This window comes from Benincasa hispida, chromosome 1 (genome assembly GCF_009727055.1).
Source record: "Benincasa hispida cultivar B227 chromosome 1, ASM972705v1, whole genome shotgun sequence".
Classification (NCBI taxonomy): Eukaryota; Viridiplantae; Streptophyta; class Magnoliopsida; order Cucurbitales; family Cucurbitaceae; genus Benincasa; species Benincasa hispida.
In genome coordinates this window covers 38854387-38926475 of record NC_052349.1, presented here as the reverse complement: position 1 = coordinate 38926475, position 72089 = coordinate 38854387, and the positions used below count along the sequence as shown (strand labels likewise).

The 72089-nt window shown below is 35.8% G+C and overlaps 1 protein-coding gene across 5 annotated transcripts; it reads left to right on the top strand.

The window, feature by feature from the left end:
- The first annotated feature begins 25741 nt into the window (after positions 1-25741).
- Positions 25742-43260, top strand: LOC120085244 (double-stranded RNA-binding protein 8-like). 5 transcript variants are annotated; one of them, XR_005483856.1, is made up of 7 exons: positions 25742-26116; positions 32281-32534; positions 40948-41158; positions 41272-41695; positions 41846-41982; positions 42543-42615; positions 42920-43260. XR_005483856.1 is itself a non-coding variant. In XM_039041170.1 (7 exons), the coding sequence occupies exons 2-6, from the start codon at positions 31749-31751 to the stop codon at positions 42589-42591; spliced, it is 1053 nt and encodes a 350-aa protein (XP_038897098.1). In that variant the 5' UTR covers positions 25991-26116; positions 31720-31748; the 3' UTR covers positions 42592-42615; positions 42803-43260. The 5 variants fall into 5 exon arrangements, 3 of the variants coding, with proteins under 3 accessions (XP_038897083.1, XP_038897078.1, XP_038897098.1); XR_005483855.1 differs by having other exon boundaries at positions 42803-43260; XM_039041170.1 differs by lacking the exon at positions 41846-41982 and adding an exon at positions 31720-31863 and having other exon boundaries at positions 25991-26116; positions 42803-43260.
- The last annotated feature ends 28829 nt before the right edge of the window (positions 43261-72089 follow it).

Below are 72089 nucleotides of genomic sequence, written 5' to 3'. Positions count from 1 at the left end.
GTTAACTATTTGACCTTTTATTTATCTCATTAAAAAAAACTGTCTTATTCAATTAAGGTATATCAGTTATAACAAAAAGAAGGAGAATATGTTTTCACAAGACCGTTCGTTAGTATTAAGTGTGTGTTAATAGTTAAATACGTTCTTTTTGTATTTGGTTATTTATTGTTTTGGTGAACTTTAAGGAAAGATTTTTATTTTTATTTTTATAGGATTTTATGCTTTTACGTGAAGTTTGGTTGTATTTTGTTGACAAAATCAGTAAAAATAGGTTAAATCAGAGGAGATTGATATATATATATATATAACTTGTTCTAAATTTGATTCTTTTTGTACTATAGAAAACTTCAAACAAACTGATCACTATACTAATAGGAGTATTTTTATAAACTTTTTTTTTTGTAAGGTTAAGGGTATTAATGCAATTTTTAAAAGTTCAAGGATATTTTAGAAATAGGTATTAACCGTTTGTATTCATATATTATCAATAAAGGTATTGATGAATTTTTAAGGTGTGAGGATATATTTGAAACTTTTTGAAAGTTCAATGGTATTTTTTAAACAAAACAATAATGATTTCCATTAAAAAATAACGGCAAGGGTATTTTGAATTGTTTTTAAAAGTTTAAGGATATTTTTTAAATTTTTGAAAGTTCAAAAGTATTTTTTTTACACAAAGTCCAAAGTTTAAGGGTATTTTGTATAATTTAGCCTTTAGATAATAATAATTTTCATACAAGAAAATACCATTTATGAATATGTTTTTATAATTTATAGTTAAAAAGTTAATAGATAACAAATAATTTTTTTTTTTAAAATTAAATATAAACTAGTAGTGAGGACTAAATATAAGATTTATTAAGGTTTTTTTTTATAAATCTTTTGTAGGGCCCAAATGAAAAATAGCCCAAAGTTGAGATATGAAGGGAAAATGATCTTTTGCTTGCGTCAACATGTTGTGAATTTACCCATTCGACCCTGAGAACCTACGTGCTACGGATTCAAAAGTTCACTTGATACTCAGTACTCGATACTCGATACCCAATGCTTTATGTTCTATGCTATATATTATATGCTCTCTACTCGATGCTCAATGCTCGATACTCAATTTTCTATGCTCCATGCTCTATATTTTATGCTCAACTCAAAAGCTCATTCTATGCTCGATGCTTGATGCTCTGCGCTCTATGCTCTATGATCGCACTCAATGCTCGATGCTCAAAAGAACGTATAATCTAAAAGGAAAAAAAAGGAAGAAGAAGAAATGTGAAAAAATGGAAGAAGAAATGCAAAAAAATAAATAAATAGAAGAAGAAACGCAACAAAAACGGAAGAAGAAATGCAAAAAAAATCAAAAAATGGAAGAAGAAGAAACGCAGAAAAATGGAAGAAATGCTGCAAAACGAAGAAGGAAAAAGGATGCATTCGGGATTACTGTGGTAATTTCACATGATGATGACATAAGCAGAAGGTCAAAATTCTTTGGTTTTGAAACTTGAGTTTAATTTTCATTTAGGTACATGGGTCATCTGTACAATTTTTCCATTTATTAAAAGTACATGAACTAAATTGGACAATTAAAAATACAAGGATTAAAAATTAAACAAACTTCAAAGTATAGGGACCAAAATAGTATTACCTACAACGATGATAAAATTTAATACGTCTAAATGAGCTTGATTTTCTTGATTTGTAGTATAAGTGTTAAATTTTGTCTTTTAATTTTTTATTTCAATTGCATAAACTTTAATCCTTAAACTTGTTGATCTTCTTGAATGGTCGCCTTTTAGGTTTGAAGATATTCTTGGAAGATCGATCTTTAAGCTTATTGATCTTGTTGATTAGTTTGGATCGGTCTCTGGCTTGTTGATTGACTTGGATCAACCTATAGCTTGTTGATTACTTTAGGTCAACCTCTAGCTTGTTGATCGACCTCTACCCTGTTGATTGACCTAGTCAACCTTTAAGTGAATGAAAATGACTCAATAGATGTTTGATTGTTGACTCCCTGACCGAATGTCCCAAATGAAGGGTGACCACCTCACAATCCAATAGTTGTGACGAAGACACGTGATATTATTAGAATCAAACGATTTATTGTCTTCTATTTTAATTTGAGATACATGTCAACTTGTAACTAGTCTCAAATTTGATGATTGGTTATTTCATCGTTAATTTAAGAAATAACATGGCAATTTATGATTGGTTCAAATTTTCTCATTCAATAATTACATAAAATTAAAAGTTTAGAAATCCATTGGGCACTTTTTAAAGTTCATGGACCAAATATAATATATACACAAAACTGAATGTACTAAATTTGTAATTTAACTAAAATTAAAATGAAACTTTGGAGTTTTATCAATTAAAGCTCTAAACTAATAATTGTATCAATATGAACCCTAAAGTTTTACGAATACACAAATTTAGACCATTTGTTAGTGGAGTTATTTTCACATCAATTTATTTATCTAAAAATAGCTTAAATCACCTAAATAAAATGATTATGGACAAATTAATTTTAAGAAAATTTTCACAAATAGAAAAAATGTCATACTATTTACAGAAATAGCAAGAAAAAAAAACATTGATAGACACTAATAAACTTCTATCAGCGTCTATTAGCGATAGATTTGTCTTAGTTTCTATCACTATATTATCAATGATAGACTTCTATCAATTTCTTCCACTAATAGACACTGTTAGAATTCTATCAACCTCTACCAATGATACACACTTCTATCAATTTCTATCACTGATAGACACTGGTGGACTTCAGTTAGCCTCTACCAGTGATAAACTTCTATCAACCTCTATCAATGATAGACTTCTATCAGTATCTATCACTAATAGTTTCAATGATAGACTTCTATTAGTGTTTATCAGTAATATACTTATATCAATTTCTATAACCGATAATATCGATGATAGATTTCTATAAGCTTCTATCAGTGATAGAAGCTGATAGAAGTCTATCACTGATTCTATCAACATCTATCTATGATAGACATTCATAACACTATTTAAAAGCAACAAAACTCAAATCTAGCATCTGATTTCATGGGTAAATCAATCTTAACACTAAAACTTAACGGGTGTTCAAAAACCAAACAAAATTAATTCAAAACGCCCAAAATCTTACCCCTAACAGCCAAAAATCTGGTAAACACTAGCGTTAACGGCGACAAGATAGCGGCAACGATGATTGGGTTGCACAAATCTAAGAGTTAGAGGAAGAGAGAGAGTGAATTGGGTAAAGGGAGAAAAATCGGCTCACTGACGATGATGTACAACCAGATCTATGATGTAGACCTAAACGGCGGTGAATCAATGGTTGGGCACGAGTGTAGTGACTGCTAGGATGTTAGAGTGTGTAAGTTAGAGAGAGAGATCAAGATCAGACCAAAGAAGAGGAGGAGGAAGAAGAAGGAAGAAGGAAGAAGATGATTAAATTTTGTTATTTTATGTAAATAGTTTCCTGTATTTTTTTCGTTTTTGAAAATCCCCCTTAATTTTATTCTAAAAAATCCAACAAAAGTGTAAGATAAATTTTCATGTAATTATTTCTAAATAAGTAGACAAAGCTAGAGGAAGATGAGCAAATGAAAAGTCATTCAAATGTATTGAAAATTTGATTATATCTATTTGCATTTCTCTAATTTACATTAATCATTTTATTTAAAGAAGCCTTATACACCGTGAAAGTTATGAACTTACGATTTTAAAGTGAAATTCTAATAGATAGTCCAAATTTATTCACTTATGAAACTTTAGGGTTTAAATTGATACAATTATTAGTTTGAAGTTTTAATTGACAACACCCAAAGTTTATGAGTATAGATTGATATTTGCCCAAAATTTTAAAGAACCAGTTTTAAAATTGATTTAAAATACATAGGAATCATGAATAGTTTTTTTCAGATTCAATCCAAAATCATTATTAAGTGTTTATACCAAAATTTAGACATGGAAACACACCTGCTATTTAGATGACTATTGGGATTTTTTCTCTAAAGCATCATAGTTAATTAGTTATTTAAATAATAATTTATTTTAAAAATTGCAATATTAAAACAATAAAAATTTAGGGTTATGTAATTTTGAATAGTAGGTAGTTGACATACAGGTGGATCATATTCAAATAATAACTTAAAGGTCTATGGTACATGGATAAAGTTGTATGTCTTATCTTGGTGACATTATGGATACAACCCACTTTATAATTGTTACAAATAATTTGATCCAAACCATTCATATAGAGATAATGCTACGGATGTGACCCGCTTTGTGGAATGGTCACAAGTGTTGTGACTTGTCACAGATGGTCTGATCCTGATCATTCGTGTAGGAGACAAGCGAGCGGGGGCGTCCTATACAAAGAGTTTGTATAAAACCTGACCATGAAGTGTTAACGTCTCATTATACAACACCGTTCATGACAGAGACTTCACTATCACTAGAATGACCATAGGTAACATGACTTCAATCCTGAGGAGTTGAGAGGCTCCTACCATTGAGAGCGGTCCTTTGATTTGTATGGGTGCAAGTGGCCAGGTCGCCGACGTAAACCTACACTATGGGGATTCGTCTATTTTGGGAGTTGGGAACTCAGCTACACAAGATGGAATTCACTCCTTCCCTGAAGCAGGGGCAAGTAGATAGATAGCTCTCTTAAGGGCTGATTCCAGGGCTTGAACGATGTAGCACCACACACCTTTTCTTGTCCCGAGAGGTGTTCATACATAGTTGGACTATGTTGTATTTTTTCATTAAAAGAATCAGTGGTACATAAGGAGTGAGATGTAACTACAGGGGCAAAATGGTAAATTTTGTCCATTGATAACGGGCAGAAATGCACGTTATTACAGTGCTAAGTTATTAAACAATGAAGGTTTGCGTTGATAAAATATATAAGATTGCGTCCAAAAAGTATTAAGTTTGTAATATTGCGGTCGCATGCGTCCATTGCATGAAAAATAGTTAAACTTTTGTATTTTTGTGCAGAAGATGCGTTGACGCAAAGCGTAAAATGCAATCACAAGAAAGCAACGGTCGAGCGCAGCGTTACCACAGGCTTTACGGTGATTTGTGCTCACAATATCTACTCAAGAAGGATTACCACACAGAGTCGCCGCAACTTGGTGGGCGTATTTGGGTGAAAAGCATAATAAATCACAATGGGACAGAAAGCTGATGACGGTCGATTCCGAATTAAGTTGACAAGCCACTAATGAACTACTGTAGCAAGTACACTCAACTTTTCGGTGACAAATATTTGGCGCATCAGACAGAGAATTAATGTCATCCCATCAGTGCAATCATAAGAGAGAAGCAGTCTTTCACCCCGAAGCTCTATAAATACCGAAGGCAGCCTTCAGTGAAATGGGGGGATAGTTAGACAATTTTCCCTTAGAAAGAAATAGTTTTGCTTTTAAGGCGGAGCAAGAGAAGGGAAGAGACACCGGAAGATCGCTCTGGTCAGCTCGAGAGAGAATCCAAAGGCGTGGAAAAGTGGAGAGAGGGCCGACTCTCGCGAGAGCAAGACTATCTTTGGAGCAGAGTAGAGAAAAACAGTGTAAAAAGCCTTGGGAAGCAAGAGATTGCTACCAGGCTCTTTATTCTCATTCCGCATTGTTATTTTGTATTTCAAATCTATATCTATAAAATGTAACTTGCTTATCTACATCTGTTCACTCTCTTAGAAGCACGCATGAGTAGTTAAATTTATCGAATGGGTTGAGAAGAACTAAGCTAACATGACCTAGGATCTTCATTGCATACGATTGTCTTGTCTTATGTTGTGCTCAACACCCCTTTAGAGCTACTCGAGAGAGAGTCTAAAGAAAGAACCTAAGACTTTAGAGAGCTAGGTTAGAATCTAGACTCGAGAGGGCAAGATTAGATCTTCATAAGCAAGAGATAGGGACTTAGAGATAAGCTCTGTTTGCCGACATGCATCGCATGCACCCTAGAGATAGATTATGATATTATGTGGTCGCCTTATTTGTGTGTGTGTCATTTGTCATTGCATAGACAAGAATAGAGGTTTATGCGTAGGCCCTATAGACTTATCGCATATATCGCATGCATTCTAAAACTAGAAGCCGTAGCATTTGCGTTGAGAGATGATTTGCTATTGTATGTATGTTGCATGATCGCATAACATGAACGCAATCCTAGGAAGTGTTAGTTGAACCCCTTCTCAATCCATTCTCCACATACTCATCCCATCTTTCGTACTATTAACTCTTTTCTTAACTCTGCCGCATACTTTTATTACTGCATACAACAACCCAAAAACAACTCTTGATTTATTGGTTACCGCAAAGTCTTCTTAAAAATTATCACCGCATACCATTTTCCCAAGTCCCTGAGTTCGACCCTGGACTTGCCAAGAAACTCAGCGGAATTTATACTTGGATTCTGCTAAGAAAACTTGTTGCTTAACACATTTCCATCACCGTAATTCATTTCATAATTTCACCTCATAAAATAACGCATCATCCAGTTGTACTTACGAGCATCTGTGAAGGGTCATCGTACTCATGATTGGTTATATCTGATGGACTAGAAATATATCTATGGTAAGAAGAGCTCAACTATTGAACTTTAGTGGAATGCTGGCAGTTAACGAATGGTGGATCTCGTGGCTAAAGAATTTAGTCAGCTATTCATGTACCGTTGAAGCTTCGAGTCACAGGTTCATAAGGTCCCATTGGTAGCTTGGATAAAGTCGAGAATCAGTTTTTGGGTTAGTTTGAAATGTTCAAATTGACAAGAGGGAGTTTGATTATATATGATATAATTGAACTGGTTAATTATATATGATATAATTGACTAAATGTATGAGATACATTATTTTGGAGGAAATTAGATATAAATATGATTTATATCAAGTAGAGGATAAATTACTATAGTAGATATATGATATTAAACTATAGGTTAAGAATATAATATGATTATATTCATTATTTATTTAAATAGGCCGTTATAAGATAGATGGTCGAGAATTTCTCCTAAATTGTGCAAAAGTGGGAAGATTGATTTCGGTTATTGTAACTAAAGAATAAAATGAAAATTATTTTCATTTTGTAAAGAGTTCGAAAAATTTGCTCATGATGTGGAAACTTCACGATCGCTTAGTTGAGAGCTTATAATATAGTGCCATCGCCTAAACGATCGCTCACCTTTTCTAAACGATCGCTTAGCGCGCTGAGTTGATCTAAACGATCGCTTACTATTTACTAGACGATCGCTTAGTAAAACTTACACGATCGTGTACCTTTTCCTAAATGGCAAGCACCCAACTATACGATAGTCATATACTATCCCCCACTTGCTTGTTCGTACTACACGATCGTCCTTTCCTCTTCCCTCTACCAATTCCATCAAAGTCCACTCTTTGGATTCTCACTCTGAGAATACCAAGGGCTTCGAGTGGTGGTGTCATCTTCGGTTGCTGCTTATCCGTGCGTTGCCGTTCGTGTAGACGATCGTGGTGCTGTTAAGCGACTGGTTGTTGGGTGACAAGAACTGTAGAGGAGTTGCTTCCGTTGGATTGAGTTCGAGTGAAGATTGCCTTCAACTGGTATGATTACTCAATCTATTGTATTTTAATTATTAAAGCATGCCTATAATTAGTGGTACAATGCATATCTATTTGTTAGAATGTGTGTGTGGTAATTAGGTCACAATGAAATAGGAAAGATCCGAACCCACTCATGGATACTCTTGTTTAAGAGTTCCTTCAATTGTATCAGAGCCAGGTTGTTGATATTCCAATTTCATTGATGCAACGAATTGCATACACATTCGCGGTGGGTGCATATCTGCTCTCTGCTTAATTGTTAAATTGTTTGTGGATGTGTGGATTAATGGAGTTTTCTAGGATGTAACCTTGATTTGATTCATTCTTTTGCATTTTCGGTTAACTGTAAAGGCCCCTACATTTTGGGCATAATTAATTGTTATTGAGTCTGTAATTCAAAGTCAGTTTGAGTCTTGAGTTGTTCGTGAAGAAGTTCGGAGCAAGAGTTGTTGTTCTTCAAGGAAGAAGACAATCAAGGGTTGATCGGGTCATGTAGAAGATGGGGTAAACAATCGCTGAGTATCGGATGCTCGGATGTCATTTAACATGCACGCACACTAGACGATCGTTTAGCTCAGCAAGCTTCATCGCTTAGTAACTGACTAAATGATTGCGGAGTATCGCATGGTAAATCATTTACCTTTCGCCGCGTTAAGCGATAGCCTAGATGATCAGGCTTCGTAGCCTCGTTGTTGTCTAAGCAATCGTTTAGCTTTTTGCGTTATCGTCTAGTGTGCGCTAAGCGATCGTTTATCTACGGCGTTTACTAAACAATGAAGGTTCTTCTGGCGATTACAGACCCGATTCGCCTATGAACCGATTTGCTCGATGAAAAATGTAATAGATAGAATTATTTCATTCCGGTTTTTGTAAAGGTTCATCCCAGTCCATTAATCTTTGGTTTATTACATGAGATGTATGGTTATTTATATGTCATATGGTATGCACATATAGTAAATCCCACCTTAGATTATGCATTGGTCATGTATCATCTTTTTACTGTAAATGTTATAATTTAGAGAAGCATGATTTAATTATGTAAGAGCATGTTCATGCATCATATAATATAAGAGTTATATTTATGCATGCATAAAAAACATTGGCATGCATCATCTTTATATTATAATTGTTATAGTATAAGGGTATATAGAAAGCATGTTTTCTTGGTTATTATGCTTATATATAAAAGTTATGTATAGTAATGACCGGACATTGCATGAAGCATGACACATAGGTTTCTTTATAAGCGTTATAAACACCTAGTTGTGCGCAATGTGTTTTAGTTATTTCTTTTTAAGGGTTAAAGAGAAATTAGAACTAAAAACAATAAGAAAAACATGCATGCTCAGTTAAGTTTAATTCGTGGTTTTAAAATGTTTAAAACTTGGATAACAAAGACCTAAAATCACGGTTCTAATATGATTAGCAACCATTAGGCTTTAATCTTTTAATCAGTTTAATAGGATTAAATTGACTAATAAAAAGTTAAAGTGTAATAAATCTATCTATAAGGGACCTTTTGTCTAAGGCAGGTTCTGTCTAGGCTGGGGTATTTAAGTTGACGGAAACGTAACACCCCTACCTGGAAAGGTGAATTAGATAGATTTAATGCATGCATGCAAGTTAAAGATAGTCCATTAAAGTATTTAAATGTGACTACTTGAACTTATTCATAACTCATAGACAAAAGTTATTTATGAGCGGACTTAAAAAGATGACTTAGACTAAAATCAATAGCCGGATTGTCTAGGTTAATGAACCCCTAGGTAAAACATTCAGTGGGAAGTACTTGGGGCATATGATGTTTCACTTAAACCTTTCACGTTTCTCCTATATAGTTCATAGTGTGAGATTTACCCTCGGCCTCGTGGCACCCTGGGAGTGTCCCCTTAAAGGATGGTGATTGGGTAAGTTAATATCAAGGTGGATGGAAAAAGTGTTCATAGTAAGCGGAAGCAGGAAGTAACGACTGCATATCCCTCGGTCTCCTCGTTGGATTGAATAAAAGTTTATACGCATCGCCTTGAGGCACCCTGGGAGTGTTCCACTTATTAGGATGGCAGTTTTGCGCATTTCTTTATTTGATCTCCTGAAAGAGGATAAGGTTACTTAGTCTTTTGTCCTAATCTGCTTCTTCCCTATGGTGGGCTCATTAAGGTCGGACTCTGGCACCGAAAGCGAGGGATCGCACTTACACAGAATTGTTAAAGGTTAACAGTTATAGACTAAATAGATGGTGGTTGTTAGGTACAGTTCCAATAGTTGGTTTTGCCTAATGGTTGAGAATGTCTCATCCCAATGAAGGGGCATCTGATCACCCCACCGGTGATGTTTTTCCTACCTTATTGGGGCATCATTGCAAAATAGAAGTCTTACACCTAGGGTACTTGAAACTGTTTTGCAAAATTAATTGGTTAAAATGTGGTCTAGCAAAAATAAAACTTTTGTTCGTTTTTCAGCAATATTTTTTTAAAATGGCCACAACCACATTAGCTTTGCTTAGTGCCGAGAAATTAACTGGCGATAACTTTTCGACATGGAAACATATGATCATGACGATACTGATCATCAAGGATCTTATGTTTGCCCTTACGGAGGTATGTTCTCCTATTCCAGCTCCAAATGCCCCTCAAAATGTTCGGGAGGCATACAAGCGATGGACACAGGCGAATGAGAAGGCTCAAGCCTATATCTTGGCAAGTCTTAATGACGTCTTGGCCAAGAAGCATGAGCCTATGGTCTTAACGCGTGAGATCATGGAGTCCTTGTGGAAAATGTTTGGACAATCGTCTGAACAGCTCCAGCACGAGGATCTTAAGTATATATTCAACTCCAAAATGCAAGAAGACACCTTTGAACGTGAACATGTGCTTAACATGATGGTCCACTTCAATGTGGCGGAGTTGAATGGGTCTACCATCGATGAGGGTAGCCAGGTTAGCATAATCCTATATTCTTTGCCGAGGAGCTTCCTGCACTTTATTAATGATTCTTAACAAAGTGAAATACAACCTTACAACTCTCCTCAACGAGTTGCAGACCTACCAATCTTTACTTAATAGTAAGGAGAGGAATAAAGCTGAGGCAAATGTTGCTTCATCTTCCAAGATGTTCCATAAAGGTTCGACCTCAGAAACGAAGTCTGCACATTCTACTTCTAACTATGCAAGGGGAAGCAGGAGAAGGGTAATAAGGGGAAAGATAAGGTGCCTGCTAACCCGCCGCCTGTCGCCTCAAGAAGACATCTGCTGCCGGTTGAAAAGGGAAAATGTTTCCACTGCAACTAGGATGGAGACTAGAAGAGGAACTGTCCTCGTTGGCTGAAGGAAAGGAAGGCCACCAAGGCTAAGGCTAATGCAGATAAAGGTAAATATGATTTACTCGTACTTGAAACTTGTTTAGTGAAGAATGATGATTCTGCCTAGATAACTGATTCGAGCACCACTAATTACATTTGTTCTTCTTTTCAAGGGATTAGATCCTAACGATAACTGAGGTTGGTGAGATGATGATGCAAATAGGCACCGGGCACATCGTCTCAGCTATGGTGAGATGTCATCCCATCATATGATTACTATAATGTATTTGATACATTATTAAGTATTTTTTTGGGAGAAATTAAATAGTTGAATATGATTCAAATATTAACTATGTGAATTGGATTCATATAATTAAATTTAATATAAATGAGACTTATATTAAATATCGTTGTTGAGAGAATTAAACTATAGGTTATATTGTATTGGATACAATATTAAACTGTAGGTTATATGTTATATTCGATATAACATATAGTTTAATATATATTATATGATAAACTAGTTAATATATATATATATATATCAAGGTTATTATTAAAACTAGAATTAATTTTATTAATTTTAATTAAAAAACAATTTTTGGGAGGGAGTTATAACTCCCCCTTTTTCTCTCCACAACATGTAGGGGTGGATGGAGTAGGTTTTCAGTTTTCTTCTTTCTGAAAAATGATAAAGAGAGAGAGAGTTCTATGAACTCATAAATTTTTTTTTTTCCTCCTCCATCCTTTCTCTCAATTCCCTCTCAACCAAAATAGTTAGATCCCCACTACTCTTGGATTCTCATCCAGAGAATACCAAGGTCACCTTTGTGGTAGTGTCCAACTAGAATTCGAGGGAATTCGATTGAAGAATCATTCTTCAAAGGTATGGGTTTTGAACCCTATTTCTTTTTCTTCTGTATTTTTTATAAGCATGTTGTAGTTCTTAATTAAATGCATAATTTAATTTATTTCTCTATAAATTTTATGTTCTGTGAAATTTAGGAAAATTGGGATGATCCATGTGTTCCGCTCAAGAACCCTAACTAGGTTCCTTTAATTGGTATCAGAGCCATTGGTTTTTATCCTAATTTTCAAAATATATTTTTTATAGTGTTGGTGGGTATCTCATTCTATTTATTCATATAATGAATTTTGTGTTGAATGGTTTGCATTTAATGGATGGTTTCAAGATTAGATGTCTTAGATTCGCCTTTATTTACAAAATTAGTTTTGTAAAGGCCCATGGTTTTGGGGCATAATTCGCTGTCGAGTCTATATTGATTGTCCTTGAGTCGTTCGTGACGGTTCTTGCCCGGATTTTAGAGAAAATGAAATGAAAATGATGGAGTTTCGAAGATGTTTGAAATTGTACCATGGGTGACTGTACAGCAGTGTCATGACATTGTACCTTAGCATCACGATGCTGCGATGCGGCGAGCGAAGGAAAACTCCGTAACGTCGCAATAGTAGGGCGCGACATCGCGACACTTCGAGATAGAGTTTTCACACAATTCAGCTCCGGTTCTACTCCGATTCACGGGCGGTTCTTGGTCTGCTGGTCCGATTCCTGGGTTCTTTGGTTCAGTGGTTCAGTGGTTTTGGGTTCATCTAGACCCGTTCCTAGTATGGTTTGAGCGGTTCAAGGCCCGATTCACCTGTTTCGAATCAAATAGAAAATTATCTTGTTATAGTTAGTTTTTTTTAAAAGGTCTCCAATCTTGCTCCATTAATTGTTTTTATATTATGCACGTGATGTATGATTTGATTTTATTATTATTTATCATAATGTATCTCATATGGTATAAAATCCCACCATAGTTTATGCATTTAATTTCATGCATCATATTATAAATGTTATAATTTTAGATGCATGATTTAATTTTATAACATGCTCATGCATCATATCATATAAAATGTTATATGCATGCATGCATTAATAGCATATCCATGTAATTATAATTGTTATAATATTTCGTTTAATGAATGTATGGATGTATGCTATAATATGTTTCATTACCTAATTATATAAATGTTATATATGTTAGTATTCAAGTGAAATTTCATGAAGCATGACACTTGAAGGAAAAACCATTGAAGGTTTACGCAGCGGAATGTGGGGATCGATCCCAATTTTCGTTTTTAACAGAACTTACAAGAATTACAGAATTAAAAGAGAAGGATTATTCATTTGATTTAAACCTACAGCATGCTTTTCTAAAGAAAAAAGGGAAGAAGAAAAAACCTTTGAAGAACGAATTTCTTCAAGAACTCCCTCGATCAAGAACACGATCTGGAAACCCAATTGGGACACCACCAAACTGGAACCTCTTATATTCTCCTTAGGGTTTGAGAATGGGCAGGAGGTGTGGGCTCTACCTTTAGGTTTGGAAGAGGGAAGGAGAAAGAGAGGAAGAGAGGGAGGAGAAGAACTTTTCTTCCTGTACAATTTCTATTAGGTCAATTCCACGGAGATATTTTAGGTTCTAAAAATTATGGAAGAATATGACTGTATTCTTTCCACAACCCCATATTAACCTGAGAGAAAATAAGGGAGGGAGTTATAATTAAAATTAATTTAATTTAATTAATTAATTTATATATATATATACTACTTTATTATATATACACTATATGTTATATCAAATATAACATATAGTCTATAGTTTTATATTGCATCAAATACAATATAACCTATATTATTTTCTCCCAATAATACATGACATTTAATATAAATCACATTTATATTAAATTCACTTATATGAATCTCATTCATATAATTGATATTTTGATCATATCTAAATATTTAATTTCTCAACTTATTTATGGTATTTAATATAAATTAAATTTAATTACATGAATCTCATTCATATAATTAGTATTTGAATCATATTCAAATTCCTCTCATATTACCTTATATTATAATGTATCAAATACATTATATTAATTATATCATATATATAATTTATTTATTTAATTATATCATATATAATTAATTCCCTCAATTAATTTGAACACTTCAAATTAATCCAAAATTAATTTTCAATTAAATCTCTGTTGAGCTACAGAGGGGACCTTATGGACCTGTAGATTGAAGCACCAACAGTATTTGAATAATTCATTAAATTCTTTAATTAAATTACTCAACATTCATTAAATGTCATCATTCCATTAAAGACCGAGAGCTGCACTCTTCGTACTACAGATATATTTCTGTGTCTATTGGATATAACCAATCAACAGTGCGACGATCCTTCACAAATTGCTCGTAAGTACAGTTATGTCAAAATAACCGTGCCCCTATAATTACATCTAACTCCTTAAGTACCACTGATTCCTCTAATGAACAATAAGTCATAGTTCTTCTATGACCTAGTCCCTTTTGGGCCAGGAGAGGGTGTAATTACGAGCATCTGTGAAGGGTCATCGTACTGATGATTGGTTATATTCAATGGACATAGAAATATATCTACGGCAAGAAGAGTTCAACTGTCAATCTTTAGTGGAATGCCTGGCAGTTAACGGATGGTGGATATCGTGACTAAAGAGTTTAGTCAGCTATTCACGTACCGTTGGAGCTTCGAGCCATAGGTCCATAAGGTCCCCTTGGTAGCTTGGATATAAGTTGAGAGTCAGTTTTGTGTCAGTTTGAAATGTTCAAATTGACAAGAGGGAGTTTGATTATATATGATATAATTGAACAAGTTAATTAAATATGATATAATTAACTTTATGTATGAGACACATTAATTTGGAGGAAATTAGATACAAATATGATTTATATCTAGTGGAGGAAAAATACTATAATTAATATATGATATTAATTTGTATGTTATGAATATGATGAGATCACATTCATTGGACGATTAAAAGGGAAATGGGACAACGTCTTTTGTGTTTTAATAACAGGAGAGTGAGTTGAAAGATCACCTTGAAACGCGCGTGGACATTGTGTTAAAGAGTGTGTCATGGCTTAGAAAATCAGTGCCTATACGATAGCGCCTGCATGATTGCTTACCTATACGATATTACTAAGCGATCACTTACCGATTACACCTTCGCGCACTATTTACTAAATGATCGTTTACCTTTTCCTAAGCGATCGTTTACCTCTAGATATTTACTAAATGATCGTATAGATGATCGCTTAGTTTTTTCTACACGATCGTTTAGACAATCACTTACCCTTTTCCTACACGATCGTTTAGACGATCGCTCACATTTTCCTACATGATCGTTTAGACGATCGCTCACCTTTTCCTACACGATCGTTTAAACGATTGCTTACTCTTTCCTACATGATCATTTAGACGATCGCTTATTTTTTCCTACATGATCGTATACTTCATCTAAACGATCAAGCATTCTGTATATGCGATAGACAAACTCATCTTCCACTTGTTTGATCATTGTGTACGGTCTCTCTTCATCCTCTCCTCTACCAAATCTGAACAAAACCCACACTTTGGATTCTCACTCCAAGAATACTGAGGACTTTGAGTGATGATGTCATCTTCGTTTCCTTCTGTTTAAGTGATGATTGTTCGAGGTAGATGGTTGGGTTTTAGACTCGCTGTGAAGAAGAAGTCTTCAACTGATATGATCTCTTGATCTCTTTAGCATTATGAATGTATATTAGTATGTTTGAATGTCTATGTGGTAATTCTGGCCTAATGAATTAGAAAGATCCGCTTCCACTCGTAGGTACTTTTGAATAAGAGTTCCTTCCGTTATTGAACCTATAAATTGCATTTGTAAAGTCTAAATCCAATAAACTAAGATCTATGGCTATTGTATGAATACTTGGACTTTATGTAGAGACATAAAGATGGATCAAGTTCGAGGAAATAGCCAAAACAGTCTATAGTATATGAATAAGGTTGGGTGCCTTATTCTGATAACACTATCAGATGTGGCCTACTCTGTAGTTGTTACAATTTGTTGTAAAGGTGCTATAAACAAAGTGATCCTGATTAGTTCGTGTATTGGCATGAGAAGTGAGGGCGTCCTGTGCAATGAGTTTGTATAAGATTGGACTAAGAAATAAGTCACTTTTACTTTATAATGTTGTTTACTGTTAAAGACTGACTATTTCGTTTAGATGACCTAGGTAACTCGATCTTAATCCTGAATTAACTATGAACTCCTGTTTATTCGGGATTATCCTTAGATTTGCATAGGTAAGGGTTGGCTTAACAGCGCCGGCTTAATAAGCCTCCCATTTCAGGGGTAAGATTGGGTAGATAGCTGGGGACATAGGGTGCAAGACAGAATTTACGCCTACTCGATTTAGGGATAGGAGAAAGGTTTGGTTCTCTTAAGTACTGAATCTAAGTCTTGAATAAGGGGCCCCACCCTCTCATTGGCCCGAGAGGGATCCGGTTTAGTGACTGGATTACAAACCAATTGTTCATTAGAGGATTAGTGGAACTTAAGGAGTAAGAAGTAAAATCAGAACAACATATTGACCCGGCCATTATTACGAACAATCTGTGAGGGGTGACTTACTGATTATGGCTAAATCAAGTGGACACAAATATATCTACAGTGAGGAGAGTGAAACTATCGAGCTATAGTAGTATGACTTGATAGTTAACGAATACTGATTAATTTGGTCTAAAGAGTTTTAGCTAATTAATCTTAAATCGTTGGAGCTCATGATCTGTAGGTCCATAAGGTCCCTCTACTAGCTCGTAAAATATGAACACCTTGAATTAATAAATTGAGTGAATTTGGAATGATATCAATTTGAATTGTTCAAATTGAATCTTAATTTGAAAATGTTCAAATTGAAATTAGGGTTTGAATTTGAATAAGTTCTAATTCAAAATTAGGGTTTTATATAATTATATTTGATATAATTAAACATTTAATTTGGTGAAGTTAAACGAAATTTGAGAGTTCATAATATTTAAATAATAATTACATGAATAGGATTCATGTTTAAAATTAGGTATGTGATTAATTTAATATTTGATATTAAATTATTTAATTAATTAAATATGTTTAATTAATTAAAAAGCAAATTAATTTTTTTAAATTTCAAATTGAATTTAAGAAATTGAAATTTGGTGTTTTTTATTTAATTAATTGTGAATTAATTAGATCAAAATTTAGTTAATTTTGGAATTGATTAAAAATTGAATTGAAAAATGAAAATTTGGTTTAAGTGGGAATATCCCACAAACCACACCTAGTTGGAGGTGTTCTTCTTATAATCACACACAAGTCCCACTGACTTAGCAACTTGGAGCTGGCATTTGTGGAGTTCAAAAATGCTTGCATGTAAAGGTTGAATAAAAGACTTCAAATTTTGCTAAGTCTTGTGTGATTGAGTGGCTAAAGAAAGGTTCTCTGCAACTTTCTTCTTCTCTCTTGAAACCCACAAAATTCCCTTAACAAATTCACTCAATTTGGAGTTCCACCACTCAAATTGAAGACTGAGAAGAATTGGAGTTGAATCACGTGAAAAGCAGCTTGGAATTGAAAGGATTCATCAAAGGTATGTTAAACATGAAACTCTCTTCGGATTTCTGTCAAGGCATGCTTTTAGAACTCAAATGAACTGTAATTAAAGTGTTTATTGATTCTGTTTTTCTCCGTTGCATGTTAATTTACTCTATCAATATTAAGCATAAAACTAACCAATTTCTAAGCCTAAAGAACGCACTTTTGGAGTGTCTATCAAACATAAGGTTTGATACTGTGACCAAATCTTATGGCTTTGCTTAGAATGTTGATGAGCCTTGTGTATACAAGAAGATCATCAACAGTTTAGTTGCTTTTCTATTGTTATATGTAGACGATATCCTACTTGTTGGGAATGGTGTAGGTCTACTGACTGAAGTTAAGAATTGGCTAACGACCCATTTCCAAATGAAAGATTTGGGAGAGGCTCAGTTTGTTCTTGGAATTCAGATCTTTATAGATTGAAAGAACAAAACGCTAGCTCTGTCTCAAACATCATATATTGACAAGATGCTTGTCAAGTATTCGATGCAGAACTCCAAGAGATGTTTATTACCTTTTAGGCATGAAGTTATATTTTCTAAAGAACAGTGTCCTAAGACACCTTAAGAAGTTGAGGAAATAAGACAAATCCCCTATGCATCCACTGTTGATAGCCTAATATATACGATGTTATGTACTTGACCTGACATCTACTATGTGGTGAGGATAGTCAGTAGATATTAGTCTAATCCAGGATATGATCACTGAACCACCGTTAAAAATATCCTCAAGTATCTAAGGAGAACGAAGGACATCATGTTTGTGTATGGTTATAAGGATCTGATCCTTATAGGAAACACGAACTCTGATTTCCAAACTGATAAGGATTCTAGGAAATCTATATCGGTATCAATGTTCACTCTTAATGGAGGGGCAGTAGTCTGGAGGAGCACTAAGAAATGGTACATTGCTGACTCCATTATGGAGGCTGAGTATGTAGCGACTTGTGAAGCTGCTAAGGAAGCTGTTTGGCTCAGGAAATTCTTGATTGATCTAAAAGTTGTTCCGGATATGTCAAAGCCCATCACACTTTATTGTGATAATAGTGGTGTTGTGGCTAATTCCCGAGAGCCTAGGTGTCACAAGCGCGGTAAACACATAGAGCAGAAATTTAGACGAGATTGTGCATCGAGGGGGTGTGATCAGCACAACGTTGCTGATCTATTTACAAAGGCCCTCACGATTAAGGTGTTTGAGGGTCACCTACAGAGTATGAGTCTATGGGACAAGACACGTGGGCAAGTAGGAGATTTGTATTGGGCGACGCAGATAGCTTTGGAGCATAATATTGTCGATCCATTTACTAAGGCCCTCATGGCTAAGGTGTTTAAGGGTCACCTACAGAGTATGGGTCATGGGACAAGCCACGTTTAGACTAGAGCAAGTGGGAGATTTGTACTGGGTGTGTTATGCCCTAGTTTATTAATTTGTGTACTTTGTATTTTAGATTAACTTTTACATTATACACACCACTAGCTTTAGGTAAAGTGGGAGATTGTTGGGGTTAATGTCCTAAATCTCATAGAGTCCTATAGTTTGTAATTGTATTGTACAAATATTTTATTTATTTAATAACTGTTGGGGTTGATACCCTAAAGTCTTGTGTCATGTAGTTTGTAAACAATTTGTATGAACACTTGTGTTGTATGATATATGATATTTACTTAACATCTTGTGTTTTGCTCAGTTGATTATTTTATTTGCTTTACCATAAACCAATAAACAAAATATCATTGGTTATTTGTATGTGACTCAAGTATGTATGTGGTGACATACAAGTGAATCATGTCTTGAGTGATAACTAAAATGGTTTGTAGTATATAGATATAGGAGGGAAACCTTATCCTGATAATACTACGGATGCGGCCTGCTTTGTGGAGGTCACAAGTGTTGTGACTTGTCACAGATGGTCTGATCCCGATCATTCGGTTAGGGACATGCGAGTGAAGGCATCCTATACAAAGCGTTTGTATAAGACCTGACCACGAAGTGTTAACGTCTCATTATTTAACACCGTGCATGACAAAGACTTCACTTCACTAGGATGACCATAGGTAACATGACCTCAATCCTGAGTGAGTTGGGAACTCCTGCCATTGAGGGCGGTCCTTTGATTTGTATGGGTGCAAGTGACCAGGTCGCCGATTCAAACTTACCATTTTGGGGATTCGTCTGATTTGAGAGCTGGGAACTCAACTACACAAGATGGAATTCACTCCTTCCCTGAGGTAGGGGTAAGTAGATAGATAGCTCTCTTAAAGGCTGATTCCGGGGCTTGAACGATGTGGCGCCACACATCTTCTCTTGGCCCGAGAGGTGTTCACATATAGCTGGACTATGTTGTATTGTTCATTAGATGAATCAATGATACTTAAGGAGTGAGATGTAACTACAGCAAAACGGTAATTTGGCCCAACTGTACTTACGAGCACTGTGAATGGTCATCATACTCATGATTGGTTATATCCGATGGACACAGAAATATATCTGTGGTAAAAAGAGTTAAGCTGTTGGTCTTTAGTGGAATGCCTGACAGTTAATGGATGGTGAATATCGTGGCTAAAGAGTTTAGTTAGCGATTCACGGACCATTGGAGCTTCAAGCCACAAGTCCATTTGGTCTCCTGGGTAGCTTAGATAAAGTCGAGAATCAGTGTTTGGGTCAATTTGAAATGTTCAAATTGACAAGAGGAAGTTCAATTATATATGATATAATTGGACAGGTTAATTATATATGATATAATAGACTAAATGTATGAGATACATTATTTTAGAGGAAATTAGATATAAATATGATTTATATCAAGTAGAGGAGAAAATAATATAGTAGATATGTGATATCAAACTATAAGATAAAAATATAATATGATTATATTTATTATAATTGATTAATTATATGATAATTAAGCCAATTTATCACGTTCAGATGTGGGTTAGTGGGAATGCGTTAGTTATTGTAACCGATGAAATAAAAATGAAATTGTTTCTTTTTGAATCATTCGGTTAATCGTGCGTCCAAAAAGAAAAAGAGAGATCGCGCTGGTGAAAAGTAAACGATCGCTTAAGTATTTCGAGAGCCTATATGATAGTCCTTCTCGCCTAAACGATCATCCACCTCGCGCTTAAACGATCGCACACTAGTTCCTATACGATCGGATAGCTTCCTTAAACAATCGTAGTGTGTGTCGAGTTTGCTAAACGATCATATACCATTTCCTAAACAACCGTTCAGTAAAATCTACACGATCGTGTAGCTTCTCCTAAACGATAAACATTTTGCTATACGATAGCGCCTTTTCCCTTCCCATTTGCTTATCGCCTACACGATCCATGCTTCCTCCTTCCTCTACCAAATTCACCAAAGACCACGCTTTGGGTTCTCACTCCGAGAATACGTGGGGCTCATTTCTGGTGCTCTAGTCCCCCTTTCGGTCGTCAGTTTGAGGTTGTGCGTGCTACTACATTGACGATCAGGTGGAGGTTTCCGCTACGTTGAGTTTTGAAGTTTGAAGACTGACTTCAACTGGTATGGTAACTCTCTCCCTTGTTTATTGTTGTTCAAAGCATGCCTTTAATTTACTGTTTGTTTGCATAACTGTATGTTTGTATGTATATTGTGTATTTCGATCATGGTAAGATCGGAGTGATCCCAACGCGCTCATGGAACTCTTCGGTAAGAGATTTTTTGGGTAGAAAAAATTATATTATTAAAGAAACGGGAAAGTTTCATTAGGGACGGATGGGGTTGTGCACGCAATCATGCGTTAGACATGGCTTATGCATTTACGCCTATGCGTCTGAGGTCATGCGTCGGAATGAAAATGCATTAATTTAGTATGCAATGACCATGCGTTCCTATCACAAGTTTTCTTATGCTCGCGCCAAGTATAATGCGAATGCAAGTTTCTCGGATAATCCAAGGTCAAACACAGGGACTTGTCACTCAATAATGCTTGTGAAGCAATGCGTTTGAGGCGATGAAAAGAAAAATAAAAAAGAAGAAGTTTAATGGATTTACACACTACTCTTACTCCTATCTAAACAGATTGAGCAATGAAAGACTTGCGATGAGAATAGATAGATACACAACAACCATTAATGCATAGTAATGTTTGTTATCTTAAATCGCTTGAGTAATCCTAGCTCATTGCACTAACGCATTGCACACCTCTCGGTGGTCAGCCACATGACTATATCTCTATAGGGCATGGTTGGGTCGAGCATAAGATTATGCCTATCTCTAGAAACAATGCATACTTTTCTTTAGTGCGTTCCATCTCTTACTTTCTCAGGTAGTGAGATGCGACTATTTAACTTATAGACAAGCATTGCGACATCCCATAGACAAGCATTGCTATAGCCTTTCATCAAGCAAAGAGGATTAACTCACTATACTCGCACAACGTACACCTCTCGGTGGGTTGCTATATGCGTCCTATCTCTAGGCTACATGATTAAACATGCGATCGCCTTTGATAAATAAACGATGAAATAAACAATGATAGAGATAAAGGTGATGAAGATGACGGCAATGAAGGAATCAAGATATGCATTGATCACAAAATGTCTTAATAACTCAAGCTAAAATGTAATACAATACAGAGATTAGAAGAGAAATGAAGGACTCTGCGTCAAGGCTGCCAGTGGTGCCATGGATGAATGGTGGAGATGTCTCTCTTGATCTTTATCTCCGACGTAAGCTCCGGTCGTCACTCGGTCTGGTTTGTGGAGGTGAAGAATTCTCATTAAAAATCTTGCTTAAGCTCTCATCTGTGATCGCAGGCAGAAGTTCGGATGTCTTGAAATAAAGGTCCAAAAGGCTATTTATAGAGTTTAAACGCCGACAGCTATCATGATTGCATTATGGCTCACTGCTGCTTTTGTCGCGGTATAGGTAATGTCATATCGTCTTATCTTGTTGATACTCCCAAGTTATGTGTTCGAGCTTGATTCAGCTGAAGCATCAACGCATCCTTCCCATCTTGCGATCGTCCTTCTATTATGGTTGTCACTCCGTGGCCGCAATTCCCAAATGATCACCGCATCTGCTTGATCACCGCAACTTTCGTGCAATGGACGCATTCGATCACCGCAACTTCCATACGATGGGCGCATTTGATCACTGCAACTTCCATGCGATGGACGCATTCGATCACCGCAACTTCCATGTGATGGATGCATGCGATCCAACTTTCAACGTATGCGTTTGTCTTTGCGATCGCCTGGCTTTAGCACATGCGTTTGTCTGCGATTGCTTATTTCAAACGCATGCGTTTGACTCCTGCGATAGTTACAAAAATAGACATTTTGGCTTGGAGTAACGCATAATATTGGGGTAAGTGAGGATTTAGGTGTTAATCGACACAAAGCTCAAATTTTCACAAATTCTAAGTATTATCACCGCATTTTCTACTTGTTAACCCTCATATTTCTAAAAAAAAGGCTTATAATAACTGGTATTTCTGCCAGTTATCAAGATCCTTCAATATATATGATGTTTTATTTCAAAATTAGTTGCATTAACTACAAACCAATAAACTAACATCTAAGGTTATCTTGTAGCTTAAACATGTATGTAGAGACATACGGGTGAATCATGTTTAAGTGATAAAATAAATGATCTGTAGTAGATGGATAAGGCTGGATACATTATCCTAGTGACACTACGAGTATGATCTGTTTTGTAGATGTTACAATTGTTGTAAAGAGCTACAAATGATTTGATCCTAATCATTCATGTAGAGACATGTGAGTGGAGGTATTCTATACAAAGGATTTTGTATAAGACCAGACTACAAAATGTTTAGTCTCATTATATAACATTATTCATAATAGAGACTTACATTTCACCAGGATGACCATAGGTAACATGACCTGAATCCTGAGTGAGTTGTGAACTCCTAACTATGAAGGCGGTCTTTTGATTTGTATAGGTGAGAGTGGCCAGATCGTCGACTCAATAAGCCTACCATTTTGGGGATTCATCTGATTGGAGAGTTGGGAACACAGCTACACAAGAAGGAATTCACACATTTCCCAATGTCGGGGTAAGTAGATAAATTACTCCCTTAAGTTCTGATTTCGGGGCTTGAACAATGTGGCACCATACCCTCTCCTGGCTTGAGAGTGGTTTGGTCATAGTTGGACTATGATTTATTGTTCATTAGAGGGATCAGTGGTACTTAAGGAGTTAGATGTAACTATAGGGGCAAAACGGTAATTTTGGCACATACTTACGAGCAATTTGTGAAGGGTCATTGTACTGTTGATTGGTTATATCCAATGGACATTGAAATATATCTGTAATGCGAATAGTGCAGTTGTCGATCTTTAATGGAGTGCCCGATAGTTAAAAGATGATGAATAATTTAATTAAAGAGTTTAATTAATTATTCATGTACCGTTGGAGCTTCAAGCTATAGGTCCATAAGGTCTCATCGGTAGCTCAACGAGATTTAATGAGAATCAAATTTTGGATTAATTTGAATTCTTCAAATACATTGATGGATTTAATTAATTATATATGAGATAATTAATTTAAATTTAAATTCTATATGATATGGTTACCATAATGTATTTGATGCATTATTAAGTATTTATTTGAGAGAAATTAAATATTTGAATATGACCCAAATATTAATTATGTGAAATGGATTCATATAACTAAATTTAATATAAATGAGACTTATATTAAATATCGTTGTTGAGAGAATTAAACTAGTTATATTGTATTAAATACAATATTAAACTATAGGTTATATGTTATATTTGATATAACATATATTTTAATATATATTATATGATAAAGTAGTTATCATGTATATATATATATATATTAAGGTTTATTAAAATTAATTTTAATTGAAAAAATAGTTTTAGGAAGGGAGTTGTAACTCCCTCCTCCTTTTTCTCTCCACAATGTGCAGGAGTGGATGGAGTAGGTTTTCAGTCTTCTTCTTCCTGAAAAACTACAGAGAGTTCTGTGAACTCAGATTTTTTTCCCCTCTTCCATCCTTTTTCTCAATGCCCTCTTAACCAAAATAGCTAGAGCCCCACTCCTCCTGGATTCTCATCTAGAGAATACCGATGTCACCTTTGTGTAGTACCCAATTGGAGTTCGAGGGAATTCGATTGAAGAATCGCTCTTCAAAGGTATGGTTTCTGAACTCCATTTCTTTTTCTTCCGTATTTTTTTATAAGCATGCTGTAATTCTTAATTAAATGCATAATTTATGTTCTTTCTCTGTAAAATTTATGTTATGTGAAATTTGAGAAAATTGGGATGATCCATGTTTTACGCTCAAGAACCCTAACTAGGCTCCTTTAGAACAAACTTTAACAACTCTTGTTGAGTTGTTGGGTTCTTCAACAACTCCTATTGAAGGTTTAGTAGTTTCATTGGAAATTTCACTCAACACTTTCTTACCGCGGGGCTTATACTCTCTTAGGTAATTCTCTTCTAAAATGGTAGCGTTTGGCAACATAAACACCTTATTATCCTTAGGATCATAGAAGTAACCACTTCTCGTTCTTTTAGGCTGACCTACAAATAGACACAATTTCATTATACTTTTAACCTTTAACTTTTCATTTTCTTAATTAATCACAATAAATATAATAATTTGAATTACAAAAGAGATCAACAAAATCTTCATCACTATGAATTTGGTAATGGACATATTTTTTTCTTTTCTCCTACTACTTCCCTCAAAATTCTAATCCAAATCTCAATATGTTGTTAATTCTCAACATGCTTCTCTTTTCGTGTATTAAACTCAAATGACATATTAACACTACAATCAACTACTAACATATAATTTTATTAGAAGATTTAAGTCCTAAGGTTTCTTTGTGACTCCAGTATTATTTTTCTTCTTGTTATAGTCTATATACCTTAATTGAAGGAGAACATTTTTTAAAGATAAATAAAAGTCAAATAGTTAGCTAAAAGGAGAGTGAGAAGGTATTAAAGAAGAAAGGGGAGAAAAAAGAGAGAATATAGAAAATGCTAGGTCATAGATTGAAGTAGGGTGAGAGAGGAAATGGAGGATGAAGGTGATGGGGTCTAGATAAACACTGAGGGCATTCACTTTTTTTTCGAAAAGTAAACATACTAATGCAACTTTTGAAATTTGAGATATTTTAACAATATAATTAAGTGTTAGCGATTTTTTTATATACTAACAATAAAGGTATATTTGATTTTTTTTTAGATTTAAAAATATTCCTAAAACTTGTAAAAGTAACTTTTAAACAAAAGACCAATGTTTATATTTTTTGGAATGTGGTTAAGTGCTTTTCTTTCCAATTTTAATATTAAATGTTAAATAATCCTTTAAATTTAACCCTAATACCTATTAAAAGTCCTCGCCTTCCATCATGGTCGAGAGTGAAAATATCCCCTGACGTTCCTTCATTCATTCATCGCCATTGGCTGACTGTTCCCATTTCGCCAAATTGTTCTCTGCGAATTCCATTACCCTCGATAACAGTCGACGATGATGGAAGAATCCGGTACAGTTGAAGCAGATGCGCCGCAACAGTCTGCATTTCCGCCGGACTCAGTTCCGACTGTTGTTACGCCTCCTGTTCCGGTGCAAAACTCCACTACTTCTCAGCCTGAAGCAGATATTCATCCTCCATCTGTTCTACCGGACGCAATTCTGGTTCCGAGTGTGGCTCCAGCTCCGGTTCTGTCTCCGAATCCCTCTGATCCGACTCGTAAGTATATGACATTGTTGCCTATCATTCTCTTTGAGGATGCGTTTTTAGTTGGCGTTTGCTTATCATTGTTTAGTGTTTTCATTTCAGCAAATGCCTGCTACATTAGATGGATTTCCTCTACATTTGGTGCATTAGGTTCTCTATCTGTTTTTGTTTCCTGTCAGAGAGAATCAATTGCGTGCCATTTGTGGGTTTGTGTGTTTGTGTCTGTGTGTTGAAAAGATTACTCTGTTTTCTGTATGATGAGGTCCTGAGAATTCAATCATAAGTTGCTATTTTTTACTTCAATCTTCTTTCCAAGAACTTTGAACGGTAGATTATTTTGCAAGTTAGAATACTGATAATTGTGTGGTGACGATCTAGAGATTCCTTCTTTGTTCTATTTTTTTTAAAAAATTAGGTTGGGATTCTCTTATTAGAGTAGTTTAGAAATGGTCAAGTGTAAAATGATTGTTAGTTTGTTGGTTAGTTGTATAATTACTTTTATGTCCCTATACCTCACTGGCTATATAATGCCATTTTCTACACAATAATATTATGCGAGTATTTTATAATTCTCAGATCTTTAATATGATATCAGAGGTAAACTTCCGCGGTTTCTTGTAAGAATTTCTCACTTGCATCCTCTGAGAGTATCTCTATGTCTACATCGGAGAACTCATCTCTTCTGATTACTCCTCTGGCCACCAATCCCTCTGTTCTTGAGCAATATACCAATCCATACTTCCTCCATCCATCTGACAACACGAATATCGTTCTTGTATCAAATCTCTTAACAGAAACGAATTACACATCATGGAGTCAAGCGATGGTCATTGGGCTCACGGTTAAGAACAAATTAGGGTTTATCGATGGTACAATCACACAGCCAATGGGAGAGTTGTTATAATCTTGGATCATTTGCAATGGAGTTGTTACCGCTTGGATCCTTAATTTGCTGTCCGAAGAAATCTTTACAAGCATTAATTTCTCCGATTCTGCGCGAGAAATTTGGGTCGATCTTCAATAACGTTATCAACGTAAAAATTGGCCACGAATCTTCCAACTTTGTAGGGAACTACCCAACTTATCTCAAGACCAGACTTCCATCACCACTTATTATGTAAAATTGAAAGCATTATGGAATGAACTTGTCTCGTACCGACCAATATGTTCATGTGGAAAGTGTACTTGTGGAGGTGTGAAGGATCTTGTTGCTTATTTTCAAACAGAGTACGTCATGACCTTCTTGATGGGACTGAATGATTCTTTCGCACAAATCCACACTCAACTCCTGTTGATGGAGCCAGAACCATCAATCAATCAGACATTTTCTCTTGTGGTTCAAGAAATGGAGCAACGTGCGATTCCAAATTCAACAAGTCCAACTATTTATTCAGAAGCTTCATCTGCAACTGCACTGATGGTTAAAAACTCCTTTGGTTCTAACTCTAATTCGAACACTCGAAATCAAGGATCTGGTTCTACCTCTAAGAAGAAAGACCGGCCGATTTGCACACATTGTAATATGCTAGGACATATAGTAGATCGTTGTTACAAGGTCCATGGATCCCTCTGGTCATCGTCTTCATCAGAAGACCATTCCTAAAGGTGATTCACCTTCTGATTCACTTGCTTCTCTTGCAACTGAATAATGCCATGGTTTGTTGAGTTTTTTTCAATCACACTTGGCTAAAGCAAAGACCGAAACTAATTCATCGACTGGTACTTCACACGTTGCAGGTATTCTTCTTGATCTTGCTACATCTAAAATAACTTCTGGTCATTGGATTTTAGATTTAGGAGCATCTACACATATTTGCTACATTAAGGAATCATTTATATCACTTTCTCTAGTCAATGATGCTTTTGTTTCCTTTCTAAATCAGTCTAAAATTTTTGTTTAGTACATTGGAAGTGTTCGGCTTACATCAGAAATTCTTCTTTAGAATGTTCTGTTTATACCCGAGTTTCACTTCAATTTGATATCCATCAGTGCTCTCACTTCACAGTTACCTATTGTTATAAACTTTGTTGGGAATTCTTGCATGCTTCAGGACAGGTTCTCTTTGAAGATGATTGGTAGAGTTGATATTTGTAAAGGATTATATCTGTTTCAAGATCATCGGCCACCTCTTGCTTCTAACAATGCGGCTGTCTGTCACTATCAACTAAGTGCTCTTTCACTACTTGGCATGACCGTCTTGGTCACCCATCTGGCAAGTATTTGTCACATTTGAAAGATCTGTTATCCTTCGATTCAACTAGACATGGTTTTTTTGATTCATGTCTAATATGTCCCCTAGCTAAACAAAAACGATTATCATTTCATTGTAATAATCGCTTGTCAAATAAAATGTTTGATTTGATACACTGATACTTGGGGTCCATATCCTACTTCAACTCATTCTGGTTATAAGTACTTTCTGACTATTGTTGATGATTTCTCCCGGTTTACTTGGACATTTTAAATGCGTAACAAGTTTGATGCACTAACTATTGTACCTCGTTTTTTACTATGATTGAGAATCAATATGCTACTTCTATCGAATGTTTTAGATCAGACAGTGCACCGGAGTTATCTTTCACAAAGTTCTTTTTGTCTGAAGGGGTAATTCATCAGTTTGGTTGTGTAGAACGTTCTGAGCAGAATTCTATAGTTGAGAGAAAATATCAGCACCTTTTGAATGTTCCTCGTGCGCTAATGTTTTAGTCTTGTGTTCCTTTATCATTTTGGGAAGAGTGTTTATTGACTGCCACCTTTCTAGTCAATCATACTCCTTCTCTTATTTTGAATTGGGACACTCCTTACAAGAGATTGAATGGTTTGCAAGCTGATTATTCCATGATCTGTGTATTCGGTTGCTTATGTTTTGTCTCTACATTGCCCTCACAGTGCACTAAGTTTCATCCTCGAGCCATTCCTTTAGTCTTTGTTGGTTATCCATCTGGTGTGAAAGGTTATAGATTGTATGATATAGAAAATAAACGGTTCTTCTTATCCAGAGATGTTGTTTTTCATGGATCTATATTTCCCTTTCACAAGATTACTCAACAAGATAAAGTAGTTGATTTGTTTCCTGACTTGGTTCTACCCACTTCATTTGGATTCTCAAATGATGTTTCAGTTTCTCGCCTTCGGAGTCTATACAAGCTTCAGAATAAAATAATAGCAATGAGGTTTCTGATTGCATTGATAATGGTGATGTTACAATTGCTGCCAATACACTTGATTTGATACCAAGTTCGATCACTGTTAATGAACATGTCGTTAGTGATCATACTCTTGTTGAAGCATCTACTATTAATGAACTGCAGTTGGAAATGCTCAACTTCGACGTTCATCAAGAACAGTCAACTACTTATTTGAAGGATTTTCATTGTAGTCTTCTATATACACAGCCCTTGCCATCCTCCACATCAAAGTTTCCTATGCAACAGTTTTTGAATTATGACAAACTAGCTCCTGCTTAAAGAACTTTGTGTTCAATGTTTCTTTCTTCAACCTTTGAACCCGAGTTCTATCATCAGGTTGCTCCCTACCAGCATTGGCGTGAGGCTATTGCAGCTGAATTAAAAGCTATGGAGGATGACAAGACATGGTCCATTGTTTCTTTGCCTTTTGGGGAACATTCTATAGGATGTAAATGGGTGTATAAGCTGAAATACAAAGCTGATGGAACCATTGAACGCTATAAAGCCTGTTTAGTTGCTAAGGGATATACTCAACAGGAAGGTTTGGATTATGTTAAGACTTTCTCCCTTTTAGCCAAGCTTGTCACTGTCAAAGTTCTCCTTACAATAGCTGTTTTTCGAAATTGGTCTCTCACTCAGTTAGATGTCAATAATTCGTTCTTACATAGCGATCTTGTTGAAGAGGTATACATGGATCTTCCATTAGGTTACAAATACAAAGCTTTATCTCACGGGGAGTGTATTGTTTGCAAACTCCGTAAGTCTATATATGGACTTAAACAAGTGTCTCTACAGTGGTTTGATAGGTTCTCACATGTTATTCTATCTCTTAGCTTCAAACAATCAAAGAGTGACTATTCTTTATTTGTTAGAGGCAATGGATCTTCATTTATTGCTCTACATCTGTATATCGATGATATCATTATCACCGGAGCTTCAAGTTCAAAGATTAATGTTCTTAAGCACCATCTTAATGATGTGTTTAAGCTTAAAGATTTGGGATCATTGAGGTATTTCTTGGGACTAGAACTTGCTCGATCTTCTAAAGGCATTCTTCTTTCCTAACGAAATTATACGTTACAATTACTTGAAGACACTGGCTTCTGACATCCAAACCTTTGGCATTTCCAATCGATCCCAATGTCAAGCTAAAATTTGATGAAGATCCAACTATCTATCGTCGGCTGATTGGTAGACTTCTATACTTGACTATCTCTTGACTGGACATCACCTTTGCTGTGCACAAGTTAAGCCAATTTGTGGCTAGTCCAAGAAGTTCGCATCTTCAAGTTGTTCATACTCTATTGAAATATCTCATGTCAAGTCCATTCTTCTTTTCAGCCAATGGCTTTTTTAGATGTGGATTGGGCCTAATGTCTCGACTCTCGTAGATCCACCACGAGTTTTTTGTTTCTTCTAGGTGATTCTTTAGTCTCTTGGAAAGCCAAGAAACAGACCATTGTCTTGAACCTCAGCTGAAGCAGAATATCAAGCTCTAGCTGCCACTACCAGTGAGCTTGTTTGGCTTAAGCAATTACTTGTTGATTTTCAGATTTCAGTTGATCAGCCATCTATTATATATTGTGACAATGATGCAGCCATTCATATTGCTTCAAATCCGATGTTTCATGAATGAACAAAGCACATAGAATTGGATTGTCACTTTGTACGAGATCATGTTCTCAAAGGGACCGTTAAACTCATGCCTTTTTGGACAAATATGCAGCTGACAGACTTTTTACCAAAGCTTTACCATGTTTGGTTTTTCTACTGCTACTGTCCAAGATGGGAGTCATTAACATTTTAAGTCCATGAGGGGGAGTATTAGAGAAGTTTAGAGTGGTTAAGTGTAAACTGATTGTTAGTTTATTTGTTAGCTGTGTAATTACCTTTATGTCCTTATACTTCATTGGCTATATAATGCCATTTTCTACACATAATAATATTGTGCGATTATGTGAGTATTTTATATTTCTCAGATCTTTAATATCTCTTGAAGAAACTTGTTACGGGGTTTTTAGCATTCTATAGTTGAATTATAGCCTATCACCTTGCCCTTGATCCTTACTGGTGTGGCCTTTGCGAAAAAAAAGAAAATAGTGAGACCATTTATTCACTGTCATCTCATAAGGCTGCTTGTCTACAATCTGCGGTGTGTCCGTTGAGAGATGGAGTCACGGAGAAACTAAAGACTAGTCGCTTCAGGCACGGGTGGATTTGACTCATAATGGGGATGCTTTCTTTGCAGACCAGTTTCTTGACAATCCTTTAATTATGCTCATTTTATAAGTAACAAGAGAATCCTTGAAGAAGTGGAAGATAATTGGGAGGATTTTTTAGTTATGCTCATTTTATTATTATTTCTTTTCTATCTCTTGTGATTTTTTTCCTCTGTGAGAGCCTTTTCTTATAATTTCTTTTGCTAGGTTTGCATGTTGGTTAGGCACTCAGGGCTATGTTTTTGTATGGCCTTTTTGTCATTCCATTGCCCTCAATGAACGTAATAAAAATGAAGGAAAAAAGACTAAGTCGCTTACTGAAGTGGAGAGTTTTGCACTGGACTTGTTTAGGTACAATCTGACACTGCAAATTGGAAAATTTTGTAATTTTCTACCGTCGTACACGTGGACTCGTCTAATGTTCCTCCTCTCTGTTGGGCTTTAATTTTTTTTTTTAATGAGTAATATTTGGGATGCGCCATTCTTTATGCATCCCACTCTCATCACACACTAAAAGAATGAAAATATTTCAAAAAAGAAGAAAAATTTGCCACATGGAAAATTATGATTGGACAATTTGGTGGAATGCACAATGATAGGTGCTGCTCAGGATGCAACTATGCATTTTTCTTTTTTATTTATATTTTAATCTAGTTGTGTAATAAAGAAAAAAGGGCCCCTCAGTTTTATCGTGTAGAAATCTGTTATTTGATGGATCTTTGTTTTCTTTATAAGAATGGAAGAGAAATCAATGTTATGGTTTTGCAGAACTCTCCTTGTACAAAAATCATTTGCACGAGTACACCCAAAAGTCAAGGATCCAATTACCTGTATATCAGACTTTCAATGAAGGATCCCTAGGTGTGCCTAAATACAGGTCAACTGTGATGGTTGATGAGGTACATTATGTGTCTCCTAATACATTCCGTAATCGAAAGGCGGCTGAGCAAGATGCTGCGAGAATTGCCTTTGAGTACATATCGAAAAAGACAAAGGATGATGGCTTTCTTCTCCTCCGTGAGGTATGAGTTATACAGTGAGATTGAAACTTGTTTTGTGGCCTTCAATTTTTAGTATGCTTATAACCGTGCTTGTTTATTCATTTATTTTTTTATTTTAATACAACATATATGGTGGGATTGGAGATTTAAACTTTCAGACCTTAATGGAATTATGGAAGGAATAAATGCCTTGACCACTATATTATACTCATATTGGTCATAATTTTGCATGTTTAGTTGATTATAGATGTGCTCCAATTGATTATAGAGCTAGGTTGTTGACATTCCGGAGAGGAGCATTAACAGAGAGCTCTGACTGGGTGTTTTCGAGAGAAGTATAGTTGGTCTAGCCATCGAGATGTCGGCTTTTCGGGGATGGGGTTGATAGACCCCCTATAATTAGAAAATATGAAAGGAGAAACAATAGGAAGAATAGGAAGGGAGGCACAAATGTAAATGAGGGAGTAGAAGGGAATAAAAGTAGTTAGAAAGGATGAATAATGTGGGGACCACAGGGAGGAATTTGTTATCAAATTTAGTATAAAACAAGAGGAGGGGAGTGAGGTAGAACAGGGAAGATTTTGATATGAAAATAGCTTGCAAGCTTGTAAGGGAGGAAGTCTCGGCTTCCTAGGCCAATTTTGAGCCAAAACAGTAAATACATAATCGAGATCTATCAATTTGGTATCAGAGTCGTTTCTTCTTGGGAGGGGCATGGTGAAGAAGATGGAAGCAAGAATGTCAGCAGTCATAGAACAACACTTACCTTACTACAAGTAGGGATGGAAAACCGGATGGACCAAAGGTTTGTGGAAATGCTACAGGTCACCGAAAATATTATGGTTGCCAAGATAGAAACTCTGGGAGAGACGCTCAAGCAGAAGATGATACGAGCACTGGAGGTTTGGTCAAAGAAGATGGAAGTGCCCGGAGAAAGAGAGTCGGGCTCGTTCGAGCAAACTGTGACGGATAAGGGAAAACAGCCGGCGATGGAAGGTAGCAAGGAGAGGAGAGAAGTGCCATTATTCGATATGAGATTGAGGAAATTAGAGATCCCCATCTTCAAGGGTGAGGTAGGAGAAGATCCGTTGGATTGGTTTCATCGGGTCGAGAGGTATTTCGTGGTAAACCGTTTGTCCGAGAAGGACAAGATCGAGGCAACAATATTATGTTTGGAAGGGGAAGCATTGGAATGGCACCAATGGGAAGAAGAAAGGACACCGATGGACACATGGGCGAAGTTCAAGGAGCAGCTACTGTTGCGATTTTTACCGATAAAAGAAGACCGGCGAGCTCAGTTCCTCACACTGAAGCAGGAAGGCAGCGTTCGAGCATACCGGTGGCGATTCGAACAACTCTCTGGGCCATTGAAGGACCTTTCAGATGAAACATTGGAGAGCAAATTCGTTAGCGGGCTGAAGAAGGATATACAGATTGAGATGCGGATGTTCAAACTTATTGGGCTTAAGGAAAAGATGAGGATGACCCATATCATCGAGGACACGGAGGAGGCCCGAAGAAAGAAATGGGTGGGGGCGGCCCAAGCCCATCAAAACCAACCAGGACCGGGGCAGCAGCAGGCCTCAATGCACCCGCGGGTTAGACCGACCACAACCCAAACCATCTCACTCATTTGATAGCCCAAACCATTTCACTTAACCCGACCCGCAGCGGAGGTACATCTTCTAACTCTGTAACGTTGAAGGATGTAAATGGAAAGACGTTCAGCACCGACGCATTCAAACGCTTGTCCGACAACGAAATGCAGAACCGGAGAGACAAGGGGCTATGTTACCGCTGTGACAAGAAGTACACCCCGGGCCACCGTTGCAAGGAGTTAAGTATCTTGTTGCACCATGATGAGGAAGAAGACCGATGCATCACCACCGACGACCTTGGAATCTATGGTGGTCGATACCACGAAGAGCGAAGCTGCAGAACTCTCCCTTAATTCATTAGCTGGAATCGGCTCACCCCAAACGATTAAAGTCAAGGGAGCGATCGGGGACAGAGACGTGGTTGTTCTCATAGAAAGTGGGGCGTCCCACAATTTCATTGACAAGGAGTTGGTAGCGGTCCTTGAATTGCCGCAAACACCTACGACGAGCTACGACATAATGTTGGGAACGGGAAGCTCTGTCCGAACTACCGGTATTTGTAAAGGGGTAATTTTGAACCTCCTAAACCTTACTATTATTAATGATTTCTTTCCCTTACCTCTGGGCAGTGCCGATGTGGTTTTGGGGGTCCAATGGTTGATGACGTTGGGACGAGTAGAATGTGACTAGCGTACGTCGGAGATGAATTTCCAGATCGGAGATTGGAAAGTGCACTTAAAAGGAGACCGAAGTCTGATGAAAGCACAAATATCCCTCAAGTCGATGTTGAAACTCGTCAGAGAAGAGGGCCAAGGAATTTTGCTTGAGTTGAATTCACTTCTAACCACAACAAGGGGGAGGAGCGCCGACCAGAGGAAGGGAACCCCCCTGAGATCCTGGAGGTTTTGCAAAAGTTCCAGTCAATATTCCGGACAGTGGAAGGATTGCCCCCAACACGACACCACGATCATCACATTGAGCTGAAACCTGGAGCAGGGCCGGTGAATGTCCGACCATATCAATGCCCTCAATTCCGAAAGGATGAAATCGAGAGACTGGTGGAGGAGATGCTCACCGCCGGAGTTATTCAGCCTAGCACAAGCCCATTCTCCAGTCCAGTGCTAGTAAAAAAGGACGGCAATTGGCGCTTTTGTGTGGATTACAGAGCTCTAAACCTAGTAACGGTACCCGATAACTTCCCCAATCTGGTGGTAGACGAGCTTCTTGATGAGTTAGCCGGAGCATGAATATTCTCCAAGATTGATCTGAAGTCAGGTTACCACCAAATCCGGGTGGCACCCTCAAATGTCCACAAAACGGCATTCCGCACCCACGAAGGCCACTACAAATTTTTAGTTATGCCGTTTTGATTGAGGAACGCTCCATCGACATTCCAATCGGTAATGAACGAACTCTTACGACCTTATTTATGAAAATTTGTGCTGGTTTTCTTTGATGATATCCTAATCTATAGTTCCTCAATCTGTGATCATGTCCAACACTTGTCCCTGGTGTTGCAAGTATTGGAAGATAATCAATTGGTGGCCAACTTCAAGAAGTGCACATTTTCGGCCAACCAAATTGATTACCTAGGCCACATGATCTCGGCTGAAGGTGTAGCGGCCGATCCGTCAAAGATCGAAGCCATGATGAACTGGCCCACCCCGACCTCTGTAAAACAACTAAGGGGATTCCTTGGATTGACCGGATACTACCGCAAATTCATAGCAAATTATGGCACCATTGCATTTCCATTGACCCAACAGCTCAAGGAGAAATCTGATGGGATGAAGAAGCTCAGACGGCCTTCGAAGCTCTGAAGCATAAAATGGGGCAACTCCCTATCTTAAAACTCCCTGACTTCAACTAGTATTTGTGGTAGAGACGGATGCATCAGGGGTAGGAGTTGGGGCGGTACTGATGCAAGAGGGGTGGCCAATAACTTATTTCAGTCGAGCACTTCCACCAATGCATCGCCTCAAGGCTGCATATGAACGGGAATTGATCGCCAGGGTCATGGCTGTCCAAAAATGGAGACCTTACCTTTTGGGCCGGAAATTCACCGTGCGCACCGACCAAAAAAGCCTCAAGTTCTTGTTGGAACAACGGATCATCGCTGGAGAATATCAGAAATGGGTAGCCAAGCTGATCGGATATGATTTTGACATAGAATACAAGAAAGGTTTGGAGAATTCAGCCGCTGATGCATTATCTCGACTACCATCCACAATGGAATTGACCATGTTAAGTGTGATTAACTCGATCAATCCAGCCGTGTTTAGTAGCCAAGTCGAGCAAGATCCGGAGTTACAAGGCATTTGAGAGAGCATTCGGACAGGACAGCCTTACCCACAAGGATACTCACTCAAGGGGGAACTTTTGTTGTACAAACAACGAATCATACTACTGCCCCAATCTCCAACAATTCCACTACTACTCCAAGAATTCCACAGCAGCCCGATCGGAGGTCACAACGGAGTAGTTAAAATGTACCAACGGCTTAAAACGAATCATGCTTCTAATTCACGATTGACCACTTTGGAAAGGAATGAAGGCACGGGTAAGGGCTTTCGTGGGAGATTGTTCGGTTTGTTAGCAAGCCAAGTACCTATCTTTAGCACCCGCAGGGCTACTACATCCGTTGCCTATACCAGAGCTTATTTGGGATGATATCAGTATGGATTTCATAGATGGGCTGCCAAAATCCGAGGGATATGATTCCATCTTGGTGGTGGTAGACTGTTTGTCCAAGTATGCACACTTCCTCGCCCTCCGCCACCCATATACCGCGGCCACAGTAGCAGGGGTATTCCTTCGGGAAATCGTGTGATTACATGGAGTTCCCTGGAGCATGGTATCGGATAGAAACAAGATATTCACTACCCTATTCTGGGAAGAACTATTTAAACTAATGGGCACTTAGTTGAAAAGGAGCACGTCATACCATCCTCAAACGGATGGGCAAACCAAAGTGGTCAATCGTGAATTAGAAGCATACCTCCACTGTTTTGCCATGGGAACACCCTCATAGTGGTCTAAATGGTTGGCATGGGTTGAGTACAACTACAACACATCCTACCACATAACAATAAAAAAATCACCTTATGAAGTGGTCTACAGCTGACCGGTACCCCCACTAGTCTGTTATGAGCACGGAAACGCAGTAGTAGGAGAAGTGGATGTGTTATTGAAAGATAGAGATGAAATGCTCAAACAATTGAAGAGTACACTAGAGGCAACCCAACAATAAAAAAATCACCTTATGAAGTGGTCTACAGCCGACCGGTACCCCCACTAGTCTGTTATGAGCCTGTCTCTTATACACATCTAGATGTGTATAAGAGACAGGTGGTATACGGCCGACCAGCTCCCCCACTAGTCTGTTATGAGCATGGGAACACAATAGGAGAAGTGGATGTGTTATTGAAAGATAGAGATGAAATGCTCAAACAATTGAAGAGTACACTAGAGGCAACCCAACAACGGATGAAAGCACTAGCGGATTCTAAACAACGAGAGGTGGACTTCGAGGTCTCGGATTGGGTGTACATCAAGCTCAAACCATATCGCCAAAGCTCCCTACTAATTCATAAACATCCAAAGTTGGCACCACGCTTCATCGGTCCTTTTCAAATCATCCAAAGGATCGGGGCCGGTAGCATACAAGCTAGATCTTCCCCCCAGTGTCAACATATATCCAGTACTTCATGTTTCACAACTGAGGAAGGCCGTAGGTACCCTAATGCCTAGAATCTCTACATCACCAGCATGGCAAGCAGAAGAACAACACAAGCTTCACCCAGTGGTCGTCTTGGGGATTAGGAAGATTGGCACCACTATATTATCACCTACTGATTTTGAAGTACTTATTCAATGGGAAGGACTGCCAATCGAAGATGCAACGTGGGAAAGCGGAACACAAATTGTCGAACAATTTCCAGATTTTCACCTTGAGGACAAGGTGGTATTTTGGGGGGAGGGTAATGATAAACCTCCTATAATTAGGAAATATGAAAGGAGAAACAATAGGAAGAATAGGAAGGGGGGCACAAATGTAAATGAGGGAGTAGAAGGGAATAAAAGTAGTTAGAAAGGATGAATAATGTGGGGACCACACGGGAGGAATTTGTTACCAAATTTAGTATAAAACAGGAGGAGGGAGTGAGGTAGAATAGGGAAGATTTTAATATAAAAATAGCTTGCGAGCTTGGAAGGGAGGAAGCCTCGGTTTCCTCGGCCAATTTCGAGCCAAAACAGTAAATACATAACCGAGATCTATAAGGGTATTAATAGGAACCAAGGTAGTATAGGCTATCTTTGACCCACATGGTTAGAATGGGATGACCAATGTGATACTTAAGTGACTCGGCTCTCTCACCTCAATAGTTGGCTTTTGGGGTGTGGTTCTCCAAGGTGTTTAAGAACCTAAAAATGGTATCAGAGCTAGTTGTCGACGTTTCAGAGAGGAGCACTAGCGGAGGGTTCTGATCGGGTGTTTCCAAGTGAAGTACCGCTGGTCTAGCTGTCGGGACATTGACTTTTTGAGGATGGGGTAATATTAAGAACCAAAGTAGTATGGGCAACCTTTGTCCCACGTCAGTTAGAATGGGATAACCAATGTCGTAGTTAAGTAGTTTGGCTCTCTTACCTCAATAGCTGGATTTTTGGTTTGTTACAAATAAGATTTTTTGCATTGAAAATAATATATATTTTTTTGTAATTTTCTTTCACAATGTGTACGATAACTTATTTGAAGCAAACAGAAGCAGTAATTTCCACCTGATATATTTTGTTTTTGTTCTTGGACGAAGAAATCTTAGTAACAGTTGTATATAATCACTTAAGTTGTGTAAGATTTCCTATAGTCATAGTCATAGACAACCTCAAAGGTTGGAATTTATTTAATTGGTTTTAGTGATGAGGCATTTTGTGTCTGAATAATAAGTTTGGACATAATGCCCTCAGGAATATGGTCGTGAGAAACTGGATGCTTTTGTTTGTACTTCATAAGGATAGGATTCAAATGTAGTTTTATTTATTTATTTATTATCTTTTAGAAGAATCTAAGCTTTCATTCAGAAATCAGAATTATGACGGGGCATATAAATAATTAGCCTCAATGGAAACCCAAGAACTACAAGGCGTCAAATCCAAAAGAATAAGGCCTAATGGATAATTATAGTAACACCTTATCCAGCAAGGCCCTAACCAAGGTATTATGTAATGTCCCCCCACAACTCCTCCACATATCTCTCCCTCTAAAATTTCTATTATTTCTTTCCAGCTACATTTCACAAACACTGCAAAAAAGAACATATTAGATAAACAGAGGTTCTATCTCAAAGCCAATCGCCAATGAGAGGAGTAACCCATATATCTTATAAAAGTTATGAGGTTTCTTCTTTTGATGTGCTTTCCTCAACAAAGAAGCCATCACATGAATTTGCTCAGCACTGGCATCCCTTTTCTATTCCAAAGAAACACCAAATGCACTGAAAAAGGGGGATTTAATTGGTATTTATGTACTATAAAATCTAGAACCAAATTCAATTGAGACAACGACCTTGAAAGAATATTTTGAGTTCTCTCTCCATGTCGCTCCTGTTTTGGCTCGAAATTGGCAGCTCTTGCATCACCACATACAATCAACCAACGCAATCATCACAGGTGCTCACATGTTAGGTGCTCACATCAACACAATCATCAACACAATCATCAACACAATCATCACAGGTGCTCACAATCAACACAATCAACCAACACAACATAAATTTCTCCCTCTGTCACTAGACCCTTCTCAACCAACACAATCATCACAGCTCTTGCATCACCACATACAGTCCGATGGAGTCCTCACAGCCTCCCATCAACAACAATTGAGAGAAATTTACTATGGAAGTAGATTCTATGTACATAGGTGCTCACATGTTAAAATATCTTGAGCGAGATTCTTTTAGAAATTTGGTATTGGTTATTATTTTATTTATTTATTTATGTACCTTATGAAATCAACAACTTTTATTGAGAATAAATGAAAGAATATAAAGACATACAAAAAAAGTCAAGCGCACAAAAAGGAAGCCCTCCTTAGAGAAATGGGCTCCAACTACCTAAAATGGTACTTATAGAATAATACAAAAGATCTTCAAAATGAGAGCCTAAAGAAATATGAAAATTACCGAGAGACCAGATATCACTAGGATCCCTCTTCAATCCTCTGAAGACTGTCATTTTGTTTGCCCCAAAGATCTCATAATATAGCACATACCCCAACAAGCTATAAGAATCAGCCCTTCTTGCAAAAGGACGAATGGAGGAGGAACTCCCTAATCATATCACTAGTGTCTTTGTGCCGAGCAAGTGAGAGGCAAAATGCCTGGAGACAAAAAAAGACTTGATGAAACTGCTAAGCTAGCATGGAAGAAGGAAAATGGTTGCTCATGGTCTGATAGGAGGTTGGTGAGAGACCAATTTCTCTGGGCGGATTAGAAATTGTGAACTTAAGAATTCACAATAAAACTCTGTTAGCCAAACGACTCTGGCATTTCCCCCTTGAGCTCAACTCTCTGCCATATATATTAATTATTTTGTTAAGTTTGCCTCATTTCGCTTGGCAATGCCTTTTTGGTGCCTCTTGCCTTGAGGCGATTGTGAAACTTGTTGCCTAAGGTGTGGCTTGCACTTCAAAAATATTGTTAAGTACTAGCGCTTCACCAATAATGAGATTAAATATTGACATGTTGAAAAGAAAATGTTTTATATATTTGTGGTTGTCAAAGTACTTTTTATTGACTTCATATCTGATATACAAACTATGTCATTGGTTCAATTTGCAGGATTTGATGTCATGCAAGTCCATTTTGTCTGAATATACGGACAAAATGAGTTTGAAAAGACCTATATACACAACTAAACACCATAAAGGCTCGGTTCCATTTTTCCAATCCACTTTGGATTTTGATGGTGTGGTCTATACTAGTGATGTTAGTCGGAGTAAGAAAGAGGCAGAGCAATTGGCAGCACGTGCTGCTATTCTTTCACTTCATGGTATGTAGTTGTAAACAATTACTTCTGAATTATTTCAAAATATTGGTGCCTTGTCAAAGTTGATTCTTTTCTAAATAATTATTATTATTATTATTATTATTATTATTTTGTAGGAGATGCAAGAAATCCTAAATCACAAAAAACTCTTGCGGAAATCATTGCATCTAAAGTCAGATTCCATGCAACGTTGCAAAAGGTTAAAGATTCACATTTTTCTCAAATTCAACCGAAATCCATGCCTGAAAATAAAGTGGAACATGTTGCAATGACAGTTGATGAAAATAAAGAAGTTAAAGATGCTATTTTGGACAATGGAGTGGTATGCGGTGCAATTTCAGAAGTTTGTCCAACTTCTCATTTTCGACCTGAATTTAGATCAACAAAACCGGAAGCATCATCCCCTCCAGTGAGACTCCCAATAGAATTTGTGCCTTCAACTTTAGAGGAGCCTGTTGGTGATCATGCTCGTGCAACTGGCTCTAAAAGGAGATCTAAGAACAAGAGAAAGGCACGTAAGAAGCTGTGTATGGAGAACCAGTAAGTCTTCCTCCATGAATTTTCTTTTCATGAAACTTCGTCCAACTGTATAATGTATATGTTCATTGGTTGCCGGTTCTTTTGTCGTTGTAATTATTAAAGTCCACAAATTTCAATTTAAAACTCCAGTGCACACTTTATGGTTTTTAGGGTACTATATAATTGTTTACCGTAAACACCAGTCTTGTTACGACTAGAGCTATTCAATTTGCATGTTCATGGAGACAAGAGAATGATCGAAATTTCTGTAGTAAGACTACTAGGCTGCAATTCCTTTCAATAAAAAGGTGAGTTTATTTATTATTTTCACTAATTTTTTTAGTACGATAGTGGGATGGGGGATTGGACTTCTGACCTCTAGGTATAGGGCACATGCCAATACCATTGAGTCAAGTCTCACTTTGGCACTTTAACTATTTTGAAGTGATTGAGATTCTTTCAAAGTGAGACATGGATTTAAATCATGGTGGTAATATACTAAAATATCTTGCAATTTTCTTAATACTCAATGTAGTATCTAGTAAGATTTGATAATTGTGCTTACGACTAGTATAGATTTATAATTTATTTAACTTAGTCTGGTTGCCCACAATTGTTAAAAATCTTAAAAAACCGAGGAGCCTTCTTGGTTTTGTCTACAGTATATGATGAATCACATGGGTAATAAATGAGTTCAAATGTGTGATTAGTCGAATGGGAAGTTATTATTCTTTTTTGGGCTATATGACAGAGGAGAGATGGCATGTTCCCTCAAGCTATGTTTTTCATGAATAAAATTAATTTGCGCTCCTTATGTGTAAGTTATTTCAATACTATAACTAAATCTTCTTTTGCTAAAAATGAGCAGGGTGACTACCGAGACGAGTCAAACTGCTCCTTGCTCCGTAGCTCAATGACTGTGAAGTGACTTGTACTATAAGGTACTCATCTGCTTCAAAGGTCGATAGTTTTTAGACATGAATTCCATTTTTGTAGTAGGTCCATGTTTTGTACAAGACTTTAGGTTAAGTTGGTCTCGTCATTCATGTAATTCTCTGCCATCAACCACGTGAGTATACAACCAGTCAGTTCATATGTTATTACTGAATTTAGTGGTTTGCTTTGTAGGTTGTCCTTAGGAGCCATAGAAAAAGCATCACAGATTGGTTGATTAAGCTTCCTCCTGGCTGTTTAGGCGTATAAAAATGATGCTTTGAATTAATTGCTTATATTTGGTCAATGCAGGGGTTTGAAATTATATCACATTCGGCTTTTTGGTTGGAAAACGATTTTGGCATTGAAAGCGAGAGTGCAATTGCTTTCGGAATAATGTCAAATAGCCTGCACTAGAAAGGTTCTTGTAATTGTTTTGACAAAACCTAAGCATGTGTTAATTGTTTATTTGTATTTGTATTTTTATTTTAAGAGGTTTAGGTAGTCTAGGTTTAAAAAATCTGTCTTTGTGCAGTTCTAGCAGATTTAGGAAGCTTGAGAATGGAGGGTAAATTTAAAAATTTGGGTTGTGAAATATTTAGTTGTATTCAAATAATGGTTGATTTTATATTAGTTTAAATTTGTCATCTTTATTATTTATTTTAATTTTTTTTAATCTAGTTAAGTTAAAAATAAGAGGGGATGGGTTCACTTCATGGGACACCTACCTAGAATATAATATCCTACGAGTTTCGATGATATCTAAAAAGTAAACTTAGACACATGAATTAAAAAAAAAACTAAATTCAAAATTAAAATTGTGTTTCTTATATTTGTTATTAAGTTTAAAAAATACTTTTTTAAAAACAAAATTAATATGGACTTAAAATTAAGAATTCATAATTCTCGATTTATAAAAACCTCAATTTTATATAATTTCAATCCTAGGATTAGGTTAAACACAAACTGTCTCAATCTCATTTGAATGTCTTTTGCAAACTTAAAAAAACTCTCATAGCTAAACTTGACCGAATCAAAAAGGTCAAAATTTAATGCAATGTAATCTTCAAACGACCTAAAACTGTAATGTCACATTTTAGATGGCAAAATGGCAAAACCACGCTTGCTTAGTATATCATGAATCATAAAATAGATAAAAATATAAATAATAATTGGTTCATATCATTTTTTCCTATTTGTGAAGGATTAGTTTTCGAATCAAATCAAAGCTTTGTATAGTAGCTTTAGGGTCATGGGAAGAAAATTATGTTACTTTTCTTGGATTTCTCTTAAATTTTTTCCTTTGTAAAATAACTTTGTAGTTATGAGATGTCAAATGTTGAGAATGTTCTAGATTTCATCTACTTTGGAATGAAAGTCGGTCTTTCCAATTCTCATTCAACTTGTGACCTTAGAAACATTAAGGGTCAATCTTTGAGCTTTGCTACAAAGTCAATACTTTAATGTTTTACAAAAACTCAAAAGAAAAACTAGGCAAATTTAGTTGAAGCTCACTATCATGATATGGAAATCCTAGCGAGTTGATATTACAAACTTTTTGATATGAAAACCCTTAATTATCAATTACTAAAATCCCCAAATTGATATGATTTCAACCCTAAAATTTTGTTAGACATATGTTTTATGATCAAAGCTCTTGAGATAGAGTAATTCCTTTGGCCCAAGATTCGGATACTTCACAAGATAGGATGATCAACCTTACTTGAATGTTCTTGGCATGCAACTCAACACATGAATTGCAAAATCCAGTAAACTTTCTGGCTAAACTTGAAAGAAGTGAAATGAGAGAAACTCAATTTAACGCAATATGTCAAAAGAATCTAATGGCAAGGCTTTACATAGCCTCCCAATGAAAGTTTTGATGCCATGATCATAGCAATATGACAAAAATACCCCTAATTAATGTCATAAAAAATAAAATTGAAAAATGCTAAAATTACATAAAAATTATTAAATAAAATATAAATAGTAATTTGATGCTCTAGATGGTTTTATATCAAATAATTTTCATTTTTTTTTTAAAAAAATTTGATTGAGGGTTCAAGTGTTTCTAAAAAAAATGTGAAAATCGAAGTATATGAAATTTAAGAAAATACAAGCACAAATATAAAAAATTAAAATCAAAATTTAACAAGCATGGCATCAGCTAAAAACGAAGGTAAAGATTTAGAAGGGTAAGGTGTTGATTATTCACTACATATTGTTTGAATAAAAAATGGAAAAAAAAGGATGACTAATTTTATTATTATTTACTTCAAATAGGAAAATAAGAAGAAATATATATTTTAATATGACTTAACTAAAAATAAAAGTTGTCGATTTTACTAAGTCTAAAAATTAAATATCACATAATTTTGTTGCTTTCACTAATTTTTTTTAAAGGATTTTTTTTACTATGTTAACTTAAAATTAAAAGAAACTAATGTTTTTTTTTCATAAAAAAACTAATATTTTAATTTCAAAATTAATTATTGAAAATTATACATTTTTAGTCCAATTACATTTTTAATCCTTTAAATTTAAGGAATTAAAAAACCGCTAAGTAATCAAATTATGATTTTCATAGCGTTCTAGAGATGCTATCATAGCTAATGTTATTGAAATTTCTCGATTTTCCATAGCGTTTTTCTACGGCTATAAATAACGTTATAGAAAGTTGATATTCGATAACTTTAATTTAGTGTTATGAAAACGTTTCATAGTGTTACAAAAAATGCTATCGTAACTTTTTATATTAATAAAAGAACGTTATAACAAATGCTATAATTGACCTTTAATAGCACTTTTGATGCCATTACTTTTTTTTTTTTAGATTTTACAATTAGTTTCAAATATCATTGTAAAATTAAATTATAAACATATGTATATTTATAGATGTCGCTTGCCCATATATTTGTGTAGACAAAGAAAGATGTAATTAATTCACATTTCATCCACATCTACAATCATAATTATAAACAATAAAATATTCAAATTTCTAGCATGCAAAAAACAAAGCACTATATTCAAAATCACTATAATTAATAGGATAATTATGAATCACAATGATATCTCTATTTAGGACTTAGAAACATGCAACTAATACAAATAATCTAAAAGAGTATTAGAAAGATGACCACCTAATGACATCCATTCCATTATTACTCGTTCAATGTTCAAACAACATGAAATTGTATAAGAAAAAACAGTCAGGAAATACAATTGTAATCAATATATTCGGTACACATGTCAAAAAAACTATGTAATTATAATCACGATTCATAATTCTCAAGAGAAGAAACATGGTAGCTAGAAATATATTATTATAGCAAATTCAGGGAATAGAAAGGTAGAGTGCACAAGAGTAGATTATAGGAATGTTCGATCATCTAAAAGCATGCAAACTATCAACATAAATCATTAGAAGGCTAGTTGCTTGCAATGTCAAAAGAGAACGAGTTACACTTCAATAAAAATCTTGATAGTTTGAAGTAAAGGTAGCCCAAACTTAAAAGACCTTTTGAAGAATTTTAAAGCAAATATAATAAAACCACTATTAATGCCTAGAAGAATTATATTTGAAAGCAAGAAAGTTTAATTCTACTAGCAACACAAACTTCAACTTTTTTCTAACTTTAAATATCATATCATAAAGAATTTGGACTACACATACTCTTATTAGATATTTTTATTCCCATGGCCTTTCACCTTTCAAAAGATGAAAAGTGGGAGAAATTATAAACCAAACAAAAAGCCAGAAACAGAAGTAGAAGCGTAAAAACTAACAATCAAAGTGATAATAGGAAAAATAAGGCTAAAAACATAAAAAAACAAGCCATGAGGAGAGAGAAAAACCTCACCTGATACTCCTGAATGGAATCATACCCAAGAGAAATACCCTCCAACTTTCCTGAAAGAAAAAAGAAAGAAAACCCCCATAAGAGAAAAAGGGAAACAAATAAACAAACACAATAAGGGAAACAAATAAACAAACACAATAACATAAACCTTAAAACCCCTGCAAAGGGACAAGAAGAGACATAATAGTTGCACCCCAATTGGTGAATTTCACTTAAAGGTCACCTCTCATGAGCTCAAAAATCCCAATCTCCACCTTCTTCTCCTACCCATTAGTAAACCCAAAAACAGCCAAAGCAATAACACAGAACAAAGCAAGAAAAATTTAGCCATATTTGCCCAAGAATGAAGAAATTTGGCCCTCCTCCATATCTGCTTCAGCAACCTTATAAGAGAAGCATCAAACGGAAGAAGAAGAATAAGAAAAACGGTGAAATTGACAGACCCATATGGCTGGAAAGGGACATGTGAGTGGTGGGTTTGACTTAGAAATCAATAGTATTTTTAAAATTTTCCTCCCATTGAAAAAGAAATGAGAGGTAAAAAGAAAGACATTAAGGGAGATGAGACTTAGATGTGCAACAAAAAAATGAAAAGGGGGAAAAAGGAAATGCACAAAGCGTTCTTGCATAACACAGAAAGCATCAATAATTTCCTAAGTTAGTTCAACCATATGTCATCTCCTCTAAGAATTAGGATATGTAACACAATTACTCTTTGTTCAAGATCAACCACACACTCTTTCAAGCGACTTCACCACAAGTTGGAAAATAGGATTTCACATCGACATACCAGATCGTCAACAAAATAACCAAGATTATGAAAATAAAAGAATGACAAAGCCACCATCAAGTGGGAAAAAGGAATAACAAAGCTTTGTGAGTACCCTCCAAGAGAAATAATTTGTGAAACATAAAGGGAAATTTTGAGCAACATAAAAAAAGAAGTTTTGTGAGTACCTCAAGAAGTGTCCTTTTATCTATTTTTCCTTTTTACAGATTACAGAATAAGAATAAAGAAGCTGGGCTTGGGCAAACTGTGGAGTTGTAGATGGCGGACTTGGGCGAATGGTGGAGTTGCTGATGACAGACTTGGGCGAACGGCGTAGATGGCGCACGAACGGAGTAGAAGATGGAGAGAAACAAAATAGAAGATGGAGAGACAAGCCCACGAACGGAGTAGAAGATGGAGAGATGGCAGACAGTAAACACACACGACAGAAAGGCGGAAGAGGTGGAAAAATCAAACAAAGGAGAACGAGGAATGAGAACACGGGGGAAGAGGGAAAATGGGGAGAATGGTGGAAGAACGAAGGAGAGAACGCACGAGAGAGAGAGAGAGAGAGAGGCGGAAGAACGAAAGGGGGGAAAGGAACGCATGAAGGGAGAGTTTGTAATGTGGAAGAGGAAAAAAAGTGTACGTGCGCACCCTAATTTTTTTCATTCCTTTTTTTAATTTTCTGTAACAGTTTTTATAAAATGCTATATTAAGATGTTATTAAAAGTGACTTTTGTTGTAGCAGTGATCCCCTGGGTTTGAATATTTTACATTTTTAATCTTAATTTTTTATTGAATATTTAATTTTAATAGTTGATATCAATATTAATTAATTAATTTAAAATAATTATAAGATGAAATTTTAAATTCAATTTTAAAAGTAATGAAAAATAGTGAAATTTAAGTAATTATAATTCGTTTAATTATTTTAAATTTCTTAAGATTCATTAACAACAAAGAAGAAAAATGAGCCTTTAGTAAAAAAATCAAAGTTAAAAATATGAATCATGAAATCTTGGGACTAAATTGAAATAAAACTCAAATGTCAGGGGTAAAATTCTAACATTTTGAAACTTAGAGACTAAACTGAAATCAAATTCAAAAGTTAAGGCCTAAATGTATAACATTTTGAAACCTAGGATCAAATATAAATTAGACCCAAAACCTAGGGACTAAAAAGGTATTTTTCCCAAAAGTATTTTACCCAAAACGTTAAATTACCTTGAAATTTCTCTCTCATCTTTTCTCTCTCTATTTTCACTATTTCTTCTCCCCTTTCTTTTGGGAAAATTGTACAACATGACCCAATAATCCAAAACTTTTCTATGACTGATCCATTCCTAAAAACTTAATTACTTGTGTCCTTTTTACCGTGTGAAATTCTTCAAATATTCTTGATTGAAAACCCACTTAACGAGCGCGACTCTTACAATAACTGTGCGCCTCTTACCGAGGGTATTTGAGGCATGCTCGTTAAGTGGGTTTTCAAACGAGGGTATTTGAGGAATTTCACATGGTAAAAAGGTCACAAGTAATAAAGTTTTAGGAATGAGTCAGTCATATGAAAGTTTGGGTTTTTGGGTCATTTTGTACAATTTTCCTTTCTTCTCCCTCTCATCTTTCATTTGGGCTCTTTTTCGTCTCAATTTTGATACCAACACTTTTTTCTCCTCTCTTTGAAAGTTACACATTTTTTTTTAAAAAAAAGGCATCCAATTTGACCAACTAAGCCAAAATTAATACCTAACATAAGTTTATATTTTGTTAGAGGAAACGATGTATAAGAACTAAATAATACTAGCAAGCTGATTATATACCTCAACTAGATACAATAACTACAATACACATATTATATGTTGGGGTTGATGCCCTAAATCTTATGAGTTTCTTAGTTTGTAAATTATTTGTAGACAAATTATTTATTTAATAAAATAAAGTGTTATTTTATTTGACATTTAGTCTGCATTAACCTAAATACAATAGACAAAGATCCAAGGTTATTTTATATAACTTAAACATATATGTAATTGGCAAATGAGTGATAATGTTTAAGTAATAAACTGAGTGATCTATAATATACAGATAAGATTGGGTACCTTATCCTTTTGACACTATGGATACGGTTGTTGTGCACTCACTTTGTAATATGATAATGGTGTGTTGAGTGAGAAAATAACTTAAAATCGTGTCATTCTTTGAATGAATTAATGTATGGAGATAAATGAAAGCAAGTTTTCCTTATTTGACCCAAGTATAAGTTTAAATAAGATTTCTAGTGAGTCTAGGACCGAACATGGGGACTTATGCTATCTATGCGTTGGAATTGTAGGATCTATGCGATGAATGCTAATAAATATACTAAAGTGGATATTTATGTACCTAAAATCTACTAGCTATCTAAAGTAACTGATGGCGGCGAATCTCTGGTGGAAAAGTGAGATGATGAAATGAGAGTGTGTGAGGAGTGATGATGCAACAAATGGTGATGATAGATACGGGTGATAGATTCAATCACAAAGGAAATAGTTGGCGATGAATTGAAGGAAAGAGCAGTAAATAAAATAGGGTTAAGAAGATTTACTAACATTCTCTCAAATAATGCATGAGTAGGCACCATGTTTTCAACTTTCAGAATGAAAAACTAGCCTCTCGGTCTCTAAGCCACATTTATTTTATTTCTAAGATACATGCTCAAGTTGATTTCAAACAAATGCTTTATCTTTATCGTCAAAGCTATCTTTTTCTTCGTTTAATGAATTCTACAATCTCTTACTCTCTCGAGCAACATATTATTTCTACTTAAATTGATTTCTCAAAGGATTCAAGTCTTAGATTAAGCACACATTAAACAAAATGGACTTCTACTTAAGCATTATTCTTGAAAATGTTAGATTGGGCTTCTTGACCATAAAAAATTTAACTACTCATGACGGAAAGATAAGAACACATGGATGTATGAAAATGAATGGAAATCGTATTTGTATTAAGTATTAATGAGTCATCAATCGTAATAACTTAATACAAAAAAAAATGGATGAACAAAAAGATAAAATGTAAAGACAGAGATATGTCAAGCCTTCAGTTGCAATGTCTTGCTCCCTTTGGCTTTGATGTGGCTGCTTCTTAGTGATCGTTGTGATGGAAATGGAGTTCTCTTACTTTTCAGAAAAGAAATCTGAGCTCTAACTTAAAATTCTTCAAAGAAAAGCTCGAAAAGATGGTGTTAATGGTGGATTTAGAGTGGACGACGGGCAGAGATTCGGCCAACTCTTTAGTGCTTATCTGTATATATTCTCTTTAATTCTTCAAAGGACTATTTATAGGCGTCGAAAGAAAGGTTCCTCTCCTGCTAACCCCCACATTAAATTTCATGCCCTGTTGTGCCGTATGCTTCACGTTAGAGATCTATTGGCTCTACAATGAACTCTCACATTAGCTACCAACTTGCTCTATTCATTTGACTTCCAACGTTCACGCCTTTATCATTTTCTATTTTTTGTGTTTCATCTCATCGCGTGGTACTATGCATTGCAAAGTTGGGCATCGAGTTGATTCCTTCTATGCGTTCACCACTGCAGCTTGTTTCTTTTGCTGGCTTTCTCTTTATTTCATCTGAATCCTACGTCCAAAAGTATCAAATTTTATACTTTTCAAGGATTATTAGTTTTGTAAGCACATGATTGCAAAATATGATTATTTGCATGAATTTCTTGTCAAGCTAATACATTTTTCTCTAAATTTTTCTAATTGTTCTCAATAAAAAGGCAAAATAACTTGTATTTCTACAAGTTATCACACCCCCAAATTTAAAACAATGTTTGTTCTCAAGCATATATTAAAAGTCTTATCATGTATCTAAAATTATTTCGACACATTAGTTAGACCTCTCAAAGTGCTTCCTAATTCAAGATTCATTTGACTAGCATTTTTCCTCAAAGTTTTATTTTCCTTTGTATGGAAATATTTCTAGACCTTAGATGCGGCAAGCTTATTCTTCAAGAGTCCCTTACTCATTTTCAAGGTTTTCTTATATTTCTTTTTAGAAATGGTCTTATGGTTCAAAGTTTACAAAATTTCTCTTTGTTACTCATTTTATTATTATGTAGTTATGCGTTGGTCCAGACATCTCACTCTCATTTTGGCTTCCGCCATGGATGTCTTGCGAACATCTAACTATGAGCAGGTTCTAAACTCAATGCCGCTTTTATTTTATATATATATATATATATATATAATGAAAATTAAATGAACAATGAGATTTAAAATTTTTTTGAATACATTAGCTCAAACCTTCTACCCCAAATTTAGAAGGAAACAAGGTCCTCATTGTTGAAATCGAATTATGCGATGACCTTGAAATTTTTTTGCAAAAGAGGTTTGAGGTAAAACTTGCACGCATACTAATTTCAAGAAATGTTTCATAAGGCAAAGTCCTGAAGTTAAGTACTAAATACTTATCATAACAAATCTAAGCATTGATTAACACAAGTGTCATCACTGCCGTAGAATGCATCAAAGCAAGGAGAAATATTAAGAAAGCAGTAAATATAAGTAAGAAATCAACGCAAGGAAAAGTCATGAGGAAAATGGATCAACATGATAATTCATTCAATGTGATTAATGAATATAAAGTGATCGGCACATAAAAAACCATGAATGAAATACACAAAATGAAAACACCCCAAATTTAGTTTCTGCCTACATTATTGTTGTCATTTGGTGGGGGAGGGGAGGGAGGGAATCTCTTCTTCAGGAAATTGAAGGGGTTGCTGAAGATGCGACAGAAGGGATGGTCTGGTGATCAACTGAGAAAGTACTTCTTGTATATACTGAAGTGTAAAGAAAAATTACTCATGCTAAAGAAAAATTACTCATGCTACCTCTGCATCTGATATCGAATGAAAGTCCTCGTCAAGGTCTGCTGAGGCTGAACTTGCTGAGATTGACGTTGAACAAATTCTTGCAACTCGGTTTGTTGTTGCACGAGCTCTTGTTGTTGCTGCATTAGTGTTTCTTGTTTGTGCACAACTCGTTGAGACTCCCCACGAGTGGTTCTCGGAGGGTAAAGAGAACTGCTATGTTGAGTTTCTTCCCGGATGGGAGGTGGATTCCTACTGGTTTCACCAATACCTGATCCTTTACCCATTTGTTTAGTAGTAGGGGGAAGGAGGCTTGGGTCATTAGCAATAGGCGTTGGCGAATGGACGTCTGAGACCATTGGCTTCATAGAAAATAAAGCCTTGCCTTTGTCTTCTTCCGGAGGCGGTGGAAGAGTTTCTCCCTTGGTTTAAGCGATAAAGAAGAACAGAAAGGTTCATCAGGACGGATAGGAGGATGTTCATTCAAATATATAGGTAGCCTTGCAGACTCCCTTCTCAATAACTCTCGCGACGGAGAAATGATCTCAACCTCTGATTCATCGCAGTGCGGAGATGGAGTCTGTCGCCTAGGCTATGGTAAAAGAGACTTTCCTTTCTTAAGTTCTTCTTTTTCTCTTTCAACTAGTTCAAGGTGGATGGAGGGTGATCTTTCTTTATCCTCAGACCGAGGTGGTGCAATCAAATTATCTTCTCTAATAGGTGAAGAAGGTGCGAGTAAATTTTCAACTTCAGTGCTTGGCGTGGAGAATTGAAAGAACCTTTTCACCAACCTTTTTCTTTTGGGTGGAGAAGGCTGCGATGGAGATGTAGTCTGTTACTAAGAAGGTCACTATTTCTATTTTCTTGTTTAACCGCCTTAGGTTGAAGGGTTAAATACTTCAATAGTTGTCGGAGAGTGTTTTTTGTGATGACTCCTTTGATAGACACCTCTTCTTCATTTTTCAAAACATCACAAGAAAGATGAAGAATAGTTGTCCTCCTTGTTTTAAAAACATAGCCTGAATTTGGGTTGCAGTGATATGCCTAATGTCCACAAGGATGCATCGTATGATGTAGTATATTGCTATTACTCTGTCCCTTGGAATGGAGCTGTCATGCGTGGTTGGGAGCAGCTTCTTCTTAACAAAGTAAAGCCATACATTTCTAATCCCCTTGAGGGAGATAATCCACTTTGACCCTGGCTTGGCCAACACTTTCAACGCTTCCTTCATTTCGTCTTATGTTGGCTCCTTGATAAGTTTGTTCCTTTCAGCCTCAGGATCGTCTTGTAGATTAAATAACATGTTCACCTCTTTAAAATCGAAATATATTCTCTCATCGCCCACTTTAGTGATGTACCTACTGAGATGAGGGTTCCCTTCATAGAACACGTGAATCGCACATGGTTTGAGCTTTAGAGGGCCTTTGTAGAAATCCTACCACCTCATTGTCTTGACAACGTTTATTATGAATGCGAGCAGTGGTGTGGTCTTAAGGAAATCCCCATCTTCAACAGCAGAGGTGATTTTCTTTTTCTATCTCTACCTCTACTTTTACTTTTCCTTTTTCTCTTCTTCTTTCTTCAGGGCCAACAGACGCCCTACTACCTTCTCCTTTTCTTCTCTTTTTTTGGGTGCAACCTTTTTACTCACTGCTTGACTCTCTAGTTTCTTAGGCTACTCCTTCTTTCTCGCAGCCTCATTTTTCTTCTCTTCCTCTACATTATCTTTTTCTCTTCCTTCCTAATTTCTTTAACATTTCTGGTGTTACGTTGGGCTTTTTCATTTTTGGCTATTCTCTCCACATCACTCTCTTTTTGCATTTCCTTTTCAAATTCCTCAACGGCTCTATCCGCACTATCCATCTCTGCAGACTCAGAGGGCTAGTCCTTTCCACTTCGTCGGCTTCTTCTATCTCTTCATCATAGACCTCTCTTTAAAAATTGGTCGCCACAATAAGACTTTGAGCTTATTTTCTTAAGTTCTAGAATCCATCTCTTGTTTTCTTCGTCTTCTCAACCAATTTGGCCCTCTACTGCTCTACGAGGATGCAGGGAGAACTATTTCTTTTTGCATTCTTGAGATGTGCCCTACCTTCTTTGTCTTTGTGCTTTTTCGTCGTAGGGGCACCACCTTCTTCTCCTTCTCAATTTCTTCAAGGCTAGTGCCAGATGCGGCTGCCTCTTCTTTTCTCTTTTCTTTTTCAAACCTCTTTTTTCTTGGCATTGCACTCGCTTTCTAGTTTTTAACATTATTCTTCTTCGCCGTCTGCTTCTTCTCAAACGTGGCAAACATCTTCATCACGAACCCATCCTTAGCACAAATAGGGCTCGCATGTTGGATGCCAATGCCCTAGGGCCATTTGTTGTAGGAACAGACCCATGTGGCAAAACTTCTCCTCTCTTCTCAGTCATCTTCTTTTCGGCTGATTGACTACACCCTTTTCGTCTAAACTTTCTAGTGGGTGCATAGTCTTCAAAATATTTCTAAACACTTCTTGTTCATCTTTTCTCCTCGGCTCGCTGGTGCATACCAGGTCACTACCTGATGCTAGCAATGGACGCATTCCCTACTCAAATATGTTGGGGCAGACATTCTCTTTGTACAGTTCTGTGGTGGTTATTCTAGCTTGAGTTTTGCCCTTATGTGGTGATGATGAGCATGAGAGAGCTAGTTCTTGAGAAAAAATCATGGCTAAGGGTTCAATGCAGGCAAGGTCAAGGGGGGTAGGTGGTTGAAAGGCTAGGGAAGGGGAAATTGAAGGAGAAGGCTGGTTGAGGGATAAGGGTGCTGAAGACGAAATTAAAGGGATTTCCAATGAGCATCTTGAAAGGTGAGGGAACAAGCATATCCCTTGGGAGGGCTAAGTTTGGGGGGAGGAAGGATGAGTCCCACTCGTCGGAATAGCCAATCGAAATCAACGGTGAGAGGATCGAGAAGATAAAGGCATTGGCCGTTTTGGTTGGGAAGAAGAATGCACAACGGAAGAAGCTTTAGAAGTATCTTTTTGGCTTTCCATTTGGGTGGTTTGAAGAATTGAGAGAAAAGATCACGAATTTGCTGGTAAACTTTGATTTGATGGTCATTAAAGGGCAGGGAAAGCAAGGGGTTCTAAGAGCTTCAAAATGGTAAACGAAAGAGGAAAATGAAGAAGGAATGAGGATTTTATAAGCGTGAGTGGGCACGTGGAATTAGGCATGATATCGGTATAATGATGGCGCATTTAATAAAAGGAATACATGACGCCGTGTTAGGCAACACACGTGATTGACGTCATTTCAAATCTCATTGACGGTAAAAAAACCCTTGAGGTACCGTCTCCTACGTTAAGTGTGTTGGATGCGATGAATTATTACCTCTCCACACTTGACACTCAATGCATCACTCTTTTGATTTTTCAATTACCCCAAACAATCAATCAACCAATTTTAACAAAAACAAATAGATAAAAAGAAGCAAACGTCAAAGCAATAAAGTAAAGTAAACAAAACACAAAAGAAGAGTTTGAGATGCATCTCTAATAATATGTGGTCAATCTCATTGCAGGGACCATCTCCACCTTCATCATTTACTCAGGGTCAGCAAGGTCTATGGAGACCTTATCTCTTTCAATATCACCTTCATGATTTTGACCATTTACTTAGAACGCGTTGGAGCCATCTTCATTTGCAAGTTCTATAACACCGTGTGGAAAGACTTCTTTAATAATGAAAGGACTAGACCATCGCGACTTCAAATTTCTTGGAAAGAGACGTAAACCAGAGTTAAACAACAATACATTTTGTCCCACCTCAAACTCTTTCTTATGGAGAAGTTTGTCATGCCAATGCTTTGTTTTCTCTTTGTAGATTTTTGCATTCTCATATGCATTGAGCCTTTATTTCTCAAGCTCATTGAGCTACAACTTCCTTGCTTCACCTGCCAACTCAAGATTCAAATTAAGTTTCTTTAACATCCATAACACCTTGTACTCTTGTTCCAGAGGAAGATGGCAGGCCTTGCCATACACTAACGTATAAGAAGACATCCTAATGGGAGTCTTATATGCAGTGGATAAGCCCATAAGGCCTCATCAAGATGCCCTGCCCAGTCTCTTTATGAAGCATTCACCACTTTCTCTAGAATAGACTTGATCTCATGTTTTGATATCTTTTCTTGGCCATTAGTTTATGGACGATAGGTTGTGGTGATTTTGTGGTTCACTTAAAAATTAGACAAGAGTTTAGAAATAATGTGATCAATAAAGTGAGTACTTTCATTGCTTATGAGCGCATGCGACATCCCAAAGTGCAAAAAGATATTTTTCTTGATAAATTTTGACACGGTAGTCACAACATTCTTGGCACATGAAATGGCCTCGACCCATTTTGACACATAGTCAACTGTAACCAATATGTATTGATGACTGTATGATGGCCCTAGTGAGTTTAGAAATAATGCGATCAACAAAGTGAGTACTTTCATTGCTTATGAGCGCATGCAACATCCCAATGTGCAAAAAGATATTTTTCTTGATAAATTTTGACACGGTAGTCGCAACATTCTTGGCACATGAAATGGCCTCGGCCCATTTTGACACGTAGTCAACTACAACCAATATGTATTAATGACTGTATGATGGTGGGAATGGTCCTACAAATCAAACAGTTCTACTTCTAGAATGGTGGTTAGGGACATCTCATCTTTGTAGCGAATATTTCCAATCCTTTAACATCTATCATAATTTGTGACATACTTGCGTGTATCCCTAAAAAGTATGGGCCAAAAGAATCTATTTTTCAAGACCTTTGCAACTGTCCTTTGTCTACCAAAATGCCCGCCATAGGGAGTCATGACATTTTTACAGGATCTGTTGCATCTCAACTTCAGGAACACATTGCTGCAAGATGTGATAAGGCCCTAGCTTATACCAGTAGGATTCATCCCAACGATAGAACTTGCAGTCGTGAAGGAGTTTTTTGTGTTGATGGTGTTTGAAATTCTCGGGCCATTTCTTACAAATAATATAATTTACAATATCTCCGAACCAGAGTTCTTTTTCTTCGATGCGGAGGAGCTGCTCATAAGGAAATCCATCCCTGATTTTCTGCCATGAGTTTTGGAATTGCTCATTTTCAAGTCTGGACAAGTGATCAGCTGTGAGGTTGATGCCCTAAATCTCGTGGGTTCTGTAGTTTGTAATTGTAATGTACAAACATTTTATTTATTTAATAAAATATGAGATGTTTTATTCAACATTTAGTAACATTAACCCACAAACTAATAAACTAACATCTAAAGTTATCTTCTATAGCTTAAACATGTATGTAGAGACTACAGGTGAATCATATTTAAGTTATAACCTAAATGGTCTGTAGTAGATGGATAAGACTGGATACCTTATACTGATGACACTACGAATTCAACCCATTTTGTAGATGTTACAATTGTTGTAAAATGCTAAAAATGATATCATCCTGATCATTCATGTGGAGACATGTGAGCGGGGGTATTCTATACAAAAGAGTTTGTATAAGATTGGACCACGAAATGACTAGTCTCGTTATATAACACCGTTAATAATAGAGATTTACACTTCACTAGGATGACCATAGGTGACATTACCTGAATCTTGAGTGAGTTATGGACTCCTGCCTATGAAGGCAGTCATTTGATTTGTATGGGTGAGAGTGGCCAAATCCCCGACTCAATAAGCCTACCATTTTGGGGATTTTTCTGATTGAGGAGCTGGGAATACAACTATACAAGACGGAATTCACTCTTTCCCTAACGTCTGGATAAATAGATAAACTGCTCCCTTAAGGGTTGATTCTGGGGCTTGAACAATGTGGCTCTACACCCTCTCTTGGCCCGAGAGGGGTTTAGTCATAGTTGGACTATGACTTATTGTTCATTAGAGAGATTAGTTGTACTTAAGAAGTTAGATGTAACTACAAGGGCAAAGCGGTAATTTTGGCCCAACTATACTTACTAGCAATTTGTGAAAGGTCATTGTACTATTATCTAGTTATATCCAATGGACACAGAATTATATCTGTAGTGCAAAGAGTGCAGTTGTCAGTATTTTGTGAAGTGATCGAATGTTAATAGATGTTGAATAATTAATTAAACTTGTTGAATAATTTAATTAAAGGAGTTTAATTAATTATTCAAGTACCATTGGAACTTCAATCTACAAGTTCATCAGATCTCCTCTGTAGCTCAATAGGGATTAGTGAGAATTAATTTTGGGTTAATTTGAATGGTTCAAATTAATTGAAGGAATTAATTATATGTGATATAATTAATGTAATGCATTTGATACATTATAATATAAAGTTTATTTGAGAGGAAAATGATTTATATTAAATACCACAAAGGATTGAGAGAATTAAAACTATAGGTTATATTGTATTTGATACAATATAAAAACTATAGGTTATGTGTTATATTTGATATAACATATAGTTTAATATATACTATATGATAAGGTAGTTATCATATATATATATATATATATTAAATAATTGTTATTAATTAAATTATTTAATAAATTTAATTAATTGATTTTTTGAAATTAATTTGGGAGAGGAGTTGTAACTCTCTCCCTCTATTTCCTCTCTTGATCGATCGTGGTTATGTGAAGTGGTTTTTTTTTTTCAATCTTCTTCACAGAAGGTTCATATAGAACAATGGCTCTCTCTGGCTTTTCTAAGAACTCACTACAAAAGAAAATTGCTCTCTCAAATCTTTCTCCCTCTCCCAAAAGATTATAGAGCCCACTCCTCCTATAAACTCTCATTCCTTATAGAGAATGCAGAGGAAGATCTTGTAGTGGTGCCATTCTATTTTTCCTGATCATGATCAATTCAGAGAAGAGGATTCGTGAAGAACGATTCTTCAAGGGTAACTTTCTTGAAACCCTAACTCTAATTTCTTTTTCCCCTATTTTGCATGCTGTAAATCTTCTATATTTGCATAATTATGTTATGTAATTTGCATTTTGTGTAAAAAAAAAACAAATAAATTGGGAATGATCCCCGTTTCCACTATGAAACTTCACCGTTCCTTCATCAGTAACCTGGTTTTTCGTTTCTTTTCGATACCCCATCTCAAGGTCAAAATCTTGTAGTAACAGAATCCACCAGATTAACCTTAGTTTGGAATCTTTCTTTGCCATAAGATACTTCGTCGCAGTGTGATTAGTTTGCACGATCACCTTAGATCCTACTATATATGCTCAAAATTTTTTTATGGCAAAGACCACAACTAGCAACTCTTTCTTTCTGGTAGTGTAATTCTCTTGAGCTTTGTTGAGAGTTTTGCTAACATAGTAAATTGGTTGAATCGTCTTGTCTGTGCGTTGAACCAACATAACACTTACCGCCATATCACTTACATCACACACTAGCTTGAAGGGATGCTTTCAATCTGGTGTGATTAGAATAGGCGCTGTTGACAAAGCTTGCTTGAGTGTCTTGAATGCTTGGTTACATTCATCATTGAAATCATAAGGTTGGTTTAAACAAAGCAGGTTGTTGAGGGGCTTCGCTATTTAAGAAAATCCTTTGATAAATCTGTGATAAAATCTGGCATGCCCCAAGAAGCTTCTCAAAGTCTTAACATTGGAGGGTGCAAGCAGCTTGGCTATTACATCAATCTTAGCTGGGTTGACTTTCAGTTTTTTTTAGGAGACTTTATGCCCCAACATAATTTCTTTTGTCACCATAAAGTGACATTTCTCCCAGTTTAGGACGAAGTTAGTCTCCTAGCATCTTTGAAACACAACCTCCGGACTCTTTAGGACTCATCGTAAGAGTTTCCAAAACAAGAGAAATCATCATTAAAAATTTCAATAGATTGCTCTAGAAAGTTTGAGAAGATTGTTATCATATAACTTTGAAAGGTACCTGGTGCATTGCACAAGCCAAAGCACATGCTGTAGAATGCAAAAGTACCAAATGGACAGGTAAAGGTGGTCTTTTTCTAATCTTCCAGTGCAATCATGATCTGATTGTATCCCAAGTAGCCATCCAAAAAGCAAAAAAAAAAAAAAAAAAAGTGTTGCCAACAAGTCTGTCTAACATCTGATCAATGAATGGAAGGGGGGAAGTGATCCTTTTTAGTGGCCACATTTAGTTTCCTGTAGTCCATACAAATCCCCCACCCTGTTGTAGTGCAAGTGGATATCATTTTGTTCTCACTATTGGCAACCACTATCATTCCTCCTTTCGTAGGGATACATTCATCAAGTCATTTAATAGTTTCCTTCTTGACAACCTCCTTCATTGCAGGGTTTAGCCTATGTTGGCATTGGATAGATCCCATGTGTCCTTCTTCTAATATGATTTTTGCATACAGTATGACAGACTGATGCCATGGATATCTGCAAGCGTCCATCCTATAGCTTTGCTATGCTTTTTCAACACTTGTAAAAGGGATTCCTCATCCAATGCATTCAGTTGGGAGGATATAATTATTGGCAAGGTGTTGTTTTGTCCTAAGTATGCATATTTCAGATGTTCTGGCAATAATTTTAATTCTAAAGTTGGCGGCTCTTCAAGCGACAACTTAGTCTTCTTTGTTTCCTATCATGTAGATCTAAAGATTCAAACTTTCTTTTCCTGTCATTCATTGCAAAGATAGGTCCTTCATGCTCCAATTCTTCTTTATCAAACATTTCAGATTCAATATTCCATCTTTCAACGCCCTATTCTTTCGTGTCCTCTAGTTGGCATGGTTCCACATCATTAGGGTATTTCAACGCATTGAAAATGTTGAACTTGATCTCTTAATCATTCATTCACATAATTATCTCTCCCTGATGGACATCAATTGGGGCTTTTCTGGTCAACAAAAGTGGCCTGCCAAAAATGATATGGACTTTTTATCTGCTTCACAGTTCACCCCCTTTGTTTGGGTATAACCTTTTGCCACTAATCGAGCCTTAAAGGTTTGTACCTTACCAGCTTGGTCTTATTTCCTCTTGTACAACCAATAAATTTTATCCCATCTGGCTAATCTACAAGTTCCCATATGAATTGAAGTACATAGACTCCATTTCCAGGTCTATGGCTTTGACATACTAGTCTCTGTCCACATCATTTAGTACCTATTTAAAGGTCAAAGGATCCTCAATGCCATCATCAGGAATGACGATCTGAGTTTCTGTTAAACCTATGTAATGGTCAGGCTGTTGAACAACCCTCCCAACTACGTCAAGGCACTCTCAACTCTTGAGAAGGATGTGACTAACTAGAAGTACCAACTCTATCAACAACTCTTATTGAAGGACCGACCTGATCAACAACTCTTGTTGATTTATTTGTAGCTTCTTTGTGATGGATTAAACATGCAAAATGTGTAAGCTAACATAATCATTAAACACTCTAATTACACTTAATTTGAGTTGAAAGCATGCTAAAAACAAATTCAATAGAAAGAGGGTTTCATATGTGTATACCTTTGTATATTCCCTCTTGAACCTTGCTGTACTCCACGAATTTGATCTTCAAATTCTTAGTAGACCACCAAGAGGAGCTTTTCTACTATTCCCAGCCTTGGATTGAGTGATGGAACTCAGAATTCAAAGGGAACTTAGGTGGATTGGAGAGGATTTTAGAGCTTAGTAAAATTCTGCAGGATTTCAGAAAAATAGCATGCAAAAATCTACTTCAATTCTGAAAATTGAAGTATATATTCAACTCTAACATCCAAGCACTTTCTCAATATTGCTGATTGACACCTAAAAGAGCAATATTAAAGTGGCTAGGTGTTGAATTGTGGAAAAATCCACTAACAAACCTCAAAGTTAAATTTTTCCACTTAAATTAAAATTCAATTTTAATTTAAATAATTTTGTAAATATAATTAATTTTACTTTAAAATTAATTTAGATAAAAATAAAATTCAATTGTAAAAATTGATTTTTTATAAATTAAAATTGATTCATTAATTAATTAAACATATTTAATTAATTAAAAAAATTTAATATCAAATATTAAATTAATAAAACACCTAATTCAAACATGAATCCTATTCATGTAATCAATATTTAAATATTTTAAACTCTTCAATCAACAAAATAATTGTTAATTATATTGAATATTATTGTCCAATCCCTAAATTGAAGTTTGAATATTTCAAATTAAAACTCTAAACTGAATTTGAACACTTCAAATTCACTCAATATTCTAATCTAAGTTTAATCTTTTACGAGCTAGTAGAGGGACCTTATGGACCTATAGATCATGAGCTCCAATGGTTTGAGATTAATTGGCTAAACTCTTTAAACTGAATTAATCAATATTCGTTAACTACTGAGACACACCACTATAGCTCAGTAGTTGCACTTTTCTCACTGTAAATATATTTATGTCCACTTGATTTAACTATAATCAGTAAGTCGACAATTCACAGGTTGTTCGTAATGACGGCTAGGTCAAAAGCTATTTTACCCCCAAAATTATATCTTGCTCCTTAAGTCCCACTGATTCTCTAATGAACAAATGGTTTGTGATCTAGTCATTAAATCGAGTCTCTCTTGGGCCAATGAGAGGGCGGGGCCCCTTGTTCAAAACCTAGAATCAGTACTTAAAAGAACAACCTCTCTACTATAGCTAAATCGAGTAGGAGTGAATTTCGTCTTGTACTCTATGTCTTCAGCTATCTACCCGATCTTACCCCTGAAATGGGAGGCTTATTGAGCCGGCACTGTTGAGTTAACTCTCACCTATGTAAATCTAAGAATAATCTTGAATAAACAAGAGTTCATAGTTAGTTCAGAATTCAGGTCAAGTTACCTAGGTCATCGATTTGAAACAGTCAGTCTTAAGCGGTAAACAACGTTATAAAGTAAGAATGACTTATTTCTTGCTTCTGGTCTTATACAAACTTGTTGCATAGGACGCTCCCACTCGCATGTCTCCACATGAATGATTCAGGATCACGTCGTTTGTATGAATGAAATTTTCAAAGTGTTGGGTTGTATGTCCTCAAACTCGCAACTTGTAATGTTAAACATATTCTATGATCAATAAAAATGTTATTTACATTTGTTCGATAAACTGTTGTTGAATATATAAATGATACTTTTAAGACTAGATCTAATAAACTAAGATCCATGGCTATTACATGAATACTTGGACTTTATGTGGAGACATAAAGATGGATCAAGTTCAAGTTAATAGCCAAAAAGGTCTATAACATATGAATAAGGTTGGATACCTACTAGCTCAAATCAAACTAAACCTTAAAACAGTGTGACAAACAAATTTAAAGTGTTCAAATTCGATTTTTGGAGTAAAGCATTAAAATATATACGATATATTTAACCTTTTAATTGTGAATTAAACATATAGAGAAAGAAAATATGAGATATTTAAATAAGAGTTAAATATCAAGATTATGAATAGGGATTCGATAGTGATTATTGTTGAATTTAATATTAAATTAAATCAATTAAATTGTTTAATTAATTATTTAATATTAATTTAATTTTAAAATTAATTATTATAATTAATTTTGAAATTAAATGGAATTTGTCAAAATTGCATTAAAACCCTAAATTGTTGACTAGGTAAAAAATGCAATGAAAGTCAAAATGTTGGCTTTTGACTTTGAAAGGAAAAAAAAGTCAAATTTATTGACTTTGGACTTTAAGAGTCAAACTTTGACCTTTGACCAAGTTAGTGAAAATATCCAAAAAATCGTGAGTGAGAAATACCAACTTTTGCATTACTAAGTATTGTCTTAATTTGAAGACACTTGCCCTACTAATCCCACTTTGAGTTAGTGGATTTTTTAGTGTCAAATTCTCATCAAACTCAATGTTGCATGTTTTGCATGAAATGGTCTTTAAAACGAATAGTTTTACTCTTGGCTAAGTAGAAATTTATTAGATTATTTGATAACCTCATAATTATTTTCACTCAAATACTTAGCTCTTTTCCTCTCCATATCATCACTCACCGGATCCCACTATCTAGTTCTAAGGCTGAAGAATAGTCGGGAAGACTCTCGTGGTGGTCTCCAAAGGTTGTATTCTTCTATCCTTTTATACTTGTTTTAATTGCATGCTTATTCTTTGAAATTAACCTAATTAGAATACTTTAAATCCATTTTTCCTTCCTCTACACTGTTGGGGTTGATGTCCTAAATCTCGTAGGGTCTTGTAGTTTGTAAACACATGTATGAATAAACATTTGTGATGTAATAATATGATGATATTTTATTCACTACTGTCTATGAAATATGAGATATTTTATTCCCTGGTTATCTTTGTAACTTAAGCATGTATGTGAAGACATACAAGTAGATCGTGCTTTAAGTGATAACCTAAATGGTCTGTAGTATATGGATAAAAGAGGGAAACCTTATCCTAATGACGCTACGAGTGTGGCCTGCTTTGTAGGTGTTACAAATATTGTAAAGTGCTACAAATGGTCTGATCCTGACCATTATGTATTAGACATGCGAGCGGGGATACTCTATACAAAGAAGTTTGTATAAGACCGGACCACAAAATGTTTAGTCCCGTTATATAACGCCGTTCATGACAAAGACTTTCATTTTACTAGGATGACCATAAGTAACATGGCCTTAATCGTGAGTGAGTTGGGAACTCCTGCCTATGAGGATGTTTGATTTGCATAGGTGCGAGTAGCCAGATTGTTGACTCAAACCTAACACTTTGGGGATACGTCTGATTGAGGAGCTGGGAACTCAACTACACAAGACGAAATTTACTTCTTCCCCAAAGCATGGGTAAGTAGATAAATTGCTCTTAAGGCTGATTCAGGCTTAAGCAATGTGGCGCTACACCTTCTCATGGCCCGAGAAGAGTTCACTCATAGTGATTATGATGTATTGTTAATTAGAGAAAATCAGTGGTACATAAGGAGTTAGATGTAACTATAGGGGCAAAACGGTAAATGGCCCAGCATACTTACGAGCGATTTGTGAAGATTTATCGTACTGTTGACTGGTTATATCAATGGACATAGAAATATATCTGTAAGTGCGAAGAGTGCAGCTGTCAATCTTTAATGAATGTCTGCAGTTAACAGATGGTGGATATCGTGATTAAAGAGTTTAGTAAGTTATTAATGTATCGTTGGAGCTTCAAGCTACAGGTCTATAAGATCCCTTTGGTAGCTCAATGGATTCAAGTTGAGAATTAGTTTTTTGGTTAGTTTTGAATTTTTCAAGTTAACCAGAAGAAATTTTATTTATATATGATATAATTAAATTAATTCAATTATACGTGATATAATTGATTTGATGTATTAGATACATTAAGTGGAAGAATTAATATAAATATGATTTATATTAAATGCCATAATTTGAAAAAGAACTATGCTTTAAATATTACATATGATGTGATATTAAAATTATAGGTTATAAATATAATATTGATAAATTAGTTATTATATTTATTTATATAAAAACAATTTGAGATAATGTTGGTGGTTAATTTTTTCTCCTTTAACAGTTTGAGTGTGAAGTTTTTTAATCAGTTTTGATAACTGGTGGATAAAAATGAAAAAGGTTTTCATTTTTCATTATCGAACACATTCCAATCACATAAAAAAAAATAACTATACGATAGCCTTTGAGAGAGTGAACGATCAAGCATCGAGGCATCGAGTTTGCTAGACGATAGCTCCTCGCTACTCAACGATTGAATCCGAGTCTCTCTCATTCTCCTACTTACTCGATCGTGTAAACGATTGTTTAGTTTCTCCTTCCCTCTACCAAATCCACATAAAGCCCACACCTCCTGGATTCTCACTTCGAGAATACCAGTAGCCTCTTGGGAAGTGTCGAGTTTGCTGTTTTAAGGGTCAAGGATCGAGTCTTACTCGATTGTGTTCGAGGATCTGACAATTCGTGTTATTCACTGGTTGTTCGTTGCATTCGTGCACTTGATCGAGTTTGCTTGGACGCTGGACTGGTGTTGATCGAGGGAATACTCAAAGAATAGTTCTTCAAGTATGTCACTTGATTCCCTTTGTATTTAAATTGAATCCATGCTGTAATTTACTAAATGATGCATACTATTGTTATTTGATTGTAAATGTATTGTTCTTTCACAATGGGTTTGGAACGATCTTCTTCCACTCAATGTTTCTCTTTGATAAGAGTTCCTTCATGCACATGTGTTCGTTACATCAAATTTAACTCTCTAGATAATAATTACCAACTCAACTTTCTATTTTTATCGCGTTCAAACGCCTCCTAAGTTTTTTTCCTGCATTATGTGTGTTTCAAATTGAATCTCAATTGCACGATGTTTAACGTTTCTACAAAGGAATTCTATTCCTTCATTATATACAATAATAATGTTCAAACTAAAAAGTAAGACAGAGGGTATAACAAAGCGTATAAATTGAATTAACCAAAAACCTTAAGATCTTCTGGAAATGTCAATAAGTAGTCAAGATACACTTTTGGTAAGCGTTATCTTGAAGATAATTATTTGCGCTGCATAGGTTGCAAGCAAATTACTGTGATTGCAGCAAAATACAACGATTAATTTTGATATAATTGCCATTTCGAACTACTCGAATTTGGCAAAATTTTTGGACTTGCTCTCAACTTAACTCAAAATCAATAAGAAAGAAAGAAGAGAACAACTCTTCAAATTGGAATGAGATGCTTCAAATAAAGAAACGAGTTTCTATTTATAGGTCATGTCTTGATTGTGGGTGGGGTAATTTCTTTTCTTTAATGTTTTTGTATTATGATGGGGTTGAAATTCTTGTCCTATTTTTCTTTTTTGAGTGCAACAAATAAAGGGATGCGTGATCAAACCTCCAACCTCAAGTGATGAAGACCATGCCAATTACTGTTGATCTTCTTTTCCTACTTTTAATGTTTGGTTTATGTCGTAGTCTATCCACGAGAAAGGGAAGAAACGTATTGTAGGTTCAAGTGTTGGGAATGACTTGTCATTGTAGGGAATGATTTATCAAAAAGCATCCCACATTGAAAATTTTAAAATGTTTAATGTTACATTTAGACTAAAATATTACAATTAAATATTTTTACTTTTACAAACATTTTTTTTTATCCTTTGACAGTTACAATTTTATACATATATAACGTTTCTAGTTTTCTTGTATATAGAGATTAGAATTTTGGTTTGACGTATATATTTCTTTTCTTCTCCTTGTTTTCTATCTCTTTGACCAAAAAATATATTTTTTTTTATTTCAACTCTTTTCCAACAAGTGCTCGTCTATTAAGAGTGTTGTGTTAACCTTGAGGTCGGAGCAACTGGCATGAGATGATTAACACCGACCACCGAGGTCGTGCCACAATTTTGTTTTCAAGGTAGTGGTCATTCCATGACACGAAATAGTAGATTTATTCAACACTTTGTTTCTACATGAAGTTGACAAGAAAAAAGTCGGAATGAGAGAGGAGGAGTAGAAGAAAATAGAGAAGAGATGAAGGAAAAGAACAAGATAGAGAGGAAAGTGGAGATAAATTTTATAGGTATTTGACGTTTTTTTCTAACCCAAAGAAAAAAAATAGAATTTCACTTAAAAGGTGAAGTACATTGTTTTTAGAAATTTTCTAAGCAATGTTTCTAGTGTGGATACTAAATCAGCAACATTTAAAAATAAGTTTATTATTATGTGCAATGCACATGTATTATCAATTTTAAAAATAATCTCTTTATAAAAGTTGATATGTGATTTCACTGAAAGGTGTTTAGAGCATTGCTATAAATTTAGTTTTTAACACAATTCAATATTTGGCCCACTAGCTTCATAAGCGGGTATGAAACAATTCAACACCACCAACTTCAATAGTTTTTGCACATTAATCAAAGAATTTGATCTTTTCCTCTTTCCCTCTCCCTCCTTCCAATATTTCTAATGAGTCTATCAGCTGGTCACCACCGACGACGAATTCTGGTGAAAATCATCATTAGTGACATGCCCAAACGACCACCTCCAACACCCAATTTCGGCAACAAACACCATTAGTGACATGCTTTGATGACCACCTCTCACACCCAAAATCTGATAATCACCTTTGGTGATTACCTCCAACAATTATCTTTAACGATCACCTTCGATGTCCAACTTCATGCAACTACCACCTCCAGTGACCAATTTCAATGATCACCTTTGATGACCAACTCTAACAACCAATTCAATCAATCATGTACTTTAAAAAACTTGGTCAATGAAATTATTTTTAACTACAAAATTGAAAGTATTACTTCATGATGTTTAATAATTGACTTATATAGTAATTTATACACTTATGAATTTACTTTATAGTTTCATCCAAAAGACTTGATACGATTAATGATAGTTGTTCCCTTTATATACTAATGATCATCTATTTATCTAGCTCATGTGGGACTTTGATCGAATTTCCAATACCAACATACATGTATAATTAACTCTAACCTACAATTTGACATAAGTTGCCATAAAAAATCCTAAACCCCTTGACAACCTACTTTTTATGTGCATATTACACTTGTACATTCCACTAATTAGAAACATCACATGCACAAATTTGTAAATGATTGCTTAAAAAAATTAAAATGCATAATCTAAAAATAAACTCTAAACCATATTTTTAAAAATTCCTAACAATACAAGTATACTTCTAAAAAAAGGAAATCTATAGTTTATTCAAAAAAGGTTGTCTAGGGTTATTGAATAAAAGTATTTATTAAAAGAAATAGAGTCACCAAAAAAGGAGATTATTTAGGTAAAAAAACTATACCAAATACCTTTGACTTCAAAACTCAACTTAGCACTCCAAGCATAGACATATGTACACCACAAATAGAGTTGACAATGAGGCAGGCTGGGGCCGGGGATGCACCCCTGTCCCTATCCCTGTGGGGATTTGTGATCCTCGTGCCTGCCCATTCCTTATTTTGGGGAGTCGAGGTCGGGCTAAGGGAATCTCCGCAGGAAAAAATTCCTCATTTATATTTTAATTTTAAATTATTTATTTATTTAAAATCAATTAAGTTTTGATATTTATATTGAAATTGTAAATATTTTAGATAACAAATTAATATAATTATTATTTTATTTATTTAAATGAAATTAAAAAAAGTTAAAAATAGAAACAGTAACTTAGCTACTATTTTTGTGTGTATGTGTGTGCATCCATGTGTGCGTGCGTGTGTCTGTGTGTGTGATGAAATGAAAATACCTATCAAACGAAGAAGAAAAGAAATTCCTTTGATGGAATGATCGCGCGCGTGCGTGTGTGATGAAATGAAAATACCTGTCAAACGAAGAAGAAAATAATTTCCTTTGATAGATTGATCGTTTTTCCTTCACTCAGACATAGCAATGGAAAGTATTAAATGGAGTCTCTTTGCTAACTCGACTGATGAAAGGGTTTTGAATATATACATACATACATACATACATACACACACACACACACACACACACACATATATATATATTAAAAATATTCGAGGCAGGGTCGGGGATGGGGTGGGAATACCCTCCCTTACCCTAGTCGGAGACTCATTTTGTGTCCCTAGTTTGACCATCATCCCTGGTCAAACCAGGGATTCTTTGCCCCAATTGGGGCGGGTACTTGCGAGAACCCGACCTCGTGGGGATTTTTGCCAACTCTAACCGCAAACATATAAATTCCAAACTTCGCCTCAAATAGCCCCTACTTATCGATAATAATATCATACGAATCATCCTATCAATTTAATCTTAGGCAAATATCAATTTATACCCCTAAATTATGGTATGAGGTTTGTATCAATTAAAAACACGAATTAATAATTATATCAATTTAAACCCTGAAATTTCATAAAATATTGTATCAATTTACACTTTTCTCCGGATTTCGTACCGTTATCGTACGAAACTTATAATTTGAATCAATTAAACTCCAAATTTTCATATTAATTGCATAAATTCATTACGGTTACTTTTGAAGATCATCCATGCATTATTGATTTTTAAATATGAGTAGATTTCTTTGAATGTCAGTTTTACAAAAGGGCCAATCAGAGTAATACACGGACAATTCTCAAAGAAAATTCTAAGTAAGAGTTTATATTGATTAATTTATGAAAGCTTGGGGTTTTGATTGATATAATTAATAAAAGTCACATAATGCATGTTTTATTTTACTGTTTTTGTTTCCATAAACATCAAAGGTCTAAATAAGTGTTCACATGCTTCCGTGGGAATTCGATTCCTTCATTATGATTTTGAAAATTCTTGCATTCATGTGTTCAATATGCTAAGGGATGCGCTAATCTCTGCACCTATCCTGGTGGCGCCAGATTGGATGCAACCAATTGAACTCATGAGCGACGCAAGAAACTATGCAGTAGGAGCAGTGTTGAGTAAGCGCAAAGATAGAATCCTTCATCCTATCTTTTATACCAGTAAGACCCTTAACGATGCCCAAGAAAACTACACTACCATGGAGAAAAATGCTAGCCTGGTATTTGTTGTAGAAAAATTCTGACTATACCTAGTGGGCTTTAAGGTGGTTATATACATTGGTCATTCTGCGATCAAGTATTTGATGGCAAAGAAGGATGAGAAGCCCAGGCTGATTAGATTGGTGCTGCTGCTTCAGGAGCTTGATTTAGAGATTAAGGATAGGAAGGGGACAGAGAACCAAGTGGCTGAACATTTGCCATGGTTGGAGAACGTTGAGATTCAGAAGAAGGAGAAGGAGATAGAGGATTGCTTTTCGGATGAGAAATTGATGACTTTGAATACCAGGTGTTGGGTTTTATGTCCTAAAACTTGCAGTTTATAAAATGATAAACATTTTCTATAATCAATAAACTTAATTTATGAAATTAATTTTATTTTTTAAATTTTAAAATCAAAATGGATTTTAAAAATCAAGTTTTGATTTTTGATAAATTTGGAAAATTAGAAAAAAAAAAAACACAAAATGGAAAAACCATGTTTTCCATTATCCATCTTTTTACTTACTCATACAAAAGCCATCATCTTTGCCTTGTCTTACTCCAAGCATGAGCTGCAACTCATGCAACACTCTCCCTTGCATGTTGATCTGCTATATAATGAAGAGTTTGGAGTGAATTTCGGGCATGTAATCAAGAGAGAATTTTAGAGAAAATTCGTGCTGAAGAAGGTGTTCTTCACCAAGATTGCTACTGTGAGCATTTCTCCTTCATCCCTTGATTCAAGCTTGTTTTGAGCCCACAACTCAATCTAGAGCACCAAGAGAATAGTGAGGAAGATCTTGAGATGGTATGCAATAAGATTTGGAGAAGATTGCAGCTGAAAAACAAGCTTTGAAGAAATTCTACAAGAAGTAAGTCTTAAAACTCACTTGTTTTCTGCAAGAGCATGCTTTATATTTTACCAAAATTAGTGAATTAGAGTGCTTAAATGATCCTTGTGCTTCCGCTGTTGCTGATACATTCCTACACAAGGATCCCTGGTATGCCGATATAGTCAACTACCTTGTTTATGGCCAGATGCCAGAGGACTATAATTTTCAACAAAGGAAAATCTTATACATGAGTTAAGATTTTATTGTTGGGATAACCCATTTCTATACCGTCTAGAACCTGATCACATCCTACGAAAAAGCATCCTAAAATTGAAAGTTTAGAGCATCTTACAATAATGTCACGAGTCCCTATATGGAGGACATTTTTGGGGGCAGAGGACAACTGCAACGGTCATTCAGAGTAGCTATTTCTAGCCAACACTGTTAAAAGACGTTTGAGCCCATGTAGTGAGTTGTGATCGATGTTAAAGGACAGGTAACATATCGAACAAGAAGTAAAATTTTTTGATGTGTGGGGCATCGATTTCATGGGTCCCTTCCCTTCCTCTTTTGGACATCAGTACATCCTGGTTGCAGTTGACTATGTCTTCTAGTGGGTGGAGGCCATTTGCTACTCAATGAATGATGTGGCCACTGTGGCCAAAGTTTTGAAGAAGAATATCTTCTCCCTCTTTGGGATGCCTCGTGTGTTGATTAGCGATGAAGGTA

Coding starts and splice junctions, on each gene's coding strand:
- LOC120085244 (XM_039041155.1), top strand. CDS start 25,894: ATGATGGAAGAATCCGGTACAGTTGAAGCAGATGCGCCGCAACAGTCT. Junction 32,535..40,947: donor GCTTTCTTCTCCTCCGTGAG/GTATGAGTTATA, acceptor TTCAATTTGCAG/GATTTGATGTCATGCAAGTC. Junction 41,696..42,542: donor AAGCTGTGTATGGAGAACCA/GTAAGTCTTCCT, acceptor AAAAATGAGCAG/GGTGACTACCGAGACGAGTC.